At 36.0% G+C, this 72089-nt stretch overlaps 1 protein-coding gene across 1 annotated transcript; it reads right to left on the reverse strand.

Annotated features, from left to right (window-relative positions):
* Positions 1-11895: 11895 nt before the first annotated feature.
* Positions 11896-57274, reverse strand: MSR1 (macrophage scavenger receptor 1). The gene is made up of 10 exons (XM_074304822.1): positions 57165-57274; positions 36567-36702; positions 32571-32684; positions 32118-32231; positions 28276-28571; positions 24334-24520; positions 20275-20355; positions 16765-16854; positions 13557-13610; positions 11896-12411 (listed from the first exon to the last, which is right to left on the reverse strand). Coding segments are annotated over exons 3-10 (936 nt in total). The 5' UTR covers positions 32683-32684; positions 36567-36702; positions 57165-57274; the 3' UTR covers positions 11896-12409.
* Between the last annotated feature and the right edge of the window lie 14815 nt (positions 57275-72089).

Here is a 72089-nt window from a genome sequence, read left to right on the forward strand (position 1 = left end):
GTTTAGGTTTAAGTTAAAGATTAGGCTACAACCTTTCCTTCTTCACATAACTTCCCTTCCCACAGTCTGCATTTCAACCAGGCCAACTTGCAGTTCCTCATGCACAATATTCCATTTCTTTCCTTAGTATCCTTATAGACTGTTCTCATGACTTAAAGGTTCTGCTTTAGATTTTTCCTTTCAGAATTTCTAACTCCCTTCAAAGTTCAGGTTAAAATACAATTCTTATTCTAGACCCTTTTCCTCATTCCCCCTCTTGTTGGTTTTCTTCCATTGAAATCATTCATTTACTGCTCTAAATCACTATAGATTAGAGAAATTCAAATTAAAAAAAAAAAAAAAAACTCTGAAGTACCACTGCACACCTCTCAAATTGGCTAAGATAAGAAGAAATGATAATGATAATTGTTGGAGATGAGGTGGAGTTGGAAAACTGAGGTACTAATGCATTGGTAGTAAAGTTGTGAAATTGATGAGAAGTAAACTGTGGTCTAAACCAAGATGGGTCAGTTCCTTTCTCTCTCTCCTTCTTTCCCCAAAGTAACCAATGGCAGGTTCGGCAGCAAAGGAATTTGCTACTTAATGCTGTATGGAAACATAGTCTTTATTGATTAGAATGGAAACACCGGAAAGCCGGTGGGCAAAATGGCTGCATGGTACAAGGCCCATTTTGCAAAGAGCAGATCCCCAAGTTCTCTCTTTTATACCAGAGCACAATCATTCAGCCTGAGAGTGATGTAATAAGATAAGGATTCTCTTGTTATCTTTTGAGTAGAGACAGAAGTCTCTTCCCAAAAAGGAATTTCCTGATGTCATTTGGTCTATCTGAGCAGATTAGAATGGGGGCTGTAAAACCCTGGCCATCTCAGATAGCCCAAACTAGTTTGACCACATCTTATATCAAAGGTCCAAGTCCCAAAGGAAGTTGGAGATCAAACAAGGACTACCAAGGGGCTACCGCCCTCAACAAAATGACTCAACCATTCTGGAGAGCAATTTGGAACTATGTCCAAAGGGCTATAAAACTGTATCTCCTTTGATCCAACAGGGGTACTACTGGATCTGTATCCCAAAAAGATCATAAAAAAGTGAAAAGGACCCCTATTTGCAAATTGTTTGTAGCAGCTCTTTTTGTAGTAGCAAGGAATTGGAAATTGAGTGGATGTCCATCATTTGGGGAATGGCTGAATAAATTATGCTGTATGAATATAATGAAATTTTATAGTTCTGTAAAAAAACGATGATCATGCTAATTTCAGAAAAGCCTGGAAAGTCTTATCTGAACTTATGCTGAGTGAAGTGAGTAGAACCAGAACATTGTTCACAGTAACAGCAAGATTATGTGATAAACTTAGCTCTTCTCAACAATATGGTGATCCAAGACAATTCCCATAGACTTTGGATGGAAAAGTGCTATCTGCATCAAGAGAGAGAACTATGGAGACTGGATGTGTTTTGAAGCATAATATTTTCACATTTTTTGTTTGTTTGTTTCTTTGCTTTTTTCCTCGCTTTTTCTTTTTTTTTCTTTTTGGGTATGATTTTTTTCTTTTACAACATGACAAATATGGAAATATATTTAAAAGTATTGTATATTTATAACCTATATCAGATTCTCTGTTGTCTTGTGGGGGAGGTTAAGGGAGGGAGGGAGAAAAAATTGGAACACAAAGTTTTACAAAATGAATGATGAAAACTATCTTTACATGTAATTGGAAAAAATAAAATACTATTGAGAAAAAAATAAATTATTAATTTACTATGTATTTCAAAAAACCTCATCTGAGTAACACTATTTTCTGTCAGGAGAATGTTTTAGTTCTTCAAGGGAAGAGACTGTTGCTATTTTATCTTTGTATTTCCAGCACCTACAATAGTGATGTTTCCTTATGAGTGATTAATAAATGCTTGTTGAATTTAACTGAAGCACAAAAAGGATATCAGATAACTCTTGTGTAGTTTTAATGGAAAGGAGCTAGTGTGGATTGGTATCAGTCTTGGCTACCGATAAGCCCCCGCATTACCAAAGAGTTCTAGTAGTCACCTTGGAGAATTAGCCATAATAATAAACATTATGTCAGCAGGGAACAGTTCTCAGAGCACATTTGCAAAGGATATTGACTATTTTGGATCATGTTCAGAAGGGGGCAAGTAGGACAATGAAAGCCATAGAGACAGTTCCATATAAGGATCAGTGGAAAGAATAAGGACTGTTTAATCTGAAGAAGAGAAGGCTCTGGGCCAGGTATGGGCTTGGGGACAACTGTTTTAAAGCTATTATGTGGAATTAATTCAGTTTAGCTTTTTCTATATAGAAGGTACATCAAGCTAGATATACAAAAACACCAGAGAATTACCTAGATACCTAGATAGACATTGTGCTATTACAAACAATCCTAATTGAACAGATTGACTTCTAAGAGGGATAAAGATATGAACTAAGGCATGTACTTAGACCAAGGACAAGGTAAATGGTATTTTCAGTTTTTGTTTCCTTTTTTATTTACTTTTTGTTTCCATTCTTGATCTGTGAGCTGTCTTGTGTAGGCTTCCAACTTCTAAACATTTTTGTGTCTGAATAAGTGACTCATCTACAAGGGCATGTATGATTTCTATGCCATCTAATTATCCCATGTTTTCCCTTAATTTCTTTACCATCTCATCTAGTTAAAGTGCCCAGAGATCCCAAAGTTGATATTTTAGAATAGAAACAACAGAATCTTAGTATCCCCAACAATTAAATGTTGGAAAATCCAAAGTGAAATTATAAATCTGGAAAGTAGCTGCTAACCTCACAAATTTGACATCTTAAATTGTCATCTCATGTGCTTACCAGCTTGCAGAAAAGAATGATCAACTAATTCTCTAATTTCTCTCATTTGTCCCTTTGAACCCACTCAGGTCACGTAGGAACAGACAATGTTTTCTCTAAATTTTGCATCTTTCCCTTCCTGGGTTCTAGCTGGAACTTTCACCCCAAGTGTTATCCTTTTGCCCTAGAAAGAACAGGGGTTCTTCCATTCCTGTTTTAGATTAAAAACCAGAAGCTTAAGACTTGGCTTTTTTTGTGAGAGTTGGCAATCCTTCATAATCTCAGACCACAGACTAGAAGGGAGAAAAAAGAAACCTTTAGTTGCTTTTTTCTTCTCTTTTCTTATTGAGAGTACTTTTCAAAGTGTTCTGACTATGCAACTTTCCTCTCCAGAAGAAGAGTCTTAGTCTCTGGGAAACAAAGTCTTCTGAAACATTTGGAACCAGTTAAGTAGATTTATAGCATAAATATTTGTCTTTGAACCTTTTCCACCTGCATTCAAGGGCAGTTCCCCTATCCCAAGATCCTATCTGACTTGGAATAAGAAAGTCTTCTTTAATTGCCATCAGGGCCAAACCCATACCCCTTCAAGAGATTCATTTCAAGAAGTAACACCTCACCTCACTGTGCCCCTTAAGATTCTTTGAGGCTCTCAAAAAAATAAAGGAGGGCATGATTAAGAAGTCTGTACAAAATATTCGTTCCCTTTTAATCCTTTGTTCCAAATATTATCCTTGATAACCTCTACATGAGCAATATAAGTCTTCCTAGCTGCCTACTGTATATCCTGGATATGCAGAGTCCAGCTTTGATAGCTAGTGGGAGAAAAACCTCAATTTATCCTCAAAAAGTATGTAAATAATAATCAACAGAGTACTATTTAAGTGTGAAAAATCAGCTCTATGAGGTCATATACAGAGAGAACAATTAAGGGAAAGAATTACCATTCCTTTATCCATGTCTAATTATATCTATATCTATATCTATACATATGTATAGATATAGATATAGATATAGATATAAAATTTCCCCTCTAAGAAAACTTAAGGAGATGAGGTCAAAATGACCAAAAAAATCCAAAAATTTCTTATCAGTTTTTTTTTTCAATTTTGTAAGTAATCCAGATAGGGAAGTAAAGCAAAAAGAAAAAGAAAAAAAAAATATGTTGAAAGAATTTATTAGAATGTTTGGCTTGATTTCTATAGCATAAGACAAAATGCTTCAACAAATATAATTTCCTTTGATTCTTTCCCTCTACCAAGAGAAGAGCTTAACCTAGGGGTCACTACTCTGCTAAGCCAAGTTCATAGCCTGAGAAATGAAGTGATTTATTCAAAGGCCCATCATTAGTTCATGGCACTGCTGGGGGGAGGGTCATTGCTGCTCTTACCCATTAGGATTTTGTGCTATTGTTTTTAAATTTGTGCCTTATCCTATTCTAGATTGGAATATAGACCAAGTCTATGCAATCCTTAAAGTTTGTCTTTCTTCCCACTCCCCATTCCACTTTGAGTCTCCTTGCTTATTGCATGTTCTGTCTGGCCCAACTACTTCATTTTGCCAATAGGATGCAGAGTTCTGAAGTGGGGATCGTAGCTTTTACCTGAATAATTAACATGAAAAATCATGCCAATAGTCAAATTGGGTTATGCAGAGTGATGCTATAAAAGGCATTCACAAATGATCCTTAAATAAGCAGAATCTTAGGTTCATTTCAAACATTAATTTTTTATGTAATTGGGGATGATGAAGCCCCTGAGGTGCCTTCCAAGGGAGCCAGAAATAAGTATCTTGAATCCAAATGGTGGGACATGCCATGTTCTGGCCCATTACCAACTGAAATGGAAGACTAGTGGGTCCTGGTTGATGATAGTATGTCTCTGTCAAGATGTCTGGCTGCCCAGTCTAGCAGAGCCATTGACTCTCTGGATTTTAAAGTGTGACGCTAGAAGAGCTTCCAATCTCAAGAAGGTTACTTTGTAAATCTCAGCCAGTTCTTTCTCACACTTTTAGGGATAGTGGAAAGGGGGTTTCTTGACTTACCTTTCCCCCCTCCAATGAAAACCACACATACCAAGAACATGCATTGCATAGGAAAATGAGATTTTCTGTTTTGTTTCTTTCCCTGAACTCAGGTAACTCCATAATGATTCTAAGAAACAGATGTTTCCAATCCCTTTAGTAGCCTTATGCAACAAGAGGTAGGATCTATTTACCCAAAGGGTGGTGATTTTTTTTTTAGCAACTTCTCAGGGAAGATGACTATCAGTATCTCCAGGATGAATATAATCTGAAAGAACTAAGAAAATGTACTTGGTTAGTCTGAAGACCTGAACTTGTCAACTGATTGGTCAGTGCAGCTCTGAGGTGAATGTGATATACTTTTCAAATGATCCTAGAAAGTAGGATAATAGATGCTGAGTTATACACTGAGGAGGCTTTTTGTTTTGTTTAGCTTAAACATTTCTTTTGTAGTAGAGGAAAAAATAACTGTCCTATATCTGCTATCTCCTTTGTTCCTGGACTTATCTATTCTGAAAGGATTGCTGCTAACCCTTTTTCTGTTAATTGATTTTGGGAAGAATCTGATCATGAATTATAGCCCAACCTTATTTAAGAGTTTTCCTCAGTGCACTGGTATGTGAGAAAAATGAAGAAGCTCAAGGAAAGCCTGACTTTACTCTCTGTGTACTAAGCACAAATGATGTAAATCCAGAGCAAGAGCCCCTTTGTGGAAAGAGTTGAACTTAACTTTACTAATCTATTTATGGGCTGCTAGATGGTGCAGTGGATAATGCACCAGCCTTGAGCAGAACCATAAGATCATATACAGTACCAGCAATATTGTATGATGATCAGTTGACTTAGCTATACAATGATCTAAACAATACAGTGATCTAAGACAATTTTGAAAGACTCATGATGAAACATGCTATCTACCTCCAGAGAAGGAAGATGGAATCTGAGGGCAAATCAAAGCATCCTTGAAAAAATTTTCTCTCTCTCTTTTATTTTTGGTCTGCATTTTTTTTTACAACATGACTATTGTGGAGATGTTTTATATGGCTGCACAGGTATAACCTATATCAAATTGCTTACATTCTCAACAAAGAGACAGGGAGAAAATTTGGAACACAAAATTTATTTAAAAATGCTAAATTTTCTTTTACATGTAATTGGAAAATAACACTTTGCCATATTCTGTTAAGAAGTAGTAGTACTTTCCTTTTAGTCACCTAAGTTTGCAATTGTCTTTATGTTCTGCTTCACTTCTCATATATTATCACTTGCCTAAGTAAATTGCCAATTGCAATGTAAAAATACATTTATATATGTAAGCTGTATGTGAAAAGAATCCCAAATCTGAATGTCAAAGATTGACTGACTCTCCTCTTTGTACCTCTGACCAACTCCCTTCCTTTTACCCAGTTTCAATTACCTCATCTGTCAAATGAAGAGGTTGGTTAAGATCACAGATTTAAAATTAGAGGATCTTGGAGATCATCCAGCCTTCTCCATAATAGATATATTAAATATAAATAATAGGTATTTTATATATATATATATACATATGTATATATGTATATATATATATACATATATATATGTATATATATACATATATATATTTATATATATACATATGTATATATATATATATATATATGTATATATATATATATATGTATATATATATAAGAGATAAGGACACAGGTTCACATTGACTTGCCCATGATAACATCTAGAGTCAGAATTTGAACTCAAGTCTTCTTGACTTTCCTTCCAGCTATCCCATCATGCCTTCTTGCTGATCCAATCCCTTTGTTTTGGAGTATGGCTCTCTTATTTAGCTAGTTTCACCAGAGTTAAAGAAATATACTATATGGCAAAGAACACTGAAATTGGGGTGTGAGACCCTGGGCAGAACAATGCCCCTGGAATCCAGTATCTGTGTGACACTGGAAAAAAATCTCTTCTCCTTTCAAGGTTACAAAAAGGTAGAATGATATCCTGGCTGGAATACTGCATCTAAAGCCAGATCAGGCTCAAGTCCAGCTTTGCCAGATCAAAAATCAATCCTTTACTAAGCACTTGTTAGGTGCTAAGCTATTGTTGTGCTGGGCAATGCCAATTCATCAACAAAAATGCACTAGTCCATGTTTGTCCTCCAGGAATCTTTTTTTCTATGGGAGCAGGGGAAACAACTCCTTCACATGGTAATAAATACAGGTATATATAAGGTAAATTCCAAGTAATTTGAGAAAGTCACTAAGAGTTGTGGAGTCAAAAGGATCATTTGAAGATGGCAATTGAGTTGGGATCTGAGGAGGAACCTAGGGATTGCAGAGGACTAAGGTAAAAAAAGGGTATAGGGTCCAAGAATGCAGGAGGGGCAGCCTGTACAAAAGAGGAAAGTGATGGAAAAGAACTGATGGAAAGTTGATGGAAACTGTCAATTTGGCTGAGCCATCAATTGTTTGAGGCAGGGGGTCATGTATAATGCTACTGCAAAGATTGATGAGCTAGGTTGTGGAAGGCTTTAGATAACAAAGAGGAAAGTCTGTAATTTATTCCTAGAGTCAGGGTAGAATCACTGAGTTTGGTGAGAAATGATTTGGTATCATTAAACCTGTATTGGAGGAAAATAACTGACAGTGGAGGATGAATTGTAGTGGGAAGAGACTTGGGGCAGGGAGACTAACGTTAACCAGCGGGTATGACAGCAGTCCAAGCATGAAGTGATGAAGGTCTATATAAGGGATGTTTCTGTGTGATCAGGAAGAAGGGGACATGTAGAAAGAGGCTGGGAAGGAACAAACAAGATTTGGTTGCAGATTGAATAGGGAGGAGAGTGCTGTGAATGAGAACCAGAAGTTAAAGATGACTTTGAGATTGTAAACATGATGACTGGAAGGATGGTGGTACCCTCTACAGTAATAGGGATGATAGGAGGTTGACAGGGTTTGGGTAAAAGCTAAATTCTGTTTTGGAGACATTGATTTGAGATACCTACAGGACCCAAAAACTCAGAGAGAAGAGAAAATCCAGGAACAAGGTCATCTTTTCCGTTGACTTTGACTAGAATAGTGATCGTGATGACTCAACTCTTTCCTATCTGTGTTATCAAGGGGAGGTTACTTTCTATACCTCGACTTCCATCTTCCTAGAAAATAAGGGCCAGACACTATTATCATTCAAGTCCCTTTTGAAGTCATCTTCTAAGTTTCCTTTCCTTTTTATCTTAAGTACCTCAGTTTCTTTATCTAAAAAGATGTTATCTCCAGCACAGAGAGGGTTCAGCTTTTTGAAAGCCATTCTGGATCCATGGAAATTTGAAGAATTTCACTTGTCAGGATATCTTGCTCTGGGGTTAGTCAAATCCTAATCTGGCTGCTGGTGATGGTGACAATCAATATGCAAGCAATATGCAGAAGCCAAGACTGACTGAAGGATCCTGGGTATCTTATATTCTGCTCAGAAATATGCACTGTTCTCTAGAGTATGGGGGTTATTCAGAAAGACTAGAACCTCTGCTTTGAGGGCTCTCCTTTTCAGGATGCTCCTTCATCTTTGGTGCCCTCCTGATTCATCCAATTCTCGCCTGTGGCTCCAAGAAACTATGGCACACACAGAAGCCACATCCCAGTAAAACTGTCTCAGCAGACAAGGCTAACTTAGATTGAGAGTAACTAATGAACCTCAAACCCATGGTGAATTGGGGGATATCTACCCCAAACACATAAATAAATTCCCAGTGAAATGAGCAGATGAGAACAATTTGTTTCAACTGCCATGAAGGCAGGGAAAGTCGGTACTATGGAACACTCAGAGATTGCTGAGAACTGACTGCATCCTGGGCTATTGCCATTGAATTTCATCTTGCCACTAGGATGCAATGACTGGAAGAGAAAATGAAGATGAAGATTTTGTGCAACTCTGCCTCACTTAAATCCAATTCACACATGGGTCAAGACATCACCATTAGTCTTCTTGAAAATGAAGGACAAACAACAATAAATGCTCTCTGAGGTTCTTTCAGGTATCTAGATGTTGAAATGTCTCTGAACAGTTATTTGCTCTTTCCTTTTTTACTCCAAATGCTGCTGCTGCTGATTATAACAAATCCAACTCACATTCCTTTAATATTTACAAAATGTTTCCCTAGCAGTTAGCTGGTAGGGAAAAGGAGTTCAAGTTTTATTGTCTCCATTTTGCAGGTGAAGAAACTGAGGTTTACGGAGGTACTTAGTAACATGATCGCTAGATGGCAGGACTGGGATTAAAACTTGGGGCTTTTCTTGATCAGAATATTTTTTGGGGTGGCTAGGTGGCACAGTGGATAGAGCACCAGCCCTGAATTCAGGAGGACCCAAGTTCAAATCTGGTCTCAGACACTTAACACTTCCTATCTGTGTGACCTTGGGCAAGTCACTTAACCCTAGCCTCAACCAAAAAAAAAAAAAAAAAAAAAAGAATATTTTTGGCTGCTTTGCCGCCTAAGGATCATCCTTGCCAGACAGATAATCTAACTTTTCCTTCAACTTTCTCTCCAGCGACTTCTTGGGCTTGAGTTTTTGTCCTTCAGCTCCTCAGACACAGGTTTTATGACTCTGACATTTTGTGCTGACCTCTGTTGATGGCTTCTGCCCTCTGAGGTATACCTTGTTTAGTCTCTCCCTTGATTTATGTCTATTCTCAACAGCTGCACTCAAACTAGCTCTGTGATTTGTGATCTGGTCACACTTGCATTGCCTTATCTACTGCAAAATCTTGGCTTACTCTCTTGCATCTCTCTTCTTTTTTTCCATGCTTTTTGGTTAGTTTCCATTAGAGCAATTTATTTCTCTTTCATTTTCAGTCTGGTTTGATAATTAAAATAGTGACAAATTGTTCTAATGATGAAATGGGGGGCTGAGTTAAAATAGATTAAAAAGCTTCTCACTGAAGTTTCCCTCTAATACCCACATGAAGGATTGGGGGTTTTGTTGAGGAAGGTATTGGGAAAGCAATAGTTTGCCAGTTACTGAGTCCAGTCATTATAGTTACCTAGTCAAGATAATGTTATCACCATAACCAAAGTTTGAAGAATCGAGGCATTACTTATCTTTCTCCTTTTACAGAACTTAGGGCATCCTCTTTTGTCCTTCCCTCATTCCCCCAAAGCTACCGAAGATTTTGTATAGATTTGAAACCACTCAAAAACATAGTTGATGAGTCCCTACCAATGTGTTCACATTTATTGGTCAGACAAAGGATGCAATTAATCCAAAGTAAAAGCATTTAATAAAATAGCATGGTAATAAATTTCATGATGGAATATTCTGACCATAAGTATGAGACACACTGTTCTACAAATATGTAGTGGGAAGAGTATAAAGGAATAAGGAATAGGATATAGGTGTAGGAAATATGTAGCCAGGATGTACACATAGAGGGACAAAAGTGGGAATAGCCTATGATTAGCACATGCATACAAACACACAGAGAAAGTTATCTGTCACCTCTGACACTGCTGGGCCATCAATGTCATTATCTGCTCTCTGATGGGTATGGCACTATGCTGTTCCATGTTGTTTCCCCCTTTCTCTTCAACTTGTAATTTTCTTCTTAAATGCTTCCTCTTTCCATAAGAGAAGGAATTATCTCTGTGCCATAGCACAGAAGTAAAGCATCGCTTCTTATAGTGACACTAAAGGCCCTCATGGACCCAGACACTGGACTATAGAAAAGAAATTTTCTTTAAAGAAAATTCTGTTTGATTTAGGTTAGAAAGTCTCTTTTTTACTCTAGTCCATTTTGGATTGTTAATCTGAATCTTTTCTCAAACAAGTAGGCATAGGAGGAAGGACTGCAATCCAGAGACTGAGAATTAGGGTTGTATGACTGGAAAGCATTCCATCTTCTTTCAATATTCTCTCCTCCCCAAATCCTTCAAGTCCAATATACAGAAAACAGGCAGATTAAAGAATTCTCTCGTCATATGTGTGTTTATGTCTTTTGTCTTCCTTTAATGAAATTTCTTGCTTATGAGAAAGATATAGTTCACACACCAAAGTTTATTCCTCCTTCCTTCCTTCCTTTGTTCTTTCGTTCCTTCCTTCCTTCCTTCCTTCCTTCCTTCCTTCCTTCCTTCCTTCCTTCCTTCCTTCCTTCCTTCCTTCCTTCGTTCCTTCGTTCCTTCTTTCCTTCCTACCTTCCTGCCTTCCTTTTTTCCTTCCTTCCTTCTCCTACTCTTCTTCTTCCTCTCCTCTCTCACCCTCCTCTACATTTCATTCTTTCATTATGACTCTCCTTCCAACTGCTCCCTTATTCTTCCTATGTACTCAATATGTCCAATATGAATCTTACTTTCTCAACTAGCTCTGATTTCAGCAAAAGGAAATATCACAAAGCAAATGATCACAACAATTTTGGTCACTGTATGTGTTTTTTTTTTTTCTTGAAGTATTTGGACTAAGAGAATATTTTTGTTCTTTTTAAATGATCTGATAGTCATAATACACTGCCTTTGCTAGTACAGAATTTACTTCCAGAGACAGTAATATCAACACTAAAGAAAACAACATCTAAGGTTTCCAGTTTCTTGCCCAGTTTCTTTGGCTATGTTCCAAAAAGAATCTGCATAAGTTTCTGGTCATGTTACTAATGCCCATATAAATCATCAAACTTTCATTTGCTGTTTGCCCATTGCTAGGAGGTCCTGTGCCATGTGAACACATGTAGTAGAAAGACACTAACCCCTTTTTCTTTTGTTATTGTCAAATCAACCAAAGGTAGTTTAATGCCTTTCTGTAGAGATTCATCCTCCCTTCCTGTAGTATACAAACTCCTTTGACTCAAACTATCAAAAGTGAAAAGCATCTCTAATAAGAAAATTTCATGATCTTTTGTGTTATATCTGTACTTTTCAGAAAATAAATGTTAGTACCCACTTATAAAATCATATAAGGACATATTAATGTTCATCAAAACTTTGAAATAGAACCCACAATTTAGGGTCAAATATCCCTTTTCCTTTCAGGACATTGTTTTCAAGCTCTTCTTTTCTGTTTTTTTCTTTAAATTATTAAATTGAGATGATGTTAGAGTATGAAACTATTTTAATGACATGCAATTTTTATTGTTTTCAAAGTGTGTTGATTCAACAGTGACCATGCCTTTTTGTGTCGGTATAAGAGAATGGCAGCAGTCTCCAGCAGACAAAAGCAGCTCAAGGGGGCACTGGGATAGTGCAGGGGGGGATTCCAGGTGTATATGTAAAGCTGGATCAGAAAGCCAATGATTAGAGCTGGAGGGAGTGAAGAGATACTGGGAATTAGTAATTAAAATGGCCAAGGTTGAACTTTGCAAGAAGTAAGGGGTAAGGGGGGCTGGGGATTGAGAGGCAGAGGCACAGTCCCATGTCAAGGATCATGTGAGATGAAGCTGAGCTATCTGGAAGCAGTGACTGCACAAGCCAGAGTAGGTGCCTGGTCTGGCCCATCTGACTGATAGGATCAACATGGAAGCAGGAAGAAGCATTTCGAACTCAGAGCCACGTGTTGTCAGGCAGGTCCCCACATCAGAGAAGTGGCTGCTTGTTGTCAAGCCTTGGTCTCCTGATAATGGGGAAAAATATACCTTGTAGAATATGTCATGCATTCTCCTGCCTCCAAAGCAAAACTAGAAAGCTCCTTTTGCGGCATCAAATGATACCAACACAACACCTCCCCTTTCCAGTGGACATTATTTAAGGGCACACTTTTTGTATAGTGTGTGCAGAGGGAGAAGTATGGAATTGCAGCCCTTAGCTTGCTTCCCAAACCTGTGGACTTCAGCCAGTGACAAGCTCTCTGGCTGGGTCTCTGGGAACTTGGCCTAAAAATAAGTGGTCTGAACTAGATGCTCATCCCTGAGATGGGGGTAGTCCCTTCCACTTCTAAAGTAGTATCCTAGGGCCATATTCCCATTCCATAAGAAAATAGTGAACATAGTGGAGAAAACTGGGTCTGGACACAGGAAAGCCAGAGTTCAAATATGGCCTCAGACACTTACTAGCTATCAAATTCTTTTCTGTCTCAGTTTGATTCTTATTTTTATTATTGATGGAGGTCAGTCATTGCTTTCTTTTTTTTTTCAATCTCTCATCATATCTATAGGAAGCCTAGAGATTTATTAAGCACTTAATGTATATAAGGGACAAATAACCCAATGTTGTTGTCCAAAGGCCGCATCTGAAGATTGATTTCTGGACCTGAATGAAATCCTTCTTCTATGGTCTAGGATGGCTGACATGAGAAACAGGGGAAAAACTTTCTCTTTCCTCTTTTGGTCTGGGACAGTCTTGCTTTCTTGGTCAATATTCACCTGGAAGCTGGGAGCTAAAAAGTGGGAGGGTTAAGGCTTCAGAGTCCCATTGAGGAACTCATACTCCCCTCAATGGGAAGAACCAACATTGTTTCCTCATGCTTCTATAAGAAACTTTGAGGGAACATTTCTAGGAACTGACTTTTAAAATAAAATATAAATGGACACTTTCCATTCAAGCTAAGTCAATTTGCTTCATGCCTTAGGTTTGTTTCAGTGGCCCCATTTTACCTTAGAGAACACTGGATGATATAGTTGAGCTAGGTGGGTTGAGCTGAGAGGTGCAATGATGGAGGCCGGGAGAATTTCCATAAAATCATCATCATGGCTCAGCCTATGTTAGAGATGATTGAAGTGAACAAACCCAACCCAGAGACAGACTCTTACAGATACTTACAATAGTATCTTCGCTCTCCCTTTTCTCCTTTTTGCCCTTTCTGTCCAGGAAAACCTTTAAAAGAAATTCATATTTGCTTTAGAGGTACAGCAGTGGTGGGTAGGGTGGGAGTATAAAAGTGGGAAGGTACTCAACCCCACCAGAATGATCCTAATCAAGGGCAGACCCTTCAAGGCTCTCTGGGGGGTGGGAGGGGGGAACAATTGAGGAGCCAGAAAATATGAGTTTCTAATACTACTAGGCCATCCTTCCATCTTCCTGTGATTTACCTCCTGGCTGAAGTTGGGACAAGAGTCCAAGCCTTTACTCTGCTTTCTGCTACTCAAACACTCTACCTAAACATGATTAATGTTAGAGAAGCAGCACGGCATTTGGGCAGGGGTCTGAACTTGGAGGAAGCTTGATGATTCAAGCAAGTCACTTAACTCCTTGGTTAAGATTTGGGCCTCAGTTTGTCTATAAAATGGGGCTAATAGGTTGTCATGATCATTCTTATAAAAGATTTCATAAACCTTAAGCTTCTACATGTGAATTCTGCTGTTATTTGATGGATTGGGCTGCTAGACAGAGCAGTGAGTAGAATGTTGGGCCTGGAATAAAGAAGGCCTGAGTTCAAATCTGCTCTCAGACACTTACTAATGTGACCCCAGGCAAGTCACTTTCCCTCTGCCTTCTCAGTCTCCTCATCACTAGAATGTGAGTAATAACAATAATAAAATCTATCTTCCTGGTTTGTTATGAGGATAAGAGGAGATAACAAAAAGAAAGAACTTCACAAATTTTAAAGCATGATATAAATGTTATTGTTGTTGTTGTTGTTGTTATCAGCAACATAATTATTCTTTTGAAAGCATCCCTGCCTCCAGATTTCTATCTGGAAGATGACTTCAATTTCAAGAGGGCATTCTCTGAGTCAGATCCTCTGACTCAAAAATCAGTGCTCCTTTCTCCACTTTATTCATATTCTTGACTAATTGAAGAAAGATAAAAGGCAACTTCAACCTCATATGTCCTTACCCCATTATTCCCTTGCTCTGCCTGGTGCAGAAAGTCTCCTGGAAAAAACAGTTTAGTCAACTAATATTTGAGTCAGAGGACATGAGTTCAAATTATGGAATCATCGATTTAGAGATGAAAGTCATCTTAGAGACCACTACATCCAACTTTTTATTTTATAGATAGGGAAACTGAGGATGCATAAGGCTGACTGAATAATTGCTATGGGTTATACAACTGTTAAACTCAGGTTTTCCTGATTTTCATGGGGTCCAGCCTTCTACCTACAAGCCTCTAAATTTTGAATCTTAGCTTTATTATTTACTTCCTGTGTGACTTTAGGGAAAAACTTTACCTCTCTTTGCTTTAGAGGAGGTGGAACTTAAAAATTCCCTTTGGCTTGAAGTTTGGTGATATGATATAAAAGTGCTTGGAGAAACAGATTCTACTATTAATGGAAAGTTAGGTTCATCCAGTGATGGATTTTTGGAAGAACTCATCTTTTCCTTTTCCCAATATATCAGTGGAGACAAGAAGGGAATGTAGGCAGAAGAGATCAGTGGAATGATCTGGAACATCCTAATGTAGAGCTCTAAATGATACGAGATGTCTCTGGGATCTTGTCCTTGGTCCTGGTTCTTTAAGGACTCATGTCAAAAATTTGAGGAAAAGCCAGATAGCTTAGCTGATTTGCAAATGACTAGGTCTTTAGGTGGTGGAATAGAGTTAGGAAGGCTTGCGATCAAATCCTGCCTCAGATACTTCCTTATTATATGACCCTGGACAAGTCATATAAATTCTATGAACTGCAGTTTTCTCAACTCTTGAGTTTTCTGAACTCAAAGCATATGCCTTATGGATCTTGTGAGGATCAAAGAAGATATTACATGGAAAGTATTTTGTAGACCTTAAAGCACTACATTCAGGACAGCTCTTATTACCACGGACTCAAGATTGGGAGAGAGAGCTAACTGATATTCATAATCAGGGTTCAAAAAGGATCTCAAATAAAAAAGATGAAAGTTGAAAGGGATAAGGGGAAAGACTCTTGGTGGTGCTGGTGTTATTGGTTTTAAGAGCAGTTTCATAAATATAAGATGTGAAAAGTAGGGCTAGAGAGCCAATCATGTGGGGGATACTGGACGGCAAGCTCTATGTATTTCAAAGGGAATTGAGTCAGAGATCCCAAGTAAAGATGCTTTTGTTGTTCAGGCATGTCCAACTCTTCATGACCCCATAGACTACACTGTCTAAGGGGGTTTTCTTGGCAAAGATACTAGAGTGGGTTTGCCATTTCCTTCTCCAGTGGATTAAGACAAATAGAGTTTAATGGCCCCCTCAGGGTCACACAGCTAGTGTCTGAAGTTGGATCTGATCAGAAACAGTGTTCCCTCCAGTAAGCCCCCTAACTTCCTCCTAAGGTGATGTTAGTCTTCATTAATATAGGCTCTTTGACCTCAGGCGAATGATTTTGCATTTGCAGCTTCAGTATCCTCATAAGGAAAATGGAGATAATAATCTTTACTACATCTACTCCCAAAATCTCTTAGAGGTATAAGGTAAGGAGAGCCCTTAGAAGTTTTGTGTTATAGAACAAAGCTTCTTAAACTGTGGGTCACAATCCCCTATGGAGTTGCAAAATTGAATGTGGAAGTCATGAAGTTATGATTTATTATCAGTAAATGACTGATCTGTACACCCATTTTATATACCTATATATACCCTGAGTAAAAATTTCTTAGGCAAAAAGAGGTTGCAAGTGGAAAAAGTTTAACAAGCCCTTCAGTATTTTCACCTTTTTTGCTGTTGGTTTTTTTTCCTTTCTCATGTCATGTAGCATGACAAATATGGAAATAAGTTGAGAAGAATTACACATGTTTAACCTATATCAGATTGCTATCTTAGAAGGGAGGGAAAGAGGAAGAGTGGAAGAAAAATTTGGAACACAAGATTTTGCAAAAGTGAATGTTGAAAACAGTCTTTGCATGAATTTGGAAAAATAAAATAATATTTAATTTTTTTAAAAAGCCCCTTTCTCGAATTCAGCTATCACCAGGGTTACTGACCAGTATCCTAACCCTGATTTGTGCCCAAACCAACACTCCGGTTGTTGTTTCTCTCCTTCCTTCTCCTTCCCTCATTTTTTCCCCCCATCCCAACTTCCACATTATGTTCCATGTGTTTTTATGTGGTGGTTGCACAATCATGGTACCTTGTCTTCCATTGATCCCTGGAATTCCAGGATTTCCTCTGTTTCCTTGTGGGCCCATCAGTCCCCTGTCACCCTTTAGACCTGGAAGACCTGAGGAATGCAAGGAATAAAAAGAAAATGACCCAAGATCAGCATTTTGTCCTGCAGAGATCAAAGCATACTATGCACTAATCTGGGGAATGAGGTGAGAAGATCATATCTTTCTAAAGGACAGAGCATCACCTTGGCTAAAATACCATGCAGATAGAAGGGTCAACTGCCACACAATAACTATAGGTACAAATGGAAAGGAATAAAGTGCATAATCCTGGGGTTCCAATCATCTTTCCAGATTCTGTGGACATTGCTCCTGGATGCACAATGTTTCACTGAATAACTTGGACTCATGTTTCAGAAAGAGAAATTTTAGCCTAAGAAAAGGGAAAAAAACCTTCCTAATTACTAAGAGATGTCCAGAAATGCCTTGGAGGGCTATGGAATGCCAGGTAATAGCAAAACTTTTTTGGATGATATTTTTCAGTTGGCAACATAACTAAGACCTCTCACCCACCAGATCCCTGATGATATTTCTAGACATCATAGCCCCATTTATTGACTTTTTAAGCTGAATACTAGGAAAGTCAGGCATTTTGTTCATTTTTTAAAAATTGTTTTTCTGATGAAACCTGGGCTGGTCAAATACATTGATCAAGGAAGAGCCTTAAAAAGGAGTAAATAAAGAATAGAGACGATTCTAGGAGATTAAGTAGATGATTTTGGTCACATAAAGTTGAAAATTTTTGGCACAAACAAAATCAATGGAGTTAAAATTAGAAGAGAAAATTAACTGGGAAAAATTATTTCAGTATTTATTTTTGATAAAGGTCTAATATCCAAGATATATAAGGAATTAGTAAAAAAAAATTGTAAGAACCATCCTCAAGAGAAAAAAAAAAGGTGTCAGAGGATATGAACAGATAGTTTTCAAAATAATCCTCATAGAGATACAAATTAAAGCAATTCTATAGTTTCACCTCATAGTCTTTTTCCATCTAAGTATATTCCTCTGAACTTTACCATGCCCCTGTACCACATATTCTCCACTGCCACCCCTGCTACCACTACCACCCCTTTACAGCTTCCTTTTATATGATGTCTTCTCTCATTAATCTGTGAGTTTCCTCCAAGACAAAAATTATTTTTTGTCCCTCTTTGTATCCCCAGTGCCTGACAGAGTAGGGATAATAAATGTTAGCTAATAATTGATATGTATTAATTGAAAAATTGACAAAGATTATAGAAAAGGTTATTGTTGGAAGGAATATTGGAAAACAGATATATATTAATACAGCACATTGTTGGTGGACTTGAGAAGTGATCCAATTTGATCCAACTTGAGAAGTGATTTCTAATTTCTTGGAAAGCAGTTTTGGAATTATGTCCAAAAATTTGCTGTCTATTCCCTTTGATATATCATTCCCACTAATAGGATGATATTCCAAAGAAATGATACTCTAAGAATAGAAACGAAAGAACTATATAACAAAAAAAAAATACATATACATACTTTGCTACAGAAAAAACTAGAAACTAAAGGGCATTCCCCTAAATTGGGGAAGAGCTGAACAAATAATGATGAATGAATAAAATGGGCTTTTCTTGCACCATAAGAAATGACATAATGGATAGATCTAGAAGGATCTTGGAGGACTTAGATGAACCAAATGAAACGAACATAAATAGACAAACAATTTATATAATGGCTATGAATCTGACCTTGAATTCTTTGAGGAAGAAAGAAAAATATCCTGAGGGTTAGTAAATAATAGTCATCAAGACCTGGATTGGGTAATAGGATGAGTCTTTAAAAGGAGGAGAGGTTATTTTGTGAAACTGGTAGAGGAAATATTTGGAAGTAGCAATGAAAGGCAAGGTGGTATTCTGACTATGCCAGTGACCAGTGAGTTAGGGGTTATGACCAGGTGTATCTGGTAATGGAAAGGGTGGTAAAAGATGCCATATCATCAGGAGTTAACCATGTCTCAGAGACGTTAGGAGATAAAAGAAGTGTGAAAAAAAAGTTTAAAATGAAAGGAAATATTAATTATGTAGCAGGCATTCCAAAGGGTACAGTTCAAAAGAAGACCAGCAGTGGGACATGGACAGAGATTGGGGTTGGGTATAAGGTTGAAATTAATAGGAATAAGTGAGTGGCCCCAAATGTGAGGTATTGCCTCCATTCAGGGAAGTCTGGCACTGGAGATGCTCTTGGAGAAGAGCTTGATAAAAACCACTGGAAGCTAAAGAGTCTAGTTTGTTTGGTATAAAGTGCATAATGGAGAATAATTTATAATTAGTCTAGGAAGATATGTTGGAGCCAGAATTTGATGGGATTTAAATGCTAGGCAGACACATTTGCTTTATTGTAAAAGCAATAGGGAGCCACTCAAATAGAAGATTGATGTGGCCACACCTGTGCTTTAGGAATTTTAATTTGCCCGGGATTTTGAGGGTACAATGGAGAATGGAAATATTAGAGGCAGAGGGGACAGGTAGGAGACTATTGCCATAATCTAGGTGAAAGGAGGTTGGCAACCTGACCCAGAGTGGAGTCTCTGTGAGTAGAGAGAAGAGAAAGGTGTGGAAGAGGCAGAATTGCTAACACTTGGCAATAACTGGATATGGAAGGTGAAAAGACAGAACTGAGGATGGCTCCAAAGGCAAGAACTCAGGAAACTAAGAGAATGGTGCTTCCCTTAACAGAAATGAGAAATATAGGAGCAAGGATGGTTTTAGGGGGAAAGACAGTAAGTTTGAAGGGAATATGCTGAATTTGAGATACCTAAGAGACATCCAGTTGGAGCTGTCTAGTAGTCAGAGATGTGAAACTGGAGCTGTTGTAAGCCAGGGAGACTTCATTCAACCTTCCACACTCTCCCCAAACCAGCTGGCACTGTGCTGAGTTAAAAAGCAGACCTGAGTTGGTCTGAATTACCCCCAAGTAAAATGAAGCATGAAAAACTCTGATGAGGAACTTGGAAGACCCCAGAGAACTTCTGTGCTCATTATTTCCATGATCCTCTTTGAATGTAAGCTCTTTGAGTTTGGGATGTGCATATCTTTGAATCTCCTAATAATTTACCTATTACCTTCAGCAGGTACTGAAAAAAATTGTCTATTAAATTAAATCCTGAGTCACTCTAATGGATGTTGGTATGAGCCCTTTAATACTCAGAGTGGTTTGAATTTTCCCAGATGCTAAATATATATATATATATATATATATATATATATATATATATTAAACATATGCATATATATGTATATATACATATATATATGTGTGTGTGTGTGTGTATACACATGCTCACATGCTTTGCCAGCTCTTTTCCAAAGCCACATCAGCTTAGAGCCATCGAAATACCACTAAATCTGTAGTTAAAAGACTTGCAGTTGAATCTCTCTTTTGCTCTTTTGAAAATCATTTCAACTCTCTGGACCTCAGTTTCTTTATATGCTATATTCACATACCTCTTGGGCCAATGATGCCAGGAGCACCTACATCTCCTTTGAAGCCCCTGTCTCCTTGTTCACCTTTTGGTCCAGGAGGGCCTTGAAAGAAAGAGATGATAACTGCTGATCATGACTGGTGATCAGACACATATTAGCCCTAATTCTGAAAAGAAAGGGTAGCCTTTCCCCCAAATGATAAGTCATTTCTCCCTCCTGGAATATGCCAGAACCTTTCCAGGTCTCATTCTTTGTCTGTACTTCACTCACTGAATAAAAGATTGAAGCATCTAGTTGGTATCATGACTAGAAGATTGGTTAAATTCAGGAAGCCCTGAATTTGAATCCTGCCTCAGCCATTTACCAGGCCACTTTATTGCTTCCTACCTCATTTTTCTTCTGTAAAATGGAGCTAACACTAGGTCCTATTTACTAGAGTTATTTGGAGGATCAGATGATAAAAGTTATATAAAGTATTTTGTAATCTTGAAGCTTTTTATTATTGTTATAATTAACTCATCCAAACATTTGAGGTCTTCTACTAACTGAATCCAACCTTCATCCACTTTTATTTCTTACCACTAGAAACCATTCCCATTCATGTGTTCTATCTTCCAGACAATATAGATTGCTCCTCTTGTCATGAGACTTGAGTTCAAATTCAGCTTCAGACATTTTCAGTTTGTGGGACCTTGAGCAAGGCATTTTACTTCTGTTTGCCTCCATTTCTTTAATTATAAAATGGGGAAAATAATACCACTTGCCGTATAGAGTTGGTCATATTTGTTAAGTTCTTAGCACAGTGCCTTACATATAATGAATACTAAATAAATCTTTGTTCCATTCCTTGCTGTTGTGATGAACCCATCTACTCAGTTACTCTGGTCAGTACCATAATAATAATTGACTCATAATATTTAGCTATTTGAAACAAGGGGAAGAGAGAGCATTGGATAACTCTCCTTTCCTTCTCTCAGCTGCAGATAGCACAAAAATTCTGAAGAATGAATGATTTCCCCCAAACAAATTTTGAAAAAGCAACTTTCTATTCTGAAGGGAGAAAGATCCTATTTCCATATTGGTCCCTTTCTTGAAAAAGAGGGAGTATCCTTTACCCTCTGCCCCATATCTACAAGGCTTAAAATGACAGAGTAAAAATGTTGCTTAAGACAGGTCTGGATCTTAACAAGAAGTAGCTTGTAATCTGTCCTGACTATTAGTAGTTAATGGAATTCCCAGATATAGGTCTTCTGGGATCTTTCTCTTGACCTTGGTCTCTTTCCCCTTATGTGACCATGAGAGCCTTACCTTTTTTCCTACCCTCTCCTCTGCCTGGTGGACAAAAGAACAAGAGTTTTCTGGATCTGCTTTCCCCCACCCCTACTGATTAGAGAGCTCTGTTTTCTCTCTGTCTCCTCCTAGTCTTTGGCTGGGATGAGAGTGGGGCTCATGGAACTCCCCTGGGGCTTTCCATGCTTGTAGGTGGCAGACTACACTGGACCTAAGATATGTATTTATGATTAATCAATAGCATATATTTATGATTAATCAATGGCATCCTCTTGTCCAGAGAACTGCCAGGATTTAGGTTTGGGGATTATCATTAAAAAGTTAATGTTCCTTATATGGGACTACATTTCTAGAATTTTGTAAGTTTGTGCTGAGCTAGATATTTCCCACAATGAATCATGGGCCCAATGGGCTCTGATTTATCCTAGGTATACATTTGGTTTGGAGCTAAGCATTTCCTTGAGAATTGATGCTCCTGAAAATTCTCATTAAATGCTTTCGTGTGTCTGCATGTCTCTGTTTCTGTCAGTCAGTCTGTCCATCTATTGCCCTCTATCCTTCTAGGATCTGTCTCTGTGTTTCAGTTTTCTCATCTTTAAAAAGAAGGGATTAGATCCCTTAACCTTTGTTGACTTGGTTAAAAGGGCAATAAAATGAAGATGGAAACATTTTGTGACATAAAATAGCATATAATGATCTATAGCTTCCCATCCTCATCCCTACAGGGCCTTTTACTGTTGAAGTCTTAAAATGCCAGAAAGTATAGTGACTTATTTCCTGATAGAAAAGTCAAAAGGGCAAAGAAATAGAAATCAGGAGATTTAGATCTAACTTCAGGCTTCTTCCCAGCTCTAGATTATTGGATGACCTCAGATAAATCATTCCCAAACTGTGAGGATAAGCATTTGTCTAAGGTCCTTGGGACATTTGGAGGTCACCCTATCATCCCTTGCTAACTCTCATTCTGGAGTATCACAAAGACTCTTAAATTACTGAGGGTAGAAGAGTATATGGTTATCTTCTCATCAAAGAAGTTGGTAATCTTCTCCTTATTCATCTGTAATCACTGTTTTATCCTAAAGATGCTTCATGATTTCCTATTCACTGTAGCTGTGTGGGATGAGGGATACTGTTGGTCAACAGAATTCTTCCTCTTTTACAGATGAGGATAGGAAAGGGGCAAGATCAGAATATGAATCTGGGTCTTCTACTTATATCCAGGTCTCTCTCCACTACACACAGCTACATATGGAACCTTGGTTGGATTATATCTCTACACCTCAGTTTCCTAGACTAAAGAATGAGGGTTCAGAACCAGATGATGTCTAGATCCAGCTTTGCCTTACATTTTCTTCTATAAAATATACAAACATGCCAAATTTCTCTCTCATCTTTACTTCATCAGTAAGGAAATCAGAAAGCTTCAATTTGTAAATATTCTCAGAGGATTTGAATGGCAGTGTAGACCATTATAAATCTATTTCACCATAAATACAGTTGTATCACAGTCCAGGTGGACCCAATTATTTAAGAAATAAGCTTTGGCATATTGGCTGAGTTAGGGGGTAATAATAGTCATCTAGGAGGAGGATGCATACCTCCAGGGAGAGAGGATGCCTCTTGAAATACTGGCTCTGTTGAAGTGAGAAAGCTGTTTGTCCTACTCTAGGCCCAAGGTCAGTCCAGTAGAATAGAGATAGCCCCAGAGCCAATAGTTCTCTCCTTTTGTTTTCAGACACTCATGATCTGTCAATTATTTGTACCATTTCTTGCTTAAATCTTATCCTTATTCACATTTCCCAAAGCCACTGGGAAAAGTTTCCTTTTTTCTTACATTTCCCATCTACTATGAGAATCACTTGGAGAATCTCTGAGTTGAAAGTAGCTGAGATACCACCTACTTCTATTATTCCAACGTCCTTTCCCATCATCACTTTTGCTTTTGTCCTTTGTGACCAAGCAGAAGAAGGTTGATTCCTTTCCCTCATGATAACTCATTGAATCACTTGGAGATAGCTATCATGGCATCCCTTACTATTCTCTAGGTCAAACCTCTCCAGTTTTATTACCTCGTCCATGTATGCCATGATCTCTAAGCTCTTCACTTTAATTCTCACCCTTTGAATTTGGAGCATCTTTGTCCACATTCCACTGAATTCAGCATTCTATTGATGTTCTAAGTAGGGTGGTGATAGAGTCAAATACCTCCTCTTCCTTTCTGAACATTACCCCTTTTAGGACAGGCTAAGATTCTGTCAGCTTTCTGGCTGTTTGGTAACACTATTGATCTTGCATTTCATTAACCCTCCTCTGCAACCCCCTCCCAGAACTTTTTCAGAGGAGCTGATTTCTAACTACAACATCCTGATAACTTGATTGTAAAGTTCACTTTTTGAACCCAAGTGTCAAACATTCCATTTATCCCTATTCAATTCAATTGCATAAAATTTAATTTTTTCCTTTTAGCCTGTTAAGATCTGTTGGATCTCTTTCTTTTATCTAACAGGACAGCAGAAGCTGTATTGATTTTTTCATTGTGTCAAAGTTCTGTCCTATTTAGGTTTTCTGCCCTATAGACCAGAACTATTGAAAGATCCAGTTCCCCTTTGAGAAATTACTTCTTATATCAGGACACCCCCAGGTATTTAGATGATTCCATCCCACCCCATTGGCAAAGGGTCCCTTTTTGAACTAAGCAACACTATCTTGGGATATGTAACTTCAAATTTAGCCATCTCTAGAGACTTCCAAGTTAGTGTCTATTGGGAAAGTGAAACAAATTGACAATACCTTGAATTAATGTTATATTTCTCAGTGTCATTGAATGTTCCCAGTTCTTTAATCTAAGGTCATTTGTGATGTTAGCCAAAAGTTTCATTTCTTCTTTTATTTCCTCTTTCAGATGGACTTGCTGCTTTTTCAAAGTCACAATTTCTGCTGACACATTGAACACATGGTCCTTCAGACTCTCAGTCTCCTAGAAAGTATCACAGAGGATCAGCAAAATTGTTTCATCAAATGAAAAAAATGAACATTTTGTTTGTTGGGGATTTTTCTTTAAAAATACTATATTTAGATAGTTATCTTTATATAGCTTATGTTCTCTCTAGTCATTTTATTTTCTACCTATCATTCAGCTAGCCAATAAGCATTTATTAAGTACTTACTATGTATCAGCACCATGGTAAGTGCTGGTTACAGTACTTACATATAAAGAAAGGCTTTAAAATATGATTTTTATTAATAGATATTAAATTAGAGTTGATTCAAAGCAAACTCTTTGTGCCCTAAAGACTACCAGATCTTTCCATCTGTCTTCTTTCATTCATTCATTGTCAGCAGCAGCAGCATGATTTATACATCTTAGTGTATGCAAAGTGCTTTTTTGCATATATTATTCCATTTGATTCCCACAATATTCCTGAGAGTTAAGTAATGTTTTTTAGCCCCATTTTGCATTTGAGGAAACTGAGGCTGAAGGTATAAAGCAATTATACAGGTAATAAGTATTTCAGATTGCATTTGAATCAGGCCTTTCTGAGAAGGGTGACGCTCTATTTACTGTCCTCTCCCTCATAATTGGTCTTGATTAGCAGTGGAAACTTCTTATTTTTGTTCTCTCCTATTGTAATGTGTAATGTGAGCTCCCTGAAACCAAGGTCTGTCTTACTTTTCTATTTGTCTCCACTTTGCACTTCTATGTAGTTAGTGCAAGTTTTTCTTCATTAATTCAATCATTCCCTAATGAGGAAAGGAAAGGACAAGGAAAATGACGAGAGATGGTGTATAATGTTGCTTTGAAAAAGGAGATACAAAATATTTTGAATCTTCTCTGTCTTTTCTATAAAACCTTTCAATAAATGGAGTGATTATTGATAATGTCAATACAGACATTCCTTTTGCTGACAGAATCACAGACCTTGAGAAACTTTAAGAGGATGGAATCTTAGGAAACGCCTGCACTACCAGAGCAAAGATTTAATCTACAATCCCTCTTAGAAATGGATTGAGAGCCTATTTGAAGACAATGAAGGAGGGTTCATCAACTCTTGTGGCAGCCCATTCTTTAAGGAAACTATAAACAAAGAGGGCTTTTTTAACCCAAGTGGGACAGAAAGAGGAATATGAGAAGGGGAAAAAAAGGAGATATGATGAGAGCTTTTAGCTTCCCTTCATGAGAGAATGGCAGCTGTGCCTGCTTAGTGAGTTTAAAAGATGATGGAAACTGAGAAGGGAGACACAAAATGTGAAGTCTTATATCTCACAATTTTTCCAAAAATAAGAATAGTGTCCAAAAACTATAGATCAGTGAGTTTGATTTCATTCTTTGTGCAATTTTAAAGAGACAGTTCATAAATATCTAGAAAGGAAAAAGTTGTTACAAAGACCCATCAGTTTTTCACAACAGGCCATTTAAAATTTACCTCTTTTCCTTTTTTGAACAGTAAAGTAAGATGCTTTAGATTTCATTTTGAAACTATTTGGAAAAATAAGTAAAGAAAGAGTCCTGCCAAATTCCTTCTATGACACAAATATGGTACTGATATAGAAAAATAAAATTGCAGACCAATCTCCCTTCTGAATATTGATGCAACAATTTTAAATAAAATATTAACAAAGAGATTATAGCAATTTATCAGCAGGATATACACCATAAAGTGGAATTTATACCAGGAATTCAGAACTGGTTCAATATCAGAAAAATGATTGCTATAATCAACCATATCCATCAGAAAACCAATAGAAACATTATGATAATCTCAATAGATGCAGACAAATCTTTTGACAAAATATAGCACCAATTCCTATTAAAAACATTAGAGAACATAGGGATAAAGGGAATTTTCCTTAAAATAATAAACAGTATCTATCTAAAATGAGCAGCAAATATCATTTGTAACAGATGCATTCCCAATAAGATCAGGGGTGAAACAAGATAGTTCATTATCACCACTATTATTCAATATTGTACTAGAAATTTTGCCTTTAGCAATAAGAAAAGAAAAATAAATTAAAAGAATTAGTAAACAAAGAGAATATAAAACTATCAATCTATGCAGATGATATGATAATGGACTTAGAGAATCTTAGGAAATTATTCAAGAATTTTCTCAAAAGAATAGATTTAGTTTTGATTTTAGTAGTCATTAGATTGTAAACTCCTTAAGGAAAAGGACTCATCTTTTCCTTTTTTTAATATCTTAGCACTTAGTACTGTGTCTGACACATAGTGGGAACTTAATAAATGATATTGACTGATTGATTCCTGAATCAAGAGCAATGGGTAAAATTGTAAAGAGGCCAATTCAGTTTTGAAATTAGGAAAAACTTCATAAAAAATAGATTTATCTCAATATACAATGTACTTCTTCAAGAAGTGGTGGACTCCAGGCAGAGGCCAGTTGACCACTTACAAACTATGTTATAGTCTGGATTATAGTCCAGAAAGTAGCATTAGTGCTTATGAATGCCAGCAACAACAACAACAAAATAGACTGGCAGACTAGGACAGCAAGAACCATATCTTACTTTGGAAACACCAACTGTGAGCTGATTATATTGAGATGATCTCAAAAAAAAAAAAAAAAAAAAAAAAAAAAAAAAAAAAAGGAATGAGAAAGAGGATACACCAGGAAAAGGAGGTAAAGAGAAGAAGAAAGGGGAAAATTATCTCACGTAAAAAAGGGATACAAAGAAGACTCTTTATAATAAAGGGGAAAATGGGACTTAGGCAATGCTTAAATATCACTTAAAGAAATTGGTTCTAAAAGTGAAAAGTACACACACACAGAGTGGGGTGTAGAAATCTATCTTAACCTACCAGCATGTAGGAGAAGAGGATAAGAGAAAGGGGAAATGATAAAAAAGAGGACAGATTAATGGAATCAAGGATCAGAAGCAAAACATACTTTTGAGAAGGAATAGGATTTTTAAAAAAAGAGTGAAGCATAAATAGAAGAAAATAGGATAGAAGGAAATACACAGTAATCAAAACTTGATTACTGTGTATTCAAAACTTTGAATGTAAATGATATGAACTCACATAAAACAGAAATGGATAGCCGAATGAATTAAAAACTAGAATCCAACACCATATTGTTTACAAAAAACACACTTAAAACAGAAAGACAAGCACACAGAGAGATTTTTAAGAGAGCTATAAGGAGATACATTAGATTCTATTATGTTTCAACTGAAGAAAAAAAGACAGAGATAGCAAGCATGATCTCAGACAAAGCAAAAGCAAAAATGGACTTAAGTAAAAGAAATACTCAAAGATGCTACATTTTGCTGAAAGGTACCAGAGACAATGAAGTAATATCAGTACTAAACATATTTGCACCAGATGGTAGAGCATCCAAATTCTTAAGTTATGATGAGGCATTATTTGTGGATTTCCAGTGAAGGAATCACTTGTTATATTATTCCTCGAAGATGCAGAAAGAGACTGGATAATCCAGCTTTGAGATGCCATAAGATTCTAGTCAGTTTGGTAGTGTTTGTATTATTATTTTTTTCTTCCTTGCCTTATTTGAACAGCTTGAGCAAACCTCCTAGTATCAAAGTAAGTGGCTGAAATGGAAGAAGGTGATTTCTGAGTCACTGATTTTGGGGGCTTTTATATCAAACCTGGCCTAGCTTTGAAGACCTAGTCCTCATCCTAGAGAGGAAGTAGGCTCTCATTCTTCAATGTGACTTTTAATGCACAAAATCTACTTTTTTTTTACTTACCTCCTGTTGTTCATGGATGATCCCTTGATAGGTGCTTTTCCAATTCTCTATTTTGAGCTGAACTCCAAGCAAAGTGGTGTTCACATCTGCTATCAATTCTTTTTGAGTATGGATAGCAGAGATGATGGAATGGAGATTTGCTTCTAAATCAGACATCTGTTGAATCTCCTTTTCTAAAGTGTCATTGAGACCAGACACCATTTTTTTCAACCTCATCTCAGCTTCATGGTTGCTTCCTTTCCTTGGGAATTCTGACCCAGAATTCTGATTCAGCACTCCCCATCTCAGAGCCTGAGCTGTGGAGTCCAAGAAAATGACAATAATCATCACTAATATCATTAGGTAGATAGGTAGAAGTCAATTACAGTCCCTGAAATGTAGATGTTTGGAAGCAGTTGATCAACAGCTTTTCTTTTAGCACTCTGCGCCAGATATTTGAGATACAAAGACAAAAAACAGAACAGTTCTTGATCTGAAGAAGCTCACATTTTAAAAGGGAAGATACAGCATGTTAATAGAAAAGTACATAGCCTGCCTTTGATCACCTCTAAGAGGGGCAGAAAGACCAACCCACTGGATGAACAGAACCCAGACTCCCCATGTCTGCCTACTTCCTCAACTTTTGACAGAATGTTATATGGAGAAGACCAGGAAAACATGCAAGTAGACAGTAGGAGGAAACCATTATACAGAGGAAAAATGAATTCCGAGTGTCATAGATTCTTACGCACACACCCCTCTGTCTTTCTGTCTCTGATTCTGTCTCTCCCTCCATCCCTTTCTGTCTCTATCTCTCCCTTTTTCCCTTTCTCCAGCTCTGTGCTTCTCTGTCTCCCTCTTTCTCTGTCTCACTTTGTTTCTCTTTCCCTCCCTCTCTTCACATCTTTTCTCTATCTTTGTATCTCTATAGATGTCTCCATCTTTTCCTCCCTCTCTGTCTTTGTCTTTCTCTTAGTTTCTCTCTCTCTTCTCTTTCTCTCTCAGTCTGTCTCTCCACCCTCTTTCTCTGTTTCTCTGTGTCTGTGTGTCTGTCTCTTCCTTCTCTCTCTTTTTCTGTCTCTCTCTTCTTTGTCTTTCTCTCTTCCCCTTTGTCTGCTTGTCTCCCTTTTCTCTCATGTTCTCTATCTTGCTTCAACCCTTGTCATATGAGTTTTTCTCTCTTTCCTCTTGTCTTCCACCTCTTTTTTTATATCTTCTTCTCTTCCCTTTCTTGGTGTCTGCTCTCCACCCTTCTCTCTCTTCCTTCCTCTCTTTCTATCCCTCCTTCTCTTTCTCTCTCTTTCCTCTTCTCTCTGTCTCTGTCTGTCTGTCTGTCTGTCTGTCTGTCTGTCTGTCTGTCTCTCTCTCTCTCTCTCTCTCTCTCTCTCTCTCTCTCTCTCTCTCTCTCTCTCTCTCTGTGTATGTGTCTGTCTGTCTCTTTCCCCTTTCACTCTCTTTCCTTCCCTCCCATCCTTTCTCTCCAGGGGGGAATTGAATGTCTCCATTTATTACAACTTTGAACTCACTGCTTCCCCTAGCCTCAGGTGGTGTCAGCCTTTGTTCTAAATGCATATTTTTTGAAGGTTTTAACAAATGATACAAATTTTGGCCCAACATAAACTCAATCTGTTTGTCATAGTTGATTCATTGCTCATAAAAAGGAAAAAAAAGCATTCTTTATTTTAAAAATGAAATATTTGGTTCAGATGAAAAAAAAAAAGACCCAAAATCTGAAGTCAGTAGGGAAATGTAGAAAAACTAAAATTGGACTTTTACAAACTGGAAAAAAATCTGAGATGCTGATTTTCATAATAAAAAAAAAACCCAGAGCAAAATAATATCAGCAACAAAATCTTAAATCTGATGAAATATGTAAGAACATTGAGGGAAACTCATTTTGGAACAAATAGAGTTGAAAAAGAAGCCATACTTCTGGGAAGGAGACTGAGTTACCAGTGAAAATTTATCCATATAAAACCGGGATCATTATAAACACTTGTAAAATGTTGATGGATAGATAGATGGATGGATGGAAGGAAGATTCAATTTGCTTACCATCACCACTGGGAAAATATAAGTATCTAGATATAAATATATAAATATAAGATATAAGATAGTATACATATAAAATAAATGCACAATTTGGAACTATGCTCACCGGCTATGAAACTGTGCATACCCTTTGATCCAGCAGTGTTTCTACTGGGTTAATATTCCAAAGAGATCACAAAAAAAGGAAAAGGACCCTTTGCATCTGCAAAAATATTTATAGCAGCCCTTCTTGTAGTGACAAAGAAGTGGAAACTGAGTGAATTCAGTGGGGAATGGCTGAAGCTATGGTATAAGAATGTAATGGAATATTATTGGTCTAGTATAAAAAACAAAAGAAAATAAAATAAGTGCATAATAATTAATACCCTTTCCTAATCATTTTAAAATTACTATATCATCATGCCTCTTCCATGCTGGATTTGTAAGGGAGATTAAGAAAAACAAAGAAACAAACCTTAAAATTTAGTCTTTATATTCATCATGACTAAATTCACCTTACTCAATCTCACTCAATGGTCTAGTATATGGATGCCTTTGGGCTCCATGGTTCTCAAAGTTATTCAGGTTTACCAGTTTGGGGTAATTCTGGACTCTTCACTTTCCCTTACTGTTCTTTGTATCCCACATCTAATCCTTGACAGATCTTGCCAGTTGGACCTCCATAAAATCTCTTCAATATTTCCTTTTCTCTCCACTTTAGCAGCCATCACCATATTTCTAATCCTCTTCACCTCTCACAAAGATACTTCTTACAATAGCTTCCTAAATAGTTTTTTTTTTTAATCTCAAGTTTCTCTCCTTAATAATATAAGGGCCAACAACAAGCTTAGAGAAGTGTATTTGAGCTACAATGAAAGATCTTGAAAAAAACCAAAAGTTTTTATTTGATTTCCCATAAACAACACACTAGATGGGTTTGGTTTTGTTTTAAATTTTTTGCCTGTTTATTTATTTATTTATTTTTTATTCTTATCAGGTAGAGATAGTTCTGTAAGACTCAGATGACAAAGTGATATTCTGAGAGAGGAAATGGAAAGGGAGAAAGAGAGAGAGAGAGAGAGAGAGAGAGAGAGAGAGAGAGAGAGAGAGAGAGAGAGAGAGAGAGAACAAATAGGAGGGAGAAAGGGAGAGAGGAACAGAAGAAAAGAGAGAGAGGGAGGGAGAAAATAGAGAGAGATAAAAACAGACACAGAGAGACAGAAAGAGAGACACAGTCAGACAAATAGATTAAGACACAGAGAGAAAAAAGACAGATTGAAAAATAGGGAGACAGAGATAAAGACAGAAAGATAGAGAAAGAGAAACAAATAGAAACAGAGACAGAAGGAGAAACCAGTGGAATGTATTTTCTCCATAAACAAAGCAAAAGTCCCATGTTAGGATAAGGGGATGCTATTTATACTTCCTCTCTTCCTTCCTCTGACCTTCTTGTTCATTTTTCTAAAAGAGAGGAAAGATCAGATTGCTCACAACAAGGCACTGAAACCTTGTCAGATGCAACTGAACATGGTATATCTACCACGATTCCCATGGACTAAGGACTTCACATAAACACACACACACAAATACATACATACATACATATATATATACATATATATACATATATATATGTGTATGTATATATATATATATATATATATATATATATATATATATATATATATATATATATATATGAAAGACACCCATGGTAACAAATGAGGACTGCCTAAGTACAGAGATATAGTGGCAGAAAAACTTATGAAGCCAATTTGGCTTTGCTTCCTGGAGTATGTGTTGCTGAATCATTGTTCTCATGACTACTTTACCTGTAACAAATCCAGTGATTGGGATCAAAACCCCAAACATAAGTAGATAAAGCCCAAGCAGTGCAATTTTCTGTGACTTCAGCTTTTCTTGCAAACCAAAGACACTGGGAATATCTATTTAAAAAGATTCACAATACAGAAAATTTGTTATGTGGCCCAGAAAGATTAGACTTAATTCTTACTGAACATTAAATATTTAAAATAATTTCATGTTATCATTTTCTCCAAACTTATCCGTTAAATAAAAGGCAACTGTAGAATCAAAGAAAGTCAGCAGGTGGAAGAAAGATAGAGCTAAAAGCTTCAGCAGTCTAACCATGATGGTCTTTTAAAGAAAGCAGGGGTTATGGGCTTCTTATATAAGTTGCAGGAACAATGAGGTTGAGGCTCATGCTGTTGAAATCACAGACAGTGGAGATGCTCAAGGTTTCCATTTCATTAAATGTAACTCACTTTCTGGAAGCTTCGTTGTCATGGTTTTGGCATCAAATCTTACTGAATCAGAGTAACCATCTGAAGCACAGTTCTCCTCTTGCTTATTGGGAAGTCTATCCCACTTTTCCATTACTGCCAAAAAAAAAAAAAAAGTTGAAAAGCATATTTCCATATGCAACACAAGTGAAATGTTTATGGAGCAAGCCACCTTGGAATTATTTGGCATAAAATGCTAAATTATGATTTATAATTATGATTCAGTTTTAATGGGTTGTAAAATCTAAAAATTAATGTGCTGGAATTAAGCATATTCATTCTCCTAGCCAACGATTATATTTATAGTAAAAGACAGTTTTATTTTTTACATTAAAGATGTACTCATGGTCTTAAATATAATTGTCCTCCCCATGTTAGAAAACAGAAAATTCAGTCATTTTTAGGGGTCCAGGCAGATAGGAGGCACACCCAGACATGTTTGGAACCTCCATTCATTGTATAACTATTTATTTTCTGTAAAGAAGGAATTTTTGATAATTTTTACATTAATAACAAAATATAATGCAATAGGATAGAGCATTTAAATCAGATATGTCAAATATGCATCCCAGATGCCTTATGGTTAACAGCATTGCCCAATATGGTCTGACCCAGATGAAAATGTAATTGGGAAATACTTAACAAAAAAATTAAAATAAAACATAAAATTAATTTCTGCCTTTCTCAGTTAATCTGTGGCCTGTAGGAATCCTTATTCATGGCTTAGTTGCCCCAGTTTCTATTTGAGTTTTAAATCACAGATTTAAACCAATAACAGAATGGAAAATAACCCTTTGGATTAAGAGCTGAATACATGCATTTATTCATTCATTTAACATCATTAAGCGCCTGATGTATAGGAAGCCTAAGCTGGGTTCCAAGAAAATAAGGGAAAGGAATTGATGTTCTTGTAACATTTACAATTGGTTGGCAAAGAGTGACAAGGGCAAAAATTACTAATAGATTGGACTACTCAGTCAGGTAGGAGGAACAGTAGCTCAAAAGCACAGTAAAGATAAAGGGAAGGATAAGAATGGAGAATCACAGAATCTGAAAGTTGGAAGTCAACTCATTGACCATTGAGTTGCACACACATACAAAAGGAATGTCTACTATAATGTTCTCTATAACGGGTTATTCAGCACCTGCTTGGAGATAGCCAATGAAGAGGAATCTGTGCATGACAATGTATTCCCTTTGTGACAGCTTGAATTAGTGGCAATTCAGTTGCTGGTTTTTTTTTTTTTTGTTTGTTTTGTTTTGTTTTTTGTTTTTTTTTCCCCTAAAATTAAGACACTGTTGTCCTTTTTGCAGATTCAAATACTTGCTCCTGGTTTTGTTCTCTTAGATCTAACAGAAAAAAATTCAAATCCTTCCTCCACATGATCCCCTTGAAGAGATTACTTAAAAACAGTTATCATCCCCCATCTCATGCCCTCTTGATTTCTCTTGTTCAGGTGAAATATATCCAATTCCTTCAATTCATTCTCCTACAGCATGGATTCAAAGACCTGATTTCCTCCTCTCTAGTTTCTTAAACTCTGAAATCAGCCCTGAACACAGTACTCCAGATGATATATGATAAGAATGGAATATACAGACACTCACCTCCCAATCTCTAGAAGATTGTAATTCAAGGTCTGCTTTGTTTGATAACCCAAACCAATAAAACCACAGATCTTTCTCAGACCAATTGCTATCTGATCATGCTTTACCCATCTTGTATAGAGAGTAGTCCTTTGGTCTTGGATTGTGAATGACCCAATGCGGGATTTTATGAATTCAAAAGAAGCATGAGTATATTAGTGCCAGATGTCAGAGGGTGCTGAATGTTAGGATCAAGGATATATATATATACTCTTTTGGACAGGCAGTAGAAAATCTCTAAGGCTTTAAAGAAAGTAATTCATTTCTTGATGCAGAGTAGGGTAATAATTAAAGTTACAATAATCTCCATAAATAATTCATACTAACAATAAACTAGAATCTATATGTCTTTCAATGTTGTTTGTCTTTACAATATGGTTGCTCTGTAATTTGTTCTCCTGGTTCTGCTCATTTTATTCTGCAACCATCCATAAAAGTTTCCAAGGTTTCAGAGAAACTGTCCCTTTTATTATTTTTAGGGCTATTCATTATTTCCATATACCACAATTAAATATTTTTATGGGCTTCTTCTTAGTTTCTAGTTCTTTGTACCAAGATAACCAGTACAACAAAAATCTGTTATAAATACTGTATGTATTCTTTTCCTTTTTCCTTAAATTCTCTAGACATCTAAGCCTAGTAGTATCATTATAGAGTCAAAAGCACAAACATTTTGGGAACATTTGGACACAGTTGCACATTGCTTCCCAGAATGACTAGATCTATTACCAGCTCCACAACAGGGAACACTTCAATGTGTCCGATTCCCTCCCACTCCTCCAGTATTTGCCATTTTCTGTTTTTTTCATCTTTGCCAATCTGATGGATGTGATGTAGAACTTCATAATTATTTTAATTTGAATTTCTCTTGTTAGCAGTGATTTGAGGGATTTTTCTATATGTCCATTAATAACATTTATTTCTCTGAAAGCCAACCTTTCAAATTCTTTGACTCATTTATCAATTTGGGAATGGCTCTTCATTGTATTTACTTGAATTGGTCCCTTATATATCTTAGAAATGAGACCTTTATTAGAACAAATCGAATCAAAGGGTTTATTTTTCTACAATGAAATGTTTCTCTCATAATTTGAGCTATATACGTGTTCTTTACATTTTATAAAAGTTGGATATATTTAAGGGCTGCACTCACTGTCACTTATCCACCTCCTCCGGCTATCCCTGCTGGATATATATAATTGTCCTTAGCCTCAAGTTATTGTGGGCAATATGTTGTAATCTTTTTTAAACACATCACATGTCTCTCCATTGCTCTTGAAGTAACTAAATAACTTTTTTATTCCAAATCCTCAAATGTTGGGACTGGGTAGAAATCTTGGAGATCATTATGTCTGGCACTCTCTGTCTCTGTGTCTGTTTCTGTCTCTTTGTGTCTCTCCTTGTGTGTCTCTCTGTCTCTATCTCTCTCTGTCTCTCTTCAAATAATAAAATTAAGATCCTTAGAGGTTCACCAACAAAACTTGTAAACAGACAGAAGCAGAATTGCAGCCTAGATATTTTGATTCGAAGGCAAATGAAATTGCCAGTGCACCACATTTCACATGGGAAATGGTTAAAACCTTCAATGACCAAATTTAAAGTAACCCTGGGATTTTCTGACCATTTCTCATATCCTTTAACTGAAATAAGAAAATGAGCATTTTGAAAAATTTGACAGTGTGGATAGTCAGCTTTGGGAACTGAAATTTATAGTCAGGTCTCAAGTCAAAATGTCAGTCTTTTATCTGCCATACTCCAGCCTCTTTAAATTTGATTTGGCAGAAAAACAGTCAGTTTGACTCTGGCCAATTTCCTGCCGTTCCTTATTTTCATAAGTGGTCATGAAGTTCCCACTTGTTCAATTTAAATGAATTATTTTCACTTCCTTTAATCATTTGTTGATGAATTCAAAAGAAGCCTTATTATTTCTCATAGAAACATTGCTTTCAGATCCCATTTCTAGCAAAAAGGAAATGGACTTCAGCAGATATGGTGAAATTGAGGGACAGAAATAGCCAATATAAATCATATAGCCCAATCCTTCCACTTCCTAAACCATCCCTCATTCACAAGTTTTTAAACAAAGAAAAGTTTTATTTAAACAGGGAAGTAATCCTAATAACTGTTGAAATACATGGAAGCCACATGACATTGGCTGCTGGAGATCCAACCCAGACCTGCATAATGGATCTCCTCCTGTGAGAGGATGATACAAGGAGAGTGAGAGGCAGTTGCTGTTCCCTGACTTCCCTCATTGGGAGGCCATTGCATTGTCTAACCTCCCTCCTCTTCCCTCTGCCTCCAATGTATCTCATTCCCAGTCCACAATACCTGTGTCAGCAAAGGTTGCCCGGCAACTCCTTCAGATGCTGTGATCTACAGCAGTGGAGGCTCTTGGAGAATTGACCTGCCCCTTAACAAATAACTATTTTCAGAGATGTCAGATCTGGATCACAGGACTGAGAACCTGAAAGGATAACTCCAAGATTTTCATTATGAAAGCATAGAAAACAAAATTCTATCTTTAGGAGAGGTGTATAACACCATACAAGTTGTCAGAGGCAAAGTGGAGACCCAAGCCCTTGTTTTCAAAGCTTCAAATCTGGAGAATTTGCCCTGCTCCCAGCTAAAGCCTCTGAAATGGAACCCTCCTTCTTATGGGATTCACTCTTCTTCTCCTTTATGATGAAACATCAAGCCCTTCCTCCCCACCATACCACATGCTGACATCCAAGCTTTCCTTGTTTCCTTTTTTTCTGTCAAGGCTTTCCTGACCTGTATATATGCATTTGAGGCCAGGCCTGACTCAGACCAATCTGGTCATTGAGATTTAGGACTGAAAGGAAGTAAGATGCTCTTAGACCATTCAGAGTTGATTTAAAAAAAAAAAAAAAAAGATTTTCTTAACTTTATTTTAGTGATATTTTATTTTTTGCCCAATTACAAGTAAAACCAAATTTCAAAATTTCATTATTATTCCCCCCCCCCCCCCCCGAGGCTGGGGTTAAGTGACTTGCCAGGGTCACACAGCTAGGAAGTGTCTGAGAACAGATTTGAACTGGGGTCCTCCTGAATTCAAGGCTGGTGCTCTATCCACTGCGCCACCTAGCTGCCCCAACATTCATTATTTTTAAAGTTTTGAATTTCAAATTCTATCCTTCCCTCCTCTTCCCCTTTCCTGAGAGAACAAACAATAAGATATAGGTTATACATATGCATTCATGTCATAATCTTTTTTTACTTTTGTTTTAATAGTAAATTTAACTTTAGTGTGGAAATGATAATAAGCAAGGATATAGCACTGGTTCAGGGTTTCTTTGCCATGATAGCATACTGGTCACTTGCAGGTGTCAAGCCTAAGGAACTAAAGACTCCTTTGTGTGGGCTGGTTTTTATATGTAGGAGAACAGATGGTTTCATCACTGTTTCCAGTCTTAATCTCCTAGACTTAATAAAGAAGAAAGGTGATTTGGGTACCATTTAAGAGGGAAAAAAGTAACTGCTTCTTGTGGAGTAGATATTTTCCTTTGCCAACATGGAGATTGGAATGAACAGTGATATTCTAAAGAGAGTAACCTTTTGTCATGCATATATTCACACTGAACTTACCCTTGGTTAATGTGGCTTAATGTTTAAATATCAGATATTTTTAAAGCAAGGCTGAAACTAGGAGAGAGAAGGATCCAGAGCAAATTTATGCCTTCAAAAGATCCACATGTGGCTCATTGTTTCCAAGCCAATCCATTCTTTTCATAACTCCTGGGGACTTCACTCTCAATGTTATTGGTTGATCTACACCAGAAGTATAAAAGTTCTAAAAGCCAATAATCCCACTATTCATCTCACTTAGACTACCTGCCCAAATGGTTTCCTAAGGGATCACTTGCTTTTGCAATGGTCAAATCTCCAAATAGTCCAACAGTTAATATCTAAACTCATAGATGTAGGGCTAGAAGGGATCTTGGAAAATATCAGGTCTAGGTATGTTCATTTTGTGGAATTACACAGAAAGGTAGAGACCCACAGTAAGTATCTGAAGCAGCATTTGAATTCAGCTCTATCTGATTCCTAATTCGACACTACCTATTGTACATACTGTCTCCTTTAGTTCCTTTCTCTAAACCATAACTTTTTGTCCTTTCATCTCTCTCTCTGTCCTATTCCTACTAAACCTACCACAAACTGTCCCAAGATTTCAAAACTTAAATCTGCTCTAAAACTTTTGGAATACTATGTATTGATGTTTATGTTGATTACTAATCTCTTAACGAATCCATATTTTCCAGTTCATCTCTTCCACTTTGCTTTCATGTGTTTCTATAACTAAGAATTTAATTTTTAGGATTTCATTTTTTGCCTTTCTGCAATCTTTATACCCCCATGTTAGAAAATCAACAAGGATTTATTAAGTACCTACTATGTGCCAAGCATCATCCTAAGTACTAAGAATAAAAAAAGAGCAAAAATAATCCCCATCCTCTAGGAGTTCTCAATGGGATATTCCATCACTTTTGATTGGCCAATCCCAATCCCTCTACAGAAGAAGTGAGACACAGAATGACATCTGAGAACTATATAATCAGAGGAGATGGTAAATCACATATGAATGAATGAATGAAAAAAAAAACATTTCTTATTACACACTCATTATACCTAGGGATGTGCTTGGTAAATATTTACTGTTTGACTACATAGCCCCTGAGGATCCTTCGAACTTAAAGTTTATGAAGCTATGAGCTGGGCTGACTATTCCCTTTCATGTTATTTAAAAATAGCACTCTATGTCAAGGAAGCTCTCTAGATGTCACATGCCAAATACATTTCTATATGGTTGAGAAGTTTCCTAGAAACTTGTTGGTTAAAGCAGCTTACAAATACAAACAAGCAAAACAGTCCCTGACCATGAAAAGTTCTTGGAATTCCTAGTTTCCTTTCAAACTCAATTCAACTCACTGAATTCTTTTACAGAAGGCCTTTCCTGATCAAATCCAGCTTTGCCTATTCCAGAAAAGGTCCTTGTATTTATTCTGCATAGACTGTACATATGTGTGTGCACATACATGCAAGTGTGTGTGTATGTGTGTGTGTATGTTGCTGCCCCAATAAAGTATAAAGTCATTAAAGGAAGGAATTTTTTCCATTCTTTTGTTTTTGTATTGTCAACATCTAGCTCAGTGATTGCCATAGAATAGGCATTTAATAAAGACTTAGTGATTGATTAGTGGATTTAAGACCCTCCACAGTTAGTTTCCAGCCTTCTTGTTGGGCTAATATCACACTTCATATACTCTGATTCAGCCACATTGAAATAGTCTACATTCCCACACTGCGATCACCTTCCTTCAGAACTGAACTTGGATGAAACCTTCATCACCTAATCATCAATCAAACATCAATTAACAGTACTTACTATTTTAGTGACTGTGCTAGGTGCTGAAACATCAAAGATCAAAATGAAAAACCTCTACTCTGAAGAACCTTGAATGTGGGGGCATAAGAAGGGACAAAACAAATGTATATAAATGAAAAATATATGGTAAAAATACAAGGTCATTAAGAAGGGAGGCCCCTAGCACTTGGAGGGATTAGGAAAGCTTCATATAGAGCAAAAGTTCTTAATGTTTATTACATCTTGGAATACTGTGGTAGTCAAATTAAGCCTATGGCTCCTTCTTAGAATGTTTTTTTAAGTAATTAAAGAAAATATTAAAGTTTAGTATGAGATTAGTGAAAATGAAAGTACATTTTCCCTATTTGATTTCATGAGCTCCTTGAAGTTTACTCATTAATTCTTTGGTCCCTGGATCTCACTCAGATTGAATCCTTGGTGTCAAAAGTGATACTTAAACAGCTTGAAGAAAGTGTTTGAAGGGAGGCTTGAAAGAAATGAGGCATTCTATTATATCGAGGTGAGGAAACAGTGTATTCCAAATACAAGGGAAGGCCAGTGCAGAGATCAAGAAATGGAAAATGGGGATGTAATGTAATGTAATGTAATATGACTATATTACAATAGTTGCTATGTTCCAGGCACTACTACCTGGAAATGCTTCAGATGATTATATTCTAAGAACTGAGGAATCGAAGAAGGGCAGAACTTATATTCTATTGGAGGAGACAGCCTGCCAATAATTAGGGAAATACTTCAAAACTTCAGAAAACATAATGAATAAAAGCTTAATGCACAAAACAGACACCACAAGATAAAGGTACCTTAAATAATAGCAGAGGAATTGACTACTCAAAATTCCCTCTCAGTAAGCCAACCTTGCAGTCTACTATAAACTCAGTATAATGAGTTCAAGTAGCCATGTGAGATTGTGACTCAGACTCTCATTGCAGGGACCCTCCCTGTAATCCTACCAAAGATTCAATCTAGGTCAGTGAAAATATAAGTAGAATTTGAGAGAGGGGAGATGATGAGAGCCACAGACTAGAGGGGAAAGAATATCTATGATTGATGGAAGGGAGACTGGAAATCCTATTGGGGCCAACTTTCTGCCCAAGGGTTCTCTCTGGATAGAAACACAGGGTCAAGCAGACCATATATCTGTAATGGAAGAAGTTGAGGATAAATAGCAGCCGAATCCCAAGTGTATATGCTGTTAAAAAAAAAAAAAAAAAGCAAGATAAGTTGCTTTAACGCTAAAGCATCTGTGAGTCAAAGAACTAATCCCTAAAGCTACAATAACTCAACTAAGAAAATAACAAAAATACAGCAATATAACAAAGCTTTTGGGGGACAGATAAGGGAGCTCATTCTTTAGGGAATAATTATACATTTAAATACTTTTTAATCAATAAAAGAAAGAATAGATTGATGGATTGGATATGCATCTAAAATGCAAAAGAATCATAATACCCAAGAAAATATTCATACTAATACTTTATATTGAAGCAAACATCTGGTAAGAAAATTAATGTCAGTTGGAAAATGGTTGAATAAAAATGTTTCATTATAATGTAATATTTTAGTGGCATAAAAATTACCAAAAAAAAAAAAAATTCAGAGAAATCTAGAAGGATTTGTTCAAAATTATGTAGAATGAAGTGAAAAGAAAGTTGAAAAGAATTTATATGATGATTACAACATGGTGTGCTAAAATATTGTGAAAGACTTAAGAAAGGTGATCAACAATCACACATTATGATTTAAAAAGATTGATACAAAACATTATTAACCTCTTCACAAAGAGATGGTGCACTAGAAGAGATGCATTTTCAAATGGGATCAATATGTGAATTTGTTTTGTGTGACTACTTTTATTTGGTATAAGGAAGGGATTTTTTTCAAGTGTGAAGGCTTGGTAGTTTAGAAACGTATTGAAGGAAGTGACAATAATACCAAAAAAAAAGGAAGAAGAAACAAAAAGTTTGGCAGAGATGCATTAAAACAACAACAACAACAACAACAACAGCAAAAGCCAAGAGAGAACAGGAGTTTCCAAAGGGGAAGTATTGGTAGTGATACATTCAACTTGAAATTAAAAGAGAGTGGTATTTATTGAAAGTTCACAGAGTCTTATTCATTTTCTTTAGATAGGGAAATGGTCATGTTTGCTGATATTGTCATATTCATAATAATAAAAAGAGATGATGGTTCAAGCTGAGTTTCTGCCAGAATACTTTCTTATTTTCTCAACAGTTTTTGTCAGATAGTTAGTTCTTATCTCAGTAACTGGATCTTTGTATTTATCAAACATAATATTGCTGTGCTCACCTGCTTCTGTATTTTGTGTACTTAATCTATTCCATTAATCAAGCACTCTATTTTTTTTAACCAGTACCAAAATTGTTTGCATGATTCCTGCTTTGTAGTATAGTTTGAGATCTGGTATTGCTAGATTCATAATTTTTTCATTGTTGCCCTTGATATTCTTGACATTTTGTTCTAGAAAATTCCTTAAATATAAAAAATGGATAATAATTTTAAACCCAATCAATGCATCAGACAACCAGCATTCATTGAAAGGCAAAATTTTGTTGGGAACTATGAAAAATCCTTGGACACAAAATGAAAAATGACATGGTCCCTGCTCATAAGCCGTTTATATTCTAGTCAGGATATAATGAGTATATATATATATATAGTATATATATAGTTACGTACGTGTTGTATACAAAATTCACAGGAAATAATTTTTGGGGAGAAAAGAAACTAGCAACTGGAGGAGAAACCAGAAATGACTTCATATAGAAAATGAGCCTTGAAGAACAATGAACATTCTAAGGGATGGCGTGAAAGGAAGAATGCATTCTAGGTCTAGGGTATAGCCAAAGTATAGAAAATGGATATTGAATATCATAGATGGAGATCATTAAGTAAGTAAGATCATAGCATCTAAAAGGAGGAATGAAGCATAGTAAGAACAAATAGGTGGGATATGACCAGATTGTGAAGGCCCTTAAAATCAAACCAAGAAATTTATAGTTTATGTGAGAAAATAGGGAACCATTGAAATATACTGAGTAGGAGAGTTAAATGGCTTAGATCAGTACTTAAGGAATATTCTTTTAGCTATGGGAAGATGTTTGAGTTGGGGCAGAAAAGTAGGAAGACATTGCAAGAGATTAAATAAAAGGTGATAAGGGCCAGAACTAGGGAGATGCCAAGAAAAGTGGAGGGAAAATGACAAGGATTGACAACTAAATGGGTTGGGTGGGACTCCAAGAAATCAAAGATAAGGATAGGGTTATTCAAACAAAAAGTTGAGATAGGAAGCCTCAGAAGAGGGCCTAGGACAGATCCTTGGTATAAACTATAATCCGTGGTTGTGGCATGGGTGATAGGAAAGAAAAGGAGACTGAGAAAAGTAGTCACCATGCAGGTAAGAAAAGAATGAGATAGGTCATTGCCTTGAAGACTTAAAGAAGGGAAAATGATCAGGACAGATTGGGCTTTAATTTCAGATATTATAGAAGGATGAGGATGGATAATAAGTCATATCCTTGGCAATTAAGAGTTAAGGTAAAATGCCCAACTTCCTAGAACATGAAAGAGAGATCTTAAATAACCCAGTATCAAAAAATGAAATTGCACTAGATATAAAGGAAATAGCCAGGAGGAACAGAGACAAGCAACGTTGGTTCCAAATGCACTTACAAGTGAACTGTATCAAGATTGTTATCATGAATGGATAATTTCCTAGAAAAAAAAAAAAAAGAAAAGAAAATGAAAATGCACTCCCTGACTCCACTTATGAGACAAATATACCTAACTCAGTGAAGGCTAAAGCAAAAAAAAAAAAAAAAAAGGAACAATCTCACTAATGGACATTAATCCAAACATTTTAAATAAAACTCTGTTCAAAAGGCAGAAACAATATAGCCCAAACATTATTCACCATGATCAAATGGCATTTAAACCAAGGATCAGAGAATAATTCAACACTGGGAAAGCAATTAATGTAATCAATTACATTCAAAACAAAAAATAGCAGCACTAGGAAAACAATTAACAAAATTAATCACATTCAATACTAAAGGAAAAAAATCTATGTGATTATATCAATAGAAGCAGAAAAGCTTTTGGAAAAGTATAACACTTAGTTATGTAAGAAAACCACCCCAAAACAAAACCATGAAGTGCAATCAGAGTACAATTTGGTAATGGATGGGGGAGGGCCACCCAGTTGGATTTCAGCCAAAGCTAAAATGTGAAACAGATGTAAAACTTGAAGGGGTAGGAGGCTTGAATTACTCAATTGCATACAAGAAAGCCAGTAAGACAGTTGAACTTGTCTTTAGTCACTCACCTCTATAGGATTTCCATCACCATCACCATCATCATCATCACCACCACCACCCATCACCATCACCATCACCACCCACACCATCACCATCACCTCCATCACCCCCCCTCAATCACCATCACCTCCATCACCACCCCCCACAATCACCATCATCACCATCACTACCCTTCACCATCATCACCATAACCACATCATCATCATCACCATAACACATCACCATTATCACCACATCACCATCATCACCACTACCATCACCAACACCATCCCCCATCACCACCACCATCATCATCAATACCACCATCACTATCACCATCACCATCACCACCTCCACCACTACCATCAACACCATCATCATTATCATAACCATCAGCATCAGAATCATCTTCATTATCACCACTACCACCATCATCATCGTCATTATTACTAATGGCAGCAGCATCATAGTAACAACAACAACAATCACTAGCATTCATATAGCACTCAGTATATGGCAGGGAGCTATTATTTTCCCCAGTTCCCAGATGAAGAAACTGAGACAAATGGGTATTAAGTGAGTTGCCTAGAGTTTCTCAACTAGTAAGGCTGGATTTGAACTCCAAGTCCAGTGTTCTGTGTATCACCTCCACCTAGGCACCTACACCTAGTCACCAGCTAGATGTCTCTATTCCAATTCAAGGAAGGGTAAATGAAAAAAGAGGGTTTGGGATCAGAATTGATTTATAAAATTGAAAATTAATCCCTATTCCAACTCCTTCCCAGAGGAGACAAACAACCCAAGATCTGAGGCTTCTGTTAATCCTAAGATAAGGGTTAGAATCAAATTTAAAGAGTTCTATAGCATTACAATGTAAATGGGCACAGTAACATTCAAGCTGAAGAAAGCACTGTACCACCCAGCCAAACCAATGACTTAAGGTGGACAAAGGCTGCAACTCTATATAGGATAGTAAGACTAATACATTGTTCAGAGTATACTGAGAAGAGCACAGTCACTGAGCTACATCCTTGTGCTGAGTGGCAGCAGCTTCCCACAGAAGGAATGGCCCCAGCACCATCCAGTAGCCCTGCTATAGTAGCAGTGATACTGAGCTGCCAAAGATTGTCTGGCAATTGTTGCCTAGAAGTAGAGCAGGTTGCCTGATTCTGTCCGGCACATAGTGCCCAACAACTGGCTGGCCCAATCTAGCATTACACTCCTATTAGGAGACAACTCAGCTCAGCAGACAGGCTGTCCAAGAGTCCATTCATCTTACTGGCTTTCTGATATGCAATTTTGGCATTCAATCCTCCTATTCCTTCAATTTCTTTTTTTAAATTATTTTTTATTTTGACAGTATATATGCATGAGTAATTTTTTTTATAACATTATCCCTTGTATTCATTTTTCCAAATTATCCCCTCCCTCCCTCTACTCCCTCCCCTTGATGACAGGCAATCCCATACATTTTACATGTATTACAGTATAACCTAGATACAATATATGTGTGTAAATCCAATTTTCTTGTTGCACATTAAGTATTAGATTCCGAAGGTATAAGTAACCTGGGTAGATAGACAGTAGTGCTAACAATTTACATTCACTTCCCAGTGTTCCCTCTCTGGGTGTAGTTGTCTCTATCCATCATTGATCAACTGGAAGTGAGTTGGATCTTCTTTATGTTGAAGATATCCACTTCCATCAGAATATATCTTCATACAGTATTGTTGTTGAAGTGTATAGTGATCTTCTGGTTCTGCTCATTTCACTCAGCATCAGTTGATGTAAGTCTCTCCAAGCCTCTCTGTATTCCTCCTGCTGGTCATTTCTTACAGAGCAATAATATTTCATAACATTCATATACCATAATTTACCCAACCATTCTCCAATTGATGGACATCCATTCATCTTCCAGTTTCTAGCTACTACAAAAAGAGCTGCCACAAACATTTTGGCACATACAGGTCCCTTTCCCCTTCTCAGTATTTCTTTGGGATATCAACCCAATAGCAGCAAGCATGTGTCATTTTTAGAGGAAATTCTGTGTAATCACTATGTCTGAGATGAATGTCTTTATTAGAAAAATTTTTAAGTTATTATGAGGAAGCACACTGGGAGTTGTTTGGGATTTGTGAGCTATGGCTGAGAAGAATAGTAGCCCACAATATTACCCCCCAGAACCCTGAACGTTTTAGCAATAACCCCTCTCCTTTGGGTGATATAACCAGCCAGTGGCAGCAAGTTGGACCAATAAGCCCCTGCAGGGGTTATTATATTAGTATGATTCTTTAAAATACTTAAACCCAAAAAGATAAAGGGGAAAGTGCTAAAAGCTTTTCCCAAGTAATCTAAGAGCAAAGTAAAGATGATGTCACCGGTTTTTTAACCTAATTTTAGAAATGTGTGTGGTAGCAACAAGAGAAGAAAAAAAAATCACAGACATAAGCATTGTCAGAAAGGAGAAACAATTACCCCTATTTATTGATGACACGAAGATTTATTGAGGAAAATGCAGAGAATAAGTAAAGAAACTAAGTGAGATTATCAGTATATAATATAAATCCACAGAATTGTTAGATTTTCTAGAATATATCCAAATATTCCAATGGATTTACAATCTCATTGTGACAGAGGTTTCTTTTGGTGATATCCAGTGAAATCTAGCCCAAACTGTCCATCCTGTGTAACTCTTCCCCATGTCTCCCCTTGTCCCTACATTTACCACTGGGAGTTCACCCAAAGAACTAAAGGTCTTTCTCCCTTTCTCCTAATGCTAAGTAGGTACCATTCATGCACTCTGGTTGTCCATCTGTCCTAATTTTTTGCCACATAAGCAACCCATTTCAGGCTCCTAGTCTTTAGTGTTCTTAACAGTTATACAACAGAGTCTGCTCATACCCATCACTTGCCCTTCCATTACCTTTTGTGATTATTTGGACATAGTTGTATTCCATGTCCCACCACCAAATAGAAAAATTGCTAGGATGTTCCTGTGAAACAAAAGAATGCTTCTTTTCACAAAAAGCTGAGGTTAACTGGAGTAATTTCCAAAGGCCACTCCCCTCTTGGTCAACTCCAGGTTCTACCACTTATCTGTCTGCACAACCTGCCCAAGATAGACAGATGGATCACCAAGTTCTACAGGGATTCTTTCTAAGTACATATTAAAATCTGGGCAAAATGCATCCAATCCATTTCTATACAGAAATAACAAAATTCAATTTAAATAACTGGAAGAGAAATCCTACTTGAAATAAATATAAATGCATACATATATATGAATATATATGCAAATCAATTTACTAAGGCATGCTCAAACTATATAGTTATGAATCATTCTTAATTTAATTAATATGATCAAGTTGCCAATGACTGGAATATACAATATAATAAATATTATACTGTGCAAATTAATTTACTGATTTCATGATACTTCACAGGCTAAAAGTAATTAACAAAATTTATCTACAGGGAAAAATTTAGAATCTCATGAGAAATTATAAAAAAAACATAGGAACAAAGGAAGAAAACATTTTCATTTCTTAGATAATATAATAAAGCAGTAATCACCAAAGCTTTTTGTTATTGATTTTAGAAATAGATAACAAGTCACTGGAATGAACTATATAAGAAAGAATCATTAAATTTAAAATCATTGAATTTAATGAAGCATTGTTAGTTAAACTCAAAACTATAAATTACCTAGGTGAAAAATTCCTTATTTAACAAGATCTGCTGAAAATATTGGAAATCATTTGACAAAAAAATTAGTTATTGACAAATATCTTATACCACATATGTTCAAAATGGATATTCAATGTAAATATTAAGGGTCATATTACTGGTAAAAGAAAATTAGAAGAAAATAAGGTCGAGAATCTTTCACAGTTGTAATTTGGGATGGAGTTGCTTAACAAACAAGAGGCCATACAAAAATGAAAATCTATAATTTCAGTGAGGAACTTAAAAAAATTCAGAGGAAAAATCAGTGCAGCTAGATTAAGAAGGCAAGCTGCCAAATATGAAAAACAAAATTTGATTAAATATAATTTCTACATCTTGATTTCTCTAGCTTTTTTCAAAAGTCAGCTAATCTAGAAGCCTTTTCCAGTCCCCTTAATGCTAGCCCCTTCCTTTTGTAATAGTCTTCAATTTGTTCTCTTTATAGTTTGTGTCATGGAAACCACAAACATGAACTTGGATAGACTTTGAGAGAAGGGCCTGGTGTGCTGTGGTCTATGGGGTCATAAAGAGTCAGATACAACTGAATGATCAAACAACATGGGCATACTTGTTTGTGAGTTCCTTGAAGACAGAGATTATTTTTGCCTTTCTTTGTGTCCCAAGTGCTTAGCAGAGTACCTAGCACATACTTGATATGTACTTCTTGATTTGTCTTTATAAGGTTTTTATATACAAAATATGTTGGGAATTAACATAAGTATATGAGACCAAGAGGTACTCTCCATTGGATGAGAGTTGTTGAAGAAATAGTTTATAAAGGAATCACAAAATATCAACAACCATAAAAAGATTACTATAAATAAGTAATAATAAGAGAAATGTAGACCAAAACATTATGAGATTGTAGTTTGTGCTCAGCAAATTGGCAAAGATAATAAAAGATAGAGAGGCTGTGTGGCAGAACAAATACATTATTGGTAGAGTTATGAATTAGTCTAACTATTCTGGAAAGTAATTAGTAATCATTTTTAAAAGAATGATCTAATTGGTATCAGAGTGGAGAGAGCATTAGATCTGGAATCAGGTAGAAAGGAGATCAAATCCAGCCTCAAATCCATCCTAATGGATCTTGGTAAGTCACTTAATAGCTCCTTGTCTCAATTTCTTTAACTATAAAAATGGGAGAATAATACTCAGGGTTCTTGGGAATATCAAATGAAATAATATTTATTTAAAAAAAAAAAAGCTTAGCCTAGCAAGTATTAAATAAATACTCATTCACTTTTCCTTCTCTCTTTGATCCAGAAATGCTAGTGCTTGGAACATATCCCAAAAGTGGTTTTTCATAACAAAAAAAAAATAAAGCAGATGGACACAAATTGGGGAATCAGCAAACAAATGAAGGTATGAGAATATAATGTAATATTATTGTGTCATAAGAAACAATGTATCGCAAGAGTTCACAAAAACATGAAAAGACACGAAGAGATGTAAAGTGAGATGAACAAGACCAAGAAAGAATGTCCTAAATGGCTACATTAATATGAAGGGAAAATAATAAAAATAAGAACAAAGTTGCTCCTCATCTAAGAAAGAGGCAGGTTGGTGTTATGATAGAATTATATTCCATCTCAGGTGCCTACTCACTCTATGGTCCGGTTAGTCACAATTTCTTGGGCTCAATTTCCTCATCTATAAAATGAAGACAAGATCAGCCCTTACCATCACAAGGGTTTTAGGAGAATTAAATGATATTATTTAGGTAAAGACTTTTGCCAATCTTGACAAAGTATATAAAGGTTAGCTGCTGCTGTTATTGCTTTTACTCCCTTTATCATTATCATTATTATCACTGTTTGCTATTATGATCCCTGGGAAATAGATGTGATTCTTACACTTCATTGATGACGTGGAGGACTATAGATGTAGAACATTGTAATGTCAAACTTGGCTAATATATTAGTTAATTTTGTGAAACTGCCTTTTTTTTCCTTTTCATTATTATTCTTTGTTACAAGGATTGGCTTACTGGGTAGAAAATGTTCTATGAACTTATTAGAAAATGAAGAAAATTGTTACATACACACATATATAACTATACATACAAATTTATGCACATATGCATGTATATATATGTCATATGTGTGTATATATGTAATAACTATTAAAGATAATATGTGTATTTATGTGTGTAGGTGTGGGTATTACCAAGTGATCACTATTGTTTAAATTAGCTTGGAGGTTTCATCCCACACCAAACCATTAAGAAGAAAGAGTTTTATAAACAAAAACCCTCAAATCTTTGAAGGAATAGAAATGTTTGGAATTTCAAGAAAAATAATGTGAGGGAGGAAAAGAGGAATGAAGGGAGTCTTGGACTTCCAACTCTCACATTATATAATAAAGTAGAAATCATCGAAACTTTTTGGTACTAAGAAACAGAAAAGATCAATACAACAGACCAACTAAAGAAAAACCAAAAAAATTAACTCAACAGTCCAGCATTCAAAATTCTCAAAGTATGAAGTATTTGGGAGAAGGATTCTATATTTGGCAAGAATTTACAGGAAGTGGAAAGCAATTTGGTAGAACTCTTCCATTTAACTAGTAACTTATAGCATAGCATCATAACCTTACAATAGGCAAACAATTGTACTAAAATTCCAAGAGAATGAGATTGGGTGCCAGAACTCTACTTGGTAGAGAATTCTTAACAAAGCAAAGATTAAAGGAGACCAGAAAAAGAGGAAATGGATTATTTTTGTTGCTTAGAATTGTAAAGCTTCATGTGAAAAAAGCATTGTAATTCAGATGAAACAACATGAAACAACAGGCTATCCTTAGTAGCCTGAGGAATTAGAGGGAATGCTGGGTCTGGAATCAGAGGAGCTGAGTTCCTAAGGCTAGATTGGTCATTGATTGAATTCAGAAGCATATTTGAGGGTCATGGATTTTTAGAAGTGTTGATGACTTGTGGTGATGTGCTCAGCAACACCTTAGTGCAGTGGTGCACTGGAACGAGCTGTAACTGCCTCTTGAGAACTAATTGTTAAATGTTCAATGGGACCCTGGAAATTGGCAAACTCTACAAATCAAGGCTTACTTGATTATTTTGTTAATTGTTTACACTTAGGAAGTGATGTAGGAAATATTAATAATACATATTCAACTTCAAAGTGAGATCTGGGTACATTTTTAGGGGAGGACAGGCAGTTTTAAATCCATTTGGCAGCACACTGGTACCTAATGTCACACACATGTATACATGCACACATGGGATACAAAGATAGTGTGTGTTGCATTTTTTGTTTTCATTTTAAAACTAAAATTTAGTTATTAATCTAAAAATAAGTTTAATTTGGGTTTGGTTTCTTTAGTTTGATGAATAAAATAAAGTGCTTTATGATTGAATTTTCAATAAATGTCTCTAAAATATTTTTTAAAATAAAACGTCCTGAGTGTTCTAGTGATGTGGGCTGTGTGTAAGCAGAACTAATTATAAATGAGAGATTTTGTGACAAAGGGAAAACATTTTTTCTCTCTGAGAGGTGGCATTCTATTTGAGAAAATAATATGAACAGAATAATAATTCAAATGGTAATCATTATTATTAATTATAAGTTGTTAATAACTATAATTATTATTATTATTAACAACTAGATTTTAAGGCATAAAACCACTTTACAAATATTATCTCACTTGATCCTCACAGCAACCACATGAGAATTAGGTGCTTTTATTATTCCCATTTTACAGATGAGGAAATTAAAAAAGAGAGATATAATGATTTGCCTAGTGTCAACAAACTAAGAAATGAGTCAGGATTTGTCCCAGGTCTTCCACTATACCATCCAGCTGCTTCCATTGTATGTAAATTTGTAGTCACATTTAAAATAGGCAAAAATGAACAGAGAAGTATAGAGAAACATGGAAAGGTCTTTATGAACTGATGCAGAGTGAAGTCATCAGTGTCAAGAAAATAATACACATAGTAATAACAGTAATGGAAATGGAAATAATAACCATAACCAAAAAAAGTAAAAGAAACCTAACAAATTTATAAAGATCTTTGTTATTCAGTTGTGTGAGTCTTTGTGATTCCACTTGGAGTTTTCTTGGCAAAGTTACTATAATGGTATGTCATTTTTCTTATGTTCATTTTCCAGATGAAGAAACTAAGGCAAATAGAATTAAGTGATCTGGCCAGGGTCACCCAGCAAGGTGTCTAAGGTCAGATTCAAACTCAAGTCTTACTGACTCCAGGCCCAATAGTACATCAATTGCTAACTGCTCCTATAAAGGATGAGTAAAATTCAAATGAAGTTATATGAGAAAACATTCCCAATCAACAGGTTTTTTTCAATGTATAAATCAGTTGTGTTGATTTTTCCTCTTTTATTTTATATTTTAACAAATATACTATTTGTCATATGACTTTTAATTTTTAAATTTATTTAAATTTTTTAAAATTTATTGGACAAAACAAGCATTTCCATAACATAGTATAATATTTTTAAAAGATTATTGCATATGAAACTGCAAATCTATTATGAATGATTTCATATTCCTTGGGGATAATTATGGTGATATAAAAATAGAAATATCAATAAATATTTATTTAAAATGAATATAGGAAACATGTTTGATCTTGAGAAAGTCATTTTACCTTTTTGTGCCAAAGTGTCTTCCTCTGTCAATGAAGATATTGGACATTGGATTAAATGACCTTAATAGTCCTTCTATTTATAAATCTGTAATTCTTTGATCTTAAAGATAATTGTTCATGAGGAAAATCTTAACATCAAATCTTTCCAATATTGGTATGAGATCCAAATTGTATAGGCAATTAACATGTATCCACAAGATTCCCCAAGAAATCAGAGGCTAGAAGATGTAATTTTAGAAAGAATTTCAAACCATTCACAACTGTATAATGTATATTCAAAATCACTAATAATAAGAAAAATACATGTAAAAATAGTGAAGTTTTTTCTTCTAGTCATGAAGTTGGTAAAGATGAGCAGAGATTTAAAAGTCAATATTGGAATGGGTGTAGAAAGGAAGGCAGATGTACTGTTGATGGAATTATGAATTACGCTAGCCATTCTGGAAGTAGGAACATGCTAAGAAAGTAATAAATATTTCCATATTTTTAAAATTCAAAGATCTAAATAGCAAACATGTATTTGATTAAGTTCAAGAAAAAATGAAAAATTTCAAGCACATCAAACTTTGCATAACAATGAATTTGGGGGAATATCAAGGAATTAGTAAGAATGCAGGTTTCCATAAATATGGGGGTGGTTTTTTAAGTATCTTTAATACTTAAGTATTAAGTATATGAATATAATGAAATTTTATTAAGCAGTGAAAAATAATGACTAACAAGAGAAGACTAGGAAGAACTATATAAACTGATACAGTGAGAAGTAAGGAAATATAAGTATACAAATGATCTGAAGACTACAACAGTATAAATGGAAAGAACAGAAATTCCTAAACTGAATTCTGTGTAATGATTATGCCTATATATATGAGCTATTTCTAAAAACTAAAAGGAAATAGTCACTGCCCTTTAGAGGAGATATTTCTTGTCAGAGTTAAACAAATTCAAAGAAGCACAAAAAATTTCAAAAATTTTTACTAATAATATGGGAGGTTGGGTAACATCCAGTTAAAGAAGTCCCACCGGAGCTGGGGTTGAAGATCAGGGACTCTGGGAGATAAATACTCTTAGTTACATTATACCCATTTTACAAATATGGTAAAAGGGGCTCAGGGAGGATAAGGGGCTGACCCCAGGCTAAGAAGAGAATGGGATATAGAAGATGGGGATTTTTTTTCTTTTTTGCAACTTTTATCCATTGACCTCTAGAGCCAAGCACATAACATATAATTCTGCTGCATGGCAGAACCCCTATATGCTTGAAGACATATTCTCCCTGAATCTTTCTGATGGTCCAGTCTAGCTCCTCTGAAGGGCTCAGAATAAGTCCTTGTCAGGATAAGCAAAAGTCCTTGCCCCACATTGTGGATGCCAATTTGTAATGTGCTGTTGTCTCCAGAAACTGCCGATCGCTCTCTGAGGAGATCTGCTGTGTCAACTCAAATCTCTTGGACAGATTCTTCTTCCTACAGAAAGCGGCCTCAAGTCTCGTCCAGACAAAACTCTCTTTCCTCCAGAGCTGCCCTCTTTTATCCTCCCAGAGAATGGACGTGGGATAATGCAAGGGCTTCTGGGAAAAATTACTTAAACCAATGAACTTGCTTCTCCTAAGCATGCAAGCTTTTCCCCAGGAATTCACAAGTAAAAACTCCCAGTAAAGGCCGGAACTAGAGAATTGTCAAGTACCAACTTAGCACTTAGTAAAAACCTAATATCTCATTATCTCATTAACACTTAGTAAGAACCTAATAAATCTTTATTTCCACAGTTGAAACATCAGCATTCCATGAACCAAATATTATCTGGCGTAATATTAAAGCCCTTGACTACCCTAGAGATTTCTTTGGGATGTTTTTTGAGAGCATCTTGCTCATTGTTTCCCACAGAACAATAATAATGCATCATAATTATATATCTTACAACATATCATAAACTCTTTCATTATAAACTATTGAAGTCTCTTTAGTAGAGGCTTTCTTTTTGCAGGGATCTCCCTAGGTAAGTGCTTCCCCTCTCTGGAAAGTCTGCCAGTGTAGAAAGTACTGGAAAGAAAGGGCTCCAGTTCTAAGTGATGGCTAATCAAGGACCAACTGAGTTATGTTCAGAGACATTTAGCCCCAAATGACTCATGGAGTAGGGAGTCAGACCCACTGCAGGAAGGAGAGATATGGAACAATTCATTTAATTTGAAAATCCACAGGCTTATGAAATAACTTGCTTTGTGTCAGAGGTGAAAATCAGGAGAGTTCCTGCCTTCAAGGAGTGTTCAGTCTATTGGGAAACTGTGACATGGAAGCAAGTCAAGGACCCAGGAAATGACACAGCCACCCTTTGGATCTAAATATTTTGAATATAATTTCAGCCCTTCATCTCTGAGTTGAGATCCTCATTCCAAGTTTCCTGCTTTCCCAAGTTTATTCTTTCTCTCCCTAATTTTAATCCATTCTCCTAAGTTCAGTACCTCATTCCTAAACAATTCTTCATCCCCAAGTCCAGTCTTTCTCTTCCACCACACTGTTTTCAAGGCCTTGGTACACTAAGTCTGTGTACCCAAAATATATCTTCCCTGCTTTCAATCATATTGAAAAAATTCCTGCTGCCCCTTTGAAGTTTACCCAAAGTACTTTAAAATATTTTATTTAATACTTAATTAAATTAAAATCATTTAATAATTTAATATTTATATAATTATATGTTTAATATAATATTAAATAATTAAATATTTAATATTTTTTAAATAGTTTAATATTTAATTCAATTAAAATAATTAAATATCTAAGGGAAGTTGAGAAAATAGCAACAATAAAGCCAAAGCAAGAGAGACAATCCTGGTCTTCATCAAAAAACATTCTTTCCATTTTTATGGTTTAACAAGAAGAACAGAAAGGAAAAAAAAAAAAAAACCAAGCTGCTTGAGGAAATGAGTAATAATCTAAGCAAAAGAGTAACAACATTTCTAGGAAAAAGCTCTGTAAAGAAACTTGAATGTAAAGATAATGAGGCATCCTAAGAAGAAATAAAGAAATTTGAAGAAAATCACATTTTGATTAGACAACATAATACATGCCAGCTTCGGTTTCTTCATCTGTAAAATGGGATTTAAAGAGATCTCCTCTGGTTTGTGTAAAGTGAAAATTATAACTAGAGAATCTACCATGCCCTCAACTATTTCCCCAGCCACATAGACACCCAACAAATTCAGATTGTGCCTATCTTGTAATCACTGAAGAGATTAAAAAAAAAAAAAAAAAAAAAAAAACAATAACAACATGGATTTGGAACTATCATTGGAGTTGCGGAAATGCAAAATTCAGTCAATAAACATTTGTTGGATGCCCATTTTCTGTTCAGAAGGAAAGACACTGAAAGGCATAGAAGACAATGTTCACATTGGTCCATTGCCTCAAAGAATTTATACCCAGATAGGTAGATGAGAGAATTGCTACATTTGGAGGCAAGTGAGAATTTCATTGAAAGAACAGTCAAGCATGTGAAGAGGATGAGGATAAAAAAACCAAATTGGATCTTCGGATTGGGCAACATTGCTGGTGACCTTTGAGGGAATGTTTTTGTTTTTTGTTTTTTGGGTTTTTTTTTTTTAGTTTGTTTAATTGCCTGCTCTTATTGTCTTATTTAAGGAACAGTGTCCAGACTGATAAATGATGGCAAAGTTTGAATTTGCATATTAGTATTCAGAACATTTCTCTTCCACAAAATATGAAATATATCATTAAATTCTTAGTTCCTTAAGATTTAAATGGGAGCAGATAAGCACTTATTTAACACCTACTATGTGCCAGGCACTGTGCTAAACATGTTTTACATATATTTTATCATTTGATCTTCATAATAAACAGGAGACATAGGAGCTATTATAATAAAACCGATTTTACAGTTGAGGAAACAGACCCAGAGACCTTAAGGGACTTGTTCAGGGTCCCACAGATACAATGTCTGTCTGCCTATATTTGAACTCAAGCTATCTTTGACTGTAGAAAGCTGTAAGCAGATGTGTGCTGACAAATGTTTAACAATTGGCTCTCTGAAATACAACACACTTTTAAGTTGATTCTGCATCATTAATATCTTCTCTATCATATTCTTAAGTCTAGACAATTAACAGGAAAATAAATCCAACCCTGATTTGTGATATTTGCTGATTTACAAGGTATAAATTCTCACACTAAAATTTTAACACACTAAAAAATTTAACAATCAGCTCTGGAGTTGATAAGAATTAAGCTCCAGAACACCCCTGAACTGACAGGATCTTAGAGGTATAAATGTAGAACAGGTTCCCCAATTCAAAAAGAATGTCAATATTTGCTGAATTGAATTAAATACATTCCCCACTGGCACACTTTTTCTCTTGCAAAAAAATTTCTTTTGTCTATCTTGAAAGAAACCAGAGAGGCAACATGATTCAGTGGATAATATTCTGCACTAGGAGGTATGAAGATTTGAGTTCAGATCCTGCTTCGGAGTCTGACTATATTTCTAATACTGAGCTAATCCCTTAAGTATCTATGCCTCAGTTTTCTCAACATAAAAAGAAATTAATGCCCCTAATTTTGTCTTCTGCTATAAATCTTTGATCCTAGGAACCTAACACACACACACATACATCCACACACACACACACACACACACACACACACACACACACACACACACAAATGACTAATTACTATACAAGATAAAGTAAATTGCAACTTTATTTCATGCAGTCCAACATTGATTGAGCACCTACTATATACCAAGCATTCGGCAGGGTATTGAGGAACCAAACAAAAATATTCCTCCACATGCCAGTTTTGCCAAAGTTTCAGAGAAAGCTAATGAAGGTTTACTCTGTTTGGAAGTCTGTCCCAAAGTTCCCTCCTCCAAATGGATCCTCTCTTTTTCTCTTTAATAATGAAACTCAGTATTTCAGTCTCATATATTTCATCTAGGGGCATGCAAAGGACGGAAGCACAAATGTAGACTGATTAGCAGAGGTCTGCTGACATGTAGGGAAACTATTAGAATTGAATTTCTCAATCACGCACATACCCAAGGGACGAGAGAGAAAATCAAAGTGGAATCTAAGTCCTTCCTCATTCTGTTCTGTGCACAGACTGTTTCTTTATGATGTTAGGTGATTTCAGAAGCCTGATTCTCTCCTTGAATTTGTCAGAATGATGGATGCCCACTTTACCCCCAGTGATTGCTTCCAAGTCAGACAAAGGCTAGAAAGAGAAGAGAGAGATAAGTTTTATCTGAGTGGTACTATTGCTTAGGATCACTCAATTATACCTATCCTTACCCATATTCAACCATATCCATTGATCTACCCACCCACCTATTTATCCATTCATTCATCTACCTATCTATCTACTATCTATTCATCTATCCATTTACTCATCCACTCATCCTTCTATCCATCCATCCATTTACCCATCCACTCATCTATCTATCCATCCAATAAATATTTTTAAACTATGAAAAATGCTATCAGAAATCAGAAGGGGCTAGCTATTACCAGAAAAGCTTCCTGCATGAGACTGGACTCTAAATGATGGAGACAGTGAGGCAGAAATGAAAAAGCACTTCATAGTTAGGGAGCAGTGTGTCAGTTAATCAATCAGCACTGATATCACCATTATTATCATTGTAACAATTGTCATCGTTGTTATCAGCATTAACATATGCACTGAATCCACGAGGGGTGACCTCACCGTAGGAATGCCTGATTCCTTTATGAGAAGCAAATAATCCCCTGTGTCCTCTCTCCACCACCAGACACTGTATGGACCATACATGGACTCTGGATGCATATGTGCCAGTTCCAAAGCACCAAAGGTATGAAAAGAATTTCATGAAGGGGACTGTCCTTGGGTCCTGGGAGCCAAAAATATAATTGTTGTCCTCAAGAAGTTGAAATTCAAGAGGCCATAAAGAATATTGATCTTGGACACTGTAGACCCTTGACCTTCCATGGTTTATTATTAATAGCAACAATAGCTAGCAAAACTTTTAGGACTGCAAAACTTTTTATGGATGTTATATCATTTGATTCTCACAATAATCCTGGGAGGTAAGTGCTATTATGATCCCCATTTTATAGTTAAGAAAATGGAGGCAGATAGAGGTAAATGACTTGGTTGTGGTGAGATAGTGTTTGAGCTTGGAAGTAAAAGGGCCTAAGCCATCCTGGTTCTCAGATGATGTTACTTTACCTTTATCTCATGACGGAATTATCTCAGTCCAATCCTCAGGAATTCTCTATGACGTAAGTAGCCATTTCTCCTCCCCAGGACTATAATATAATGATTACACTAACAAGCTCTTATTTTTTTTAAGTGACCAGGCAAAGAAAAAAGAACCCAACCTAGAAAACTACTACCATAATAAAGAACAGAGTTCATCTCAAAGGAGGATACTGAAGTCAAAATAAAAGCCTCTCCTATGTCACTGAGTAACATCAAATGGTCATCTACCCAAAAGGAAGTCATAGAAGAACTCAAAAGAGACTTCAAAAATCAAATGACAGAGATTGAGAAAAAAAACCTAAAAAAACAAAAACAAAAACAAAACCTAAAAAAAGAGCAATCCAAGAAAAAACAAGATTATATAAAGAAAGTAACCATATAGAAAAAGAATTCCAGATTATTAAAGAAAAAAAATGACTCTTTAAGAACTAAAATTGAGCAAAGAAAACCAGTGAAATTATAAGAGCCCACAAACTGTTTTTTAAAATATAAGAATGGAAAAAAAAATAGAAGAAAATGTGAGATCTTATAAAAAACAGCTCTGGAGAACAGATCAAAATGAGAGAACACAAGAATAATTGTATTACCCAAAAGTTACAACCAAAAAAAAAAAAAAAAAAGAAAGAATCTTGAAATAATAAAAGAAATAAATTTTACTGAACATGAGAAGAAAGTAGAAATAGAGAAAAATCCACCAATCACCATCCTATGAGGAAATACTATAGGAATATCATAGCTAAATTCTGAAATCAATAAATCAAGGAAAAAATATTGTGAGCAACAAGAAAAAATATTTAAATATGATGGAGCTGCAATTAGAATCACATAAGACCTAGCAGCAGCTACATTTTTAAAATGGTCTTAGAATGCTATATATCAAAGAGCCAAAGAACTAGGGTTGCAGCCAAAAAATATCATAACCAGCAAAATTAAACATAATCCTGAATGAGAAAAAAAACAAAACTGGACATTTAGTGAATTGTCAAACTTTCAGGATTTTGTTGAAAAAATACCTGACTCAATAGAAAATTTGACATACAAGATCCAAGAAAAATATTAGACAAACATCAAAGATTCATTTCAAGGGATTAAATGACAAATTGTTTATTTTTTATACATGGAAACCATATGTATAAGATTGTCATTAGTAAGTGGATAATTTGAAAGAAAGATTGGGGTAGTGCTGAATATTATGTGATTCTAAAAAGCAAAACTGTAATTGTTTTAAAAAGGGTAATTAGATTTTACAAATGAGGAAGGAAAGCAAGAACTCAGACAGAGAAATTAGATGTGGAATTCTATACACAGGTAATGAGTTAAAGAGAATATAACACATATCTAGAAAAAGATAAAAATCTTCTAAATTTGTTAAGAAATAAGGGGGGATGGGGCAGTGTATAGCGTATCAGCTCTGAAGTCAGGAGGACCTGAGTTCAAATCTGGCATCAGACACTTAACACTTCCTAGCTGTGTGACCTTGGGCAAGTCATTTAACCAAAATTGCCTCAGCAAAAACAAACAAACAAACAAACAAACAAATAAATAAATAAATAAATAAAGGGGGATAATGGTGGGGTGCAGAAGAGAATGCAGATAAATAAGAATGGGAAAAGGTGTGTAGATTAATGGGAATTGAATAAAGAGGGAGGAAAAGAGTGGTAAAAAAGTGTGGGAGGAGAGGATAAGAGAGGGGTCCTTGGAGGGGGGAGTATGTTAAATAATAACAAGACAAGATATTAGGTAGAAGTAAAGCATTGGAATCAGATGGCATAGAAAACAAGAAATACACATAATAATGATCAGGGTTGGTAATCATTGATCTGAAACAAAATTAAAGTTCAAATAGATATAACAAAAAGAGAAAAATAGGAAAACTAAGGTTGTGATATTACTATGGTATAGGAAATGATGAGTTGATGGATTTAGAAAAATGTGGAAAGACTTAGACTTATGACAGATGATGTTATACACCTTCACAGAAAGAATGGGCAAACAAGCATAGTGCAACCTTACATAAATGCATGTGAATATATACATGTGTGTATATGTGTATACATGTGTGTCTGTGTCTCTCTGTGTGTGTGTGTATGTTTATGTATCCATGCTTAACAATAACCTGCTTAGGGGAGATGGGGATGGAAAATGGAAAAATAAAAAAATAAAGTAAAAAATGTACAGCAGAGAACAAAAGGAAATCTATAAGAAAGCAAAAATGCACCGTCCTGAATAGGAATGCAGGATTTATTATATATATTATGTATGCTTTTGTGAAATGGAAATTTATTTTTTCATACTTTGAATACTCTCTTATGTTCTCTGTGCACATGACAATGTTTTCTTTTTTTTGTTTTGTGTGTAAGTTTTAAATAAAAAATAAAAACCAAATATATTATTAAGGATGTTTCAGTATAATTGGTTTCTATGCCATAGAAGGGAACAGAAGAGTAATCACATACAGAAAATCTTCCAGGTAGTTAGGCTCTTCAGAACAGCATGGCTCTCCTCTAATAGATTATGTTACCCACCATCAGAGGAATGGAAGAGAATCCAGGGGTGCAGCCTTGGGGTTTTATCCATTTTAAAGTCATGGTTTCCTTTGGCATGCTCAGGTGAAGCCTGAAACATGAAGGCACTAGTTCAGACCTGGAGCTGATTGCTAAATTTTCAGTGAAAATATTTATAACCTAGGGAAAAAAAAAACAAACACTAAAAACAAGAACTTGATTTGTTGCTTTGTTAATTGTCTAGAATCTAGACTTAAGAAACTGAAGGAGAAAATGGCAATGATAGAGATTAAAGCTAAAAATATATCATGCATACAGTTGGATTTTTCCCCCACAGAGCCTTTTATTAAATATTTATCAGCACACCTCTAAAGCCTATGGATTGTTTTTCAGAATAATGTTTTAAATGAATAAATAAAAAACAGAGAATTACAAAAGAAACCAATTATACTGAAATATAGTTAAACATATATGTATATATATATATATTTAAAAGTAGAGTGGGGATTGAGGGGAAAGGGACAGAAATGGGGAGGAGATAGAGACAGAGAGGCAAAGAGAGAGGCAGAGAAAAGGGGATGGGGGAAAGATAAAGGCAGAAAGTGACAGAGATACAGAGAGAGGGATGGAGAGACCAACAAACAGAAAGACAAAGAGGAAGGAGAGAGATAGAGAGATGGAAATAGAACAGAAGCAGAGATAAAGAGGCAAAGAGATAAAGAGATGCAAAAAGAGAGTCAGGGGTAGGGGTGAGAGAGAGAAAGAGATGGAAAAAAGGGATAGAGAAAGGCAGAGGTTGAGAGCAGAGAGAAAAAGGCAAAGAGAGAGACAGAGACAGAAAGTGAGAAAGGCAAGACAGACAGAAAGAAAAGGAGGAGAAAAGAGGAAACAAGAGGAAACAAGAGAGGAAAATGAGGGTGGGAAGATAGTATCTGAGGAGCTCATTACAATGACTTGCAGTAGCTTGAAAACAACTGTTTCCTTATATCTCCACAGAAAATTGCCTCTCCATCCAAATTATTGAGCCCCTAATAGCCAGATGTGCATTTATTGGAAATATTATTGATTTTTATGTAAGAGAACTGTCTATTGGCAATGTTTAATGGAGAATGAGATGTTCCCTTAGAACCCCCATGTCCTGGATGTAAAGGGATCTATACTTACAGAGCAATCATTGAAGGTCATTACCAGCTCAGCTATTGTCCAAAAAGCAAACTCAGGAGTTAATGAAAAAAAGAAAAGGTCATTAATATGAACATTTTTTCCATTTCTTCTTATGACTTCTCATTACTAAAAGGAGAGCTAAGGAAAGATTTTCTAGACTAGAGGTTATTGAGCCTGAAGTCCTTGAACTCCCAAGTTGTCTTGGGATAGATTTTAGGGAAGTCATGAATTTGAATGGGAAAAAATAACCCTCTTATTTTCACTAACCTCTAGCTGAAATTTAGTATTCTCTTCAGATAATTAAAAATGTCAGCCAGAGAAGAGGGCCCTGGGCTTCACCAGACTGAATGTCAGATGGAGCTGAAACCTTGTAAAGGCTGAGAAACTCAACAGAGCCTAGGGAACCCAGTCAGTGTTTTAGCCCTCTTTAAGAGGTATTTCTAAAATATGGACAAAGACTGGATAGAAATTACAGAAGAAAGCTTAGAGATGGATAGGGAGGGTTTAATCACACATGGTTATCTCCAATGTAACCATAAGTAAGTATATCTCCCCATTAGATTGTGAACTTCTGTCTTTTGCCTTTCCTCATCTTCCCACTGCTTAGAGCAGTGTCTGGCACATAGTAGGTGTTTACTAAATATTACCAGACCATTTTAATGGATGTGACAACATAAATCTGAATATGGTGGCTCTCAGTGAGAAACAATATCCAGCTCTCATCTTTCCAGATTCTCATAGGACTACGCCACAAGCATGGACACCAATACTTAGGTATGTTAATGGCCACAGCACACATTGGTAAAACATGCTTTGTTGTATATATAGTACTTTCACGTATCCTATATACTTTATTTTCACGACAGATTCTAATAGACAGGGACATTTGTTTCACCATTTTACCAGCAAAATAAAGTCCCTTGTCCATGTTTACTGAAAAGGTGGCCCACACCCCCAATTCTTTAGTGTTCAGCTTGATGATTTTTCTTCCCTCTGCCTTAAGTCCTCTTCTGATTCCTCATGGTGGAAGCATTGGGATGCCTGGTTTTGACACCAAAATGCCTGTTCCTGCGGACTCTTGTGAACTGGAAGGATTTTAGGTATAGACCTGGCAACAGATCCTCATCACCTTGAGAGAGGTGAAGGAGAAATCAGCCTAACTGATGACAATGGTCTCCTCAGGTCTAGGTAGTTTTCCTTACCCTCCAAATGGGCGCTAAGCTTGATTTTTAACAATGAAAAAAAAATGAATCATAATCATGAATGATAGACGTAGTTACAGATAGGTGATAGATGCATTGATACACAGACAGATAATATATAGAGATGATAGGTCAATAGAGTGAGAGTGATAGTTTTTCCAGGCTCTATGGATATCTAGCTGCTGAGCCACAACTAAATTGGCTCTTTCTCCTGCTTCCTTATTCCATTTCCCATTACCTTGCCCTTCCCTACTTCCACCAGGAAGGTACAGTAAGAATTGCAATAATAAATTATTCATCATCAGAAGGCTGGTCATACTTTCACACAAGCATTCCCCTCATCCATATGGAGAATGGGAACAAACATAATCCAATGCCAGTGAGTCAAATTTGTAGAAAACACATGGCAATTCCTGAAATATGAGACCTAGAAACTCTTTTCTCCTTTTGTCTTCTTTTCTATGACTGATAATAACCACCATTTATTTAATATTTCCTATGTGCCAGGCATGTGCTAAATGTTTTGCAAATATTATCTCTTTTGATCCTCTCAATACCCCTCAGACGTAGGGTCTAGTTTTATCCCCATTTTACAGATGAGGAAAATGAGACAAATGGAGATTAAGTAACTTGGCTGAGATCACATAGTGTCTGAATTTGAATTCAGGTCTTCCTGATGCCTGGCCATCATAGCACCAAGCTCTCAAGTTCCCTCAAGCCTACCTTTAGCTCCTTCAAAATGAGTCTCCAACATCTATGTATGTGCTTCTGAAAAAATAAATATACTATCAGACCTTATGACTGAGGAGTGATGTGGGAGAATTTTCCCCTCTTCTTTTGCAAGGATCTCTACTAGGATTGTTGACCTCTTAAAATCTTGATGGCTGTGACTGGTGCCTGATACAATTAATGACTCACTACATGGTATCTGTGCCCTTCAGTTTCTTCATTCACAGACCAAGAAGAAGTAACCCAGGCTGCCCTGTGCAGGCTCATTTCATGGAACATGGAGTTGCCCTGAGGGGCCAATGGAACATGTCCAAATTGCCTACCATTACAATTACTATGTTGAGAGACCTCCTTTGGATTCACAGCTGGCATATTTAAAACTGGAGAGATTGAGCAGCCCTTCATGTTCCCTTTTTCTTGTTCTATCTCACTTTTTATGTGTGGAAAGAGGGGAAAGACTTTTCTTTCCCTGCATTCCCTCATCTCCAAGAAATGAGTCTGAGAACATTTATTTCTATAAATTTTTTTTTGTTTTCCTTAGTTTCAGGTGGCAATTACAGACCTGGAAGGCTCCCAAAGTCTGAATTTAAAATATAACATGGACTATCTTAGCACTCCATTACCTGAAAGTCAGGTAGGTAAGATTTTGCCACTTTCCACAGGCTTCTCCTGTATTCTTTTTTTTTAATGTTTAATTTTTTTCTGGTTGTACATGTATATTAATTTTTAATACATATTTCTTTATGAATCATGTTGGGAAAGAAAAATCAGAACAAAAGGGAAAAACCATCAGAGGAAAAGAAAACAGAAGAAAAAGAAAAAAAGTGAACATACATCATGTGTTGATTTACATTTGATCTCCATTGTTTTCTCTCAGAATACAGATGTTTTCTATCCAGTTTATTGGGATTGCTTTGGAAAATATAATTCTCTTCCTTCCTTGACCTTGTACCAATTGAATATATAGGGAGAGGAAAGGAATTAGGTTGATAATTTAATTTATTTCTTATAGCAGACTCAGTTCCAAGTTCAATTCCAAAGGAGTTTCTCAGGGCTTCAGTGCCTCCTGAATCATCATTGCTGATACTTCTTCTGCCAGTCTCTATCTCCAAGGTTGTAGTGTTGTGCCACAGTCCTTTTATTGTCCTGCCTGTTTCTCTAAATTGTTCTGCCTCGATTCTTTGAATTGTTCTGCTTCAATGCCCTGGTTGCAACCCCCTGGTTGCAATCCCCTTCCTGACCATTTGGACTTGTAAAGGGCTGAAACTTTTGAGTCAAGGGGGAGAGGGTTTGCTACAGATGGAGAAGGAATCAGATGGGTGCCAACAAGCTGTATTCACCTTGTTTATCAGAGACAGATGGAGCAGACCCTTGAAACAAAGGAGAAGACTCAAGAAACATTGGATGATTCCATTGCTGACTGTGCCCACCACTGAAAGAGCCTGGCAGTTATGGCGTTTGACTCATGGACATCAAAAATTGTTGGACTTCAAAACCCTCAGGAATCATTGGATTCTCTGAGACATGATAAGACTATTGTAGGACTTCTAAACCCTCAGGAATCATTGGATTCTCTGAGATATCATAAGACTAATGCAGGACTTCAAAAACTTGAGGGGATCATTGGATTCCCTGACACATGAAGCAATGGACAATAGATTGGTTTTGGATTATCTCTTGGCTGCTGAAGAAGGGGTATGTGTGACGGTTGTTTACATACCCTCCTTCTAGGACTTTTGGAATTCTTTTACAACACCACGTTGATTTTTATTGTTTGTTATATCACTACGTGGATGTACAATTCATGTTTGTTGCACCACATTGAGCCTGCCCTGGCTATGGGGAGAGTCATCACTAATAGCCGTTGCTTTATTGCTATGTGCTTGTGTAATACCTCCCATGCTGATGGGTTTGGGCATACCTGTTTCTAATAAGATCCTTCAGCCCAGAAACCCGCTAGCAATCCCCACTTCCCTTTGGTACTTTTCATCTTCCTTCCTGAGATGTCAGAGAGGGCATGATCACCTCCTTTTTGGTGTTTTCAGCTCCTTTCCTGAGAAGTCATGGAGGGTATGATCACCTGTGCTCTAAAACAAAAGAAAGTGGGAGATATAAAGGGCTGAAACACTTGAGTCAATTCATTGGGGTAAGACAATCAATCACTTGAGGCTAATTACCAATTGGACAATACTCTATAAGAATATGCTTGGAAAATGGCCCTTCCCACTATCCTGTGCTGGCCCAATCATTTGGTGTATACAGAGAATTGTGGGAGGGACTAGGAGGTACAGTAAGACTAGCTGAGGTCACTTTGGCGAAGGTGCTGAAGAGGTAAGGTTGCAGAGATTCTACACATGCACTCTTTTCACTTCTACCGCTAAAGACCAAGAATAAAGACTTTTGCTTAACCTGACTCCAGCTGATTCTAAGATATCCAGGGTGCTAGTGTGATTGCCACAAGGACTGATATAATTTAGGGCTAGCTACTCTAGGGTCATAAACTGTAAATATTTAATCTCTTTTTTATTAATTTTTATAATTATAACATTTTCTTTGACAGTACATATGCATGGGTAATTTTTTTTTAACAACATTATCCCTTGTACTGCCTTCTGTTCCAAATTTTTCCCCTCCTTCCCTCCACCCCCTCCCCTAGATGTCAGTCATTCCCATACATATTAAATATCTTATAGTATATCCTAGGTACAATATATATGTGCAGAACTGAATTTTGTTGTTGTTGTTGTTGCAAAAGAAGGATTGTATTCGGAAGGTAAAAATAATCTGGGAAAAAAAAAAAAAAACAAAAAAAAAAACTGTGCTCACAGTTTATACTCATTTCCCAGTGTTCCTTTTCTGGGTGTAGCTGATTCTGTCCATCACTGATCAATTGGAATTGGATTAGCTCTTCTCTATGTTGAAGATATCCACTTCATACAGTATCATTGTTGAAGTGTATAATGATCTCCTGGTTCTGCTCGTTTCACTTAGCATCAGTTGATGTAAGTCTCTCCAAGCCTCTCTGTATTCCTGTTGGTCATTTCTTACAGAGCAATAATATTCCATAACATTCATATACCATAATTTACCCAACCATTCTCCAATTGATGGCCATCCATTCATTTTCTAGTTTCTAGCCACTATGAAAAGGGCTGCCACAAACATTTTGGCACATACAGGTCCCTTTCCCTTCTTTAGTATTTCCTTGGGATATAAGCCCAGGAGTAGCACTGCTGGGTCAAAGGGTATGCACATTTTGATAACTTTTTGGGCATAATTCCAGATTGCTCTCCAGAATGGTTGGATTCTTTCACAACTCCACCAATAATGCATCAGTGTCCCAGTTTTCCCACAGCCCCTCCAACATTTGTTCCTGTCATCTTAGCCAATCTGACAGGTGTGTGATGATACCTCAGAGTTGTCTTAATTTGCAGTTCTCTGATCAATAGTGATTTGGAACACTCTTTCATATGAGTGGAAATAGTTTTAATTTCATCATCTGAAAATTGTCTGTTCATATCCTTTGACCATTTATCAATTGGAGAATGGCTTGATTTCTTATAAATTAAAGTCAATTCTCTGTATATTTTGGAGATGAGGCCTTTATCAGAACTTTAACTGTAAAAATGTTTTCCCAATTTGTTACTTCCCTTCTAATCTTATTTGCATTAGTTTTGTTTGTGCAGAAACTTTTTAATTTGCTGTAATCAACATTTTCTATTTTGTGATCAATAATGGTCTCTAGTTCTCCCTTGGACACAAACTCCTTCCTCCTCAACAAGTCTGAGAGGTAAACCATCCCATGTTCCTCCAATTTATTTATGATTTCGTTCTTTATGCCTAAATCTTGGACCCATTTTGATCTTATCTTAGTATGTGGTGTTAAATGTGGGTCCATGCCTAGTTTCTGCCATACTAATTTCCAGTTTTCCCAGCAGTTTTTGTCAAATAATGAATTCTTATCCCAAGATTTGGGATCTTTGGGTTTGTCAAAGATTAGATTGCTATTTTTATTCACTATCTTGTCCTGTGAACCTAACCTATGCCACTGATCAACTAGTCTATTTCTTAGCCAATACCAAATGGTTTTGGTGACTGTTGCTTTATAATATATTTCTAGATCAGGTACAGCTAGACCACCTTCACTTAATTTTTTTTTCATTACTTCCCTTGAAATTCTTGACCTTTTGTTGTTCCATATGAATTCTGTTGTTATTTTTTCTAGGTCATTAAAAAAGTTTCTTGGGAGTCTGATTGATATAGCACTGAATAAGTAGATTAGTTTAGGGAGTATTGTTATCTTAATTATATTCGCTCAGCCTATCCAAGAGCACTGAATGTCTTTCCAATTATTTAAATTTGACTTTATTTTTGTGGCAAGTGTTCTGTAATTTTGCTCATATAATTCCTGACTTTCCTTTGGTAGATCTATTCCCAAATATTTTATACTATCAACCGTTATTTTGAATGGAATTTCTCTTTGTATCTCTTGCTGTTGGATTGTGTTGGTAATGTATAAAAATGCTGAGGATTTATGTGCATTTATTTTGTATCCTGCAACTTTGCTAAAATTCTGAATTATTTCTAATAGCTTTTTAGCAGAGTCTTTGGGGTTCTCTAAGTATACCATCAAGTCATCTGCAAAGAGTGATAGTTTGATTTCCTCATTTCCTACTCTAATTCCTTGAATCTCTTTCTTGGCTCTTATTGCCGAGGCTAGCGTTTCTAGTACTATATTAAGTAATAATGGTGATAGTGGGCAACCTTGTTTCACTTCTGATCTTACAGAGAAAGGTTCCAGTTTATCGCCATTACATATGATGTTTACTGATGGTTTTAAATATATACTTGTTATTATTTTAAGGAATGTTCCATTTATTTCTATACTCTCAAGCGTTTTTAGTAGGAATGGATGTTGAATTTTATCAAATGCTTTTTCTGCATCTATTGAGATGATCATATGGTTTTTATTTATTTGATTATTAATATGGTCAATTATACTAATAGTTTTCCTAATATTAAACCAGCCCTGCATTCCTGGTATAAATCCTACTTGATCACAGTGTATTATCCTGAGGATGATTTTCTGAAGTCTTTTTGCTAATATCTTATTTAAGATTTTAGCATCAATATTCATTAAGGAAATTGGTCTATAGTTTTCCTTCTCAGTTTTCAACTTACCTGGTTTAGGTATCAGTACCATGTCTGTGTCATAAAAGGAATTTGGTAGGACTTCTTTAATCCCTATTTTTTCAAATAGTTTATATAGCATTGGAATTAGTTTTTCTTTAAATGTTTGGTAGAATTCACATGTAAATCCATCTGGTCCTGGGGATTTTTTCTTAGGGAGTTGGTTAATAGCTTGTTCTATTTCTTTTTCTGAGATGGGACTATTTAGACTACCTATTTCTTCCTCTGTTAATCTGGGCAAGCTATATTTTTGAAGGTATTCTTCCATTTCATTTAAGTTATCGAATTTATTGGCATAAAGTTGAGCAAAGTAGCTCCTAACTATTGTTCTAATTTCCTCTTCATTAATTAATGGACTAACAATTTCCTTTTTTTTCTTTCCTTTTTTTAATCAGGTTTACTAAGAGTTTGTCTATTTCGTTGGTTTTTTCATAGAACCAACTCTTAGTTTTATTAATTAATTTAATAGTTTTTTTATTTTCAATTTTATTAATCTCACCTTTTATTTTTAGAATTTCAAGTTTTGTGTTTGTCTGGGGGTTTTTAATTTGTTCCTTTTCTAGCAATTTTAGTTGTAAGCCCAATTCATTGACCCTCTCTTTCTCTATTTTATGCAAGTAGGCCTGTAGAGATATAAAACTTCCCCTTATTACTGCTTTGGCTGTATCCCACACATTTTGGTATGATGTCTCATTATTGTCATTTTCTTGGGTGAAGTTATTAATTATGTCTATGATTTCCTGTTTTACCCAATCATTCTTTAGTATAAGATTATTTAGTTTCCAATTATTTTTTGGTCTATTTTCCCCTGGCTTTTTATTAAATGTAATTTTGATTGCATTGTGGTCTGAAAAGGATGCATTTACTATTTCTGCCTTACTGCATTTGATTTTGAGGTTTTTATGCCCTAGTATATGATCAATTTTTGTATAGGTTCCATGAACTGCTGAGAAGAAAGTATACTCCTTTCTGTCTCCATTTAGCTTTCGCCAAAGATTTATCATATCAAACTTTTCTAGTATTCTATTTACCTCTTGACTTCTTTCTTATTTATTTTGTGGTTTGATTTATCTAATTCTGAGAGTGCAAGGTTGAGATCTCCCGCTATTATAGTTTTGCTATCTATTTCCTCTTGCAGCTCTCTTAATTTCTCTTTTAAGAATTTAGATGCTGCACCACTTGGTGTGTATATGTTTAATATTGATGCTGCTTCATTATTGATGCTACCCTTTAGCAGGATATAAAGCCCTTCCTTATCTCTTTTAATTAGATCAATTTTTGTTTTTGCTTGATCTGAGATGAGGATGGCTACTCCTGCTTTTTTGGCTTTGCCTGAAGCATAGTAGATTCTGCTCCACCCTTTTACTTTTAGTTTGAATGTATCACCCTGTTTCAGGTGTGTTTACTGTAAACAACATATAGTAGGATTCTGACTTTTAATCCAGTCTGCTAACTGCTTCCTCTTTATGAGGGAGTTTACCCCATTCACATTTATGGTTAGAATGACTAATTCTATATAGCTTGCCATCCTGTTAACCCCTGCTTATGCTTTTCTCCTTTCCTTCCCTCTTACCCCCCTACCCAGTATTAAACTGGTGAACACCACTTGCTTTTCACAGCCCTCCCTTTTTAGGATCCCTCCCCCACCTTAAAGTTACTTCCCTTATTTTACCCCTTTTCCTCACAATTTCTGTATTCCCTTCCCCTTAGCTTACTCCTTCCCTCTCACTTTTCAATGAAGTGGAAGAAGTTTCACCATAAATCGAATATGTCTATTAATACACACTATGTTCATCTCCCTCCTTTCTTTCTCTCAAATATAATAGGTTACCTTTGCCTCTTCATGAGATGTAGTACCACCACTTTACACTTTTTTATAATATAATTTCCTTTCCACCTCTAGTTTCCAGGACAAATTGTACATATGTTCTTTACATATTTTCATAACAGAAGTATAGTTCTCAAGATTTCTTTTTACCTTTTTAGAAATCTCTTGAGTTCTATATTTGAAGATCAAACATTTTATGTAGGTCTGGTTTTTTCATCAAGAATAGATGGAATTCATTTATTTCGTTAAATGTCCATCTTCTTCCCTGGAAAATGATGCTCATTTTTGCTGGGTAAGTTATTCTTGGCTGCATACCAAGTTCCTTAGCCTTTCGGAATATCATATTCCAGGCCCTTCTTTCTTTTAATGTGGACACTGCTAGATCCTAGGTTACCCTTATTGTGGCTCCTCCATATCTGAATTGCTTTTTTCTAGTAGCTTCCAGTATTTTTTACTTTGTCTGATGGTCCTTGAACTTGGCCACTATATTTCTTGGCGTTTTGATTTTAGGGTCCCTTTCACTAGGTGATTGATGAATTTTTTCAATGTCTATTTTACCCTCTGTTTCCACAATGTCTGGGCAGTTCTCTTTGATAATTTCCTCGAAAATAGTGTCCAAGCTCTTTTTTTCCTCACATTTTTCAGGGAGTCCGATTATTCTCAAATTGTCTCTCCTGGATCTGTTTTCTAGGTCTGTTGTCTTTCTAATAAGGTACTTGACATTCTTTTCAATTGTTTCATTTCTCTGGTTTTGCTTGACTACCTCTTGGTTTCTCCTTGATTCATTCATTTCTACTTGTTCGAGTATAATTTTCAATGATGTATTTTCTTCACTCACTTTTTTTATATTTTTTTGTAATTGTCCTATTGAGTTTTTATCTTCTATGGAATTTTTTTTTCCATTTTA

This window comes from Sminthopsis crassicaudata, chromosome 3 (genome assembly GCF_048593235.1).
Source record: "Sminthopsis crassicaudata isolate SCR6 chromosome 3, ASM4859323v1, whole genome shotgun sequence".
Lineage (NCBI taxonomy): Eukaryota > Metazoa > Chordata > Mammalia > Dasyuromorphia > Dasyuridae > Sminthopsis > Sminthopsis crassicaudata.

Bases quoted from the DNA above. Each gene is read 5' to 3' on its own strand.
- MSR1 (XM_074304822.1), bottom strand. From the start codon at position 32,682: ATGGAAAAGTGGGATAGACTTCCCAATAAGCAAGAGGAGAACTGTGCT. The intron at 24,521-28,275 runs GTAAGTAAAAAA...GATACTTTCTAG, and splicing joins TCATCCATGAACAACAGGAG to GAGACTGAGAGTCTGAAGGA. The intron at 16,855-20,274 runs GTATGTGAATAT...TGCATTCCTCAG, and splicing joins TGGCATCATTGGCCCAAGAG to GTCTTCCAGGTCTAAAGGGT.